General features: G+C 45.1%; 5 protein-coding genes across 5 annotated transcripts; 3 read left to right on the forward strand and 2 right to left on the reverse strand.

The window, feature by feature from the left end:
• The first annotated feature begins 268 nt into the window (after positions 1–268).
• LOC115384466 (kinesin heavy chain-like) lies at positions 269–13,280 on the forward strand. The gene is made up of 25 exons (XM_030086738.1): positions 269–449; positions 1,270–1,357; positions 2,438–2,511; positions 2,589–2,693; positions 2,842–2,890; positions 2,973–3,028; positions 3,447–3,534; positions 3,647–3,771; positions 6,270–6,374; positions 6,654–6,802; positions 6,874–7,022; positions 7,133–7,302; positions 7,373–7,441; positions 7,514–7,720; positions 7,803–7,949; positions 8,051–8,239; positions 9,320–9,437; positions 9,653–9,729; positions 10,781–10,890; positions 10,979–11,080; positions 11,158–11,218; positions 11,307–11,378; positions 11,499–11,600; positions 12,812–13,028; positions 13,102–13,280. The coding sequence occupies exons 1-25, from the start codon at positions 309–311 to the stop codon at positions 13,278–13,280; spliced, it is 2,949 nt and encodes a 982-aa protein (XP_029942598.1). The 5' UTR covers positions 269–308.
• A 7,264-nt stretch (positions 13,281–20,544) lies between these two features.
• On the reverse strand, positions 20,545–29,904 carry LOC115384469 (rho GTPase-activating protein 15-like). Its single transcript, XM_030086741.1, has 13 exons — positions 29,778–29,904; positions 26,863–26,992; positions 26,711–26,782; positions 25,455–25,595; positions 25,249–25,338; positions 25,043–25,141; positions 24,793–24,928; positions 24,286–24,420; positions 22,523–22,621; positions 22,333–22,410; positions 22,123–22,257; positions 21,205–21,310; positions 20,545–20,851 (listed from the first exon to the last, which is right to left on the reverse strand). The coding sequence occupies exons 1-13, from the start codon at positions 29,789–29,791 to the stop codon at positions 20,668–20,670; spliced, it is 1,419 nt and encodes a 472-aa protein (XP_029942601.1). The 5' UTR covers positions 29,792–29,904; the 3' UTR covers positions 20,545–20,667.
• A 9,972-nt stretch (positions 29,905–39,876) lies between these two features.
• Positions 39,877–49,345, reverse strand: LOC115384468 (potassium/sodium hyperpolarization-activated cyclic nucleotide-gated channel 2-like). The gene is made up of 10 exons (XM_030086740.1): positions 49,021–49,345; positions 47,420–47,606; positions 46,012–46,116; positions 44,942–45,079; positions 43,155–43,316; positions 42,952–43,045; positions 41,434–41,561; positions 40,973–41,119; positions 40,662–40,899; positions 39,877–40,055 (listed from the first exon to the last, which is right to left on the reverse strand). Exons 1-10 carry the CDS (start codon positions 49,203–49,205, stop codon positions 39,883–39,885), a joined length of 1,557 nt encoding a protein of 518 aa, XP_029942600.1. The 5' UTR covers positions 49,206–49,345; the 3' UTR covers positions 39,877–39,882.
• A 3,945-nt stretch (positions 49,346–53,290) lies between these two features.
• On the forward strand, positions 53,291–56,876 carry LOC115384470 (cytochrome c oxidase copper chaperone-like). Its single transcript, XM_030086742.1, has 4 exons — positions 53,291–53,367; positions 54,873–54,998; positions 55,109–55,224; positions 56,718–56,876. The coding sequence occupies exons 2-3, from the start codon at positions 54,880–54,882 to the stop codon at positions 55,191–55,193; spliced, it is 204 nt and encodes a 67-aa protein (XP_029942602.1). The 5' UTR covers positions 53,291–53,367; positions 54,873–54,879; the 3' UTR covers positions 55,194–55,224; positions 56,718–56,876.
• Positions 56,877–58,987: 2,111 nt separating this feature from the next.
• LOC115384471 (popeye domain-containing 2-like) lies at positions 58,988–64,344 on the forward strand. Its single transcript, XM_030086743.1, has 3 exons — positions 58,988–59,692; positions 62,752–62,860; positions 63,786–64,344. The coding sequence occupies exons 1-3, from the start codon at positions 59,199–59,201 to the stop codon at positions 64,266–64,268; spliced, it is 1,086 nt and encodes a 361-aa protein (XP_029942603.1). The 5' UTR covers positions 58,988–59,198; the 3' UTR covers positions 64,269–64,344.
• Positions 64,345–66,462: the final 2,118 nt, after the last annotated feature.

The raw sequence follows: 66,462 nt of genomic DNA on the forward strand, positions 1-66,462 counted from the left end.
GAATGTATTATTTAGTTACTTATTTTTAATTATTATCATTATTATTTTTCGTAACTCATGAGGAGCAGGAGGACTCTATTTCCCAGAGTTCTTTGCGGCTGGCTCCTTCAGGGTGGTCCTGCGTGAGGTGGGAGCGCTCCATCCTCCATCCTCCATCCCTCCATCCCTCCGCACCTCCATCCCAGACGGAGCTCAGTCCTGACCACACGGAGGCTGGATTAGACCCGAACCAGAACCAGAACCAGAACCCGAACCGTGACCGGAGTCTTCCCGTGCGCGCGCTCCGTCCGCGGTCTTTGTGTGTGGAGATGGAGGCGCCGGAGGGCGGGGTGTGCGGGGTGTGCGGGGTGAAGGTGATGTGCCGCTTCAGGCCGCTGAACGAGGCGGAGCAGAGCCGAGGAGACAAAAGCGTCCCCAAATTCAACGGAGAGGACACGGTGGTGGTGGCGGTGAGTGTGTGTGTGTGTGTGTGTGTGTGTGTGTGAGAGAGAGACAGGCAGAATGTGTTTACAGGAAGAAGGTGTTGTTTGGGTGTGATGCTCTCTCTCTCTCTCTCTCTCTCTCTCTCTCTCTCTCTCTCTCTCTCTCTCTCTCTCTCTCTCTCTCTCTCTCTCTCTCTCTCTCTCTCTCTCTCTCTCTCCCTGGGGTTGTGTTGCTGTTTAGACATGAGAGAAATCAGTGACAGATAAAAGCTGAGTCCTGGACTCTGACTCAGGATTAACAGATCCTGGCTCTCTCTCTGAAGATGAACTCAGTGTGATTCATCTCAGGCTCGATCCTGAATTTAGCTCCAGGAGAGAAAATAATGTGTAAACAAACCGAATATATGAATAAAATCTGGAAATCACGTGAACAGACTCCATGTTAGCAGTCAGGAGAGACTGTCACGTCTCCTCCTCCATCCGGCCTCTCCTGAGTCCAGCTGAGCCTCATTGAGAATCATCCCCCCTCTGCTTCAGGCCTGACCTTTCACCCCGTCCTGTAGCGAGGCAGAGGGTTTGTCTCTGTGGCCTTCACTGCTCCAGGTTATATTCAACACAGAACGCAGGCTGGTTCACCGATAAAGTAATGCAGTCTGTGAGGAAATCAGCTCCAGTGAAGAGATTCTTGCCATAAAAGGCTTCGTTCAAATGAGCATAAAGGAACATGGTGGAACAGTGTGAGGCGAACAGCAGGGGGTCTGAGCTGTTTGTCTCTGCTGCAGAGCTGCACTTAATTTCAATAATCAAGAGTCGGGCCATAACTTTCTTGTACTTTTCTTTTCTTCAGGGGAAGCCGTACGTGTTCGACAGAGTCCTTCCTCCCAACAGTGAACAAATCCAGGTGTACGACACCTGCGCCAAGCAGATCGTCAGAGGTCAGAAGCACTTGATTAAAAAAAAAATGCTTTTCTATAAAACCTGGATTGTAGGGAGGAAAGATTGAGACACAGTGCAGGAGATTCACAAGTAGGGCTGAACGATATGGGCAAAATTTCATATCTCGATATCCATGCCAGATATCTCGATATCGATACGATATATTACAATGGATTCAGTGAAAGTTAAGCCTTTTTCAGAAAAATAAAAACATCATAATACAAAAGGATGTAAAAAAAAATGCTGTTTTATTTATGAGAACTCACTGCCACGACCACCAAACTCGTTTGTACAGATTCTGCAGCCGCCCTCTGCCATCAGCTGTCAACCAGTAAACGAGGTTTGTGGTTGGCTGGCCTTACCTGTGCATGGGCAAGCTTACATGCAGGGCAAGCAGGGGAAATCTTGATATCATTGATTTTGAGAAACTAATGTCCTGAATGTTCATATCGCGATATCAATATAACGATATATTGTTCAGCCCTATTCACAAGTTCACATTTATTTATACAATGAAAAATACAACACAGTCATTTCAAGGTGCTGAAGAGACTCTGACTAGAACAGAAGAACCCTGCAGAACCAGACTCAGCAACAGATGAAGAAAAGAGAACTACCTTTGTAATCTCTGAGAGGAGTTCTTGAAACATGTCTCCACAGAAAGAACACAGAATACACACCATAGAGGTTAAAATATAGTTACAGCAGAATACATTGATGTCAGTGATATTAAATAAATACAGAGCCAGAGCCAGTGGCTGGTTTCAGCACTGAAGAGTGAATTTAACAAAAAAAAGACAAACAAGGAGACGTCTTGGTCTCAACACCTCGACTGTCGGAGTAAAAGAGAACAGATGATCATTCCATCTCTTCAGCTTATCATTGCTGAAACATTTGAAAACCACAAATCGTTTTGTTTCCACTTTATGTTGAGTTTGTGTGTCACACGTAATCCCAATAAATAGGATTATGTTTGTGGTTGTAACGTGATAAAATGTGGAAAAGTTCCGGAAGCATGTTAGACAGATGAAGCATTGCTCCCACAGAAAGATTAAACGAAGATCTGTGCTGTGTTGCAGATGTGCTGGGAGGCTATAATGGAACCATCTTTGCTTATGGGCAAACGTCATCAGGGAAGACCCACACCATGGAGGTAGGAGTGTGTGTGTGTGTGTGTGTGTGTGTGTTTTTGTGTCTCAGACTGATTTCATGCCTATGGTGTGTTTTCAGGGGACCCTCCACGACCCCCGCCTCATGGGGATCATCCCTCGGATCGCCACAGACATCTTCGACCACATCTACTCCATGGACGAGAACCTGGAGTTCCACATTAAGGTGCAGACGCCACTGATCACATGACATGGCAAAGCCACTGATGCGTTCACTGACCTGCTGGTTCTCCATCTGTCCATGTTTCAGTCTGTGCTAACAAGCAGTACAAAATGAAAATGAAAACCCAGACTTCTGTTTTTTGTGTCTGCAGGTGTCTTATTTTGAAATCTATCTGGATAAAATCAGAGACCTGCTGGACGGTGAGAGGAGCCGTCCACATGATCCTCTAACAATCTGTCTCTGCAGCCGATTCACCCTGTTCTCCTCAATTTTCTGTTCCAGTGTCGAAGACCAACCTCGCAGTCCACGAGGACAAAAACAGAGTTCCTTTTGTGAAGGTAGGAAAGCACCGAGATGCTGCTGTGGTTGTGATCCGTCTGAGCAGTGCAAACCTACAGCAGCAGCACTCAGAAAGCCCACTCTAGTCTAAAGAGTCCAGGGAGTCCAGCTTCTCTAAGAAACTGGTCCAGATGTTCCTGAAGCAGCTTTATTCAGTGGAAATCTTTGGAAGTAGAGACGGCTTCATCCTCCCGAACTGAAACTGGGAGCTGGTTCCTCCCAGAAAACCAAGGACCCTCCAGTCACCGGGCGCTCTGAGAACCGAGTTCTGCTGGATCATGTGGGACGAACAGCTCTTTAAGACATGATGGAGTCAGGCTGGTTAGAGCTTTGTGGGCGGTTTATGATGCTGAACATGTCCTCTATGTCGTTGAATTCCACGCTGCGCTGAACGTCCCGCTGTGTGTTTGCTGTCAGGGCTGCACCGAGCGTTTTGTTTCAAGTCCCGAAGAAGTGATGGACGTCATCGACGAGGGAAAAGCAAACCGGCACGTCGCCGTCACCAGTGAGTATGAACCCCTCAGCAGCAGGAAGTCCACGTTTCCGCTGAGCTGGTGTGATCCAGACTGCAGCGGCGGGCGGCCGGTCAGACCTGACTGCTGGTTCTCCTCCTGCAGACATGAACGAGCACAGCTCTCGGAGTCACAGCATCTTCCTGATCAACATCAAGCAGGAGAACGTGGAGACGGAGCTGAAGCTGTCGGGGAAGCTGTACCTGGTGGACCTGGCAGGCAGCGAGAAGGTCACACAACGCCCGCATTCACAGCCCCAAACCTGAGCAAGAAACGGCAATTTACAAAACAGAGGTTTAAGGCTTCATTATCGATGCCTTTACAGCGGCCATGTTTATCCATTTCCACACAAAAGGCATAATTTTGACCTGAGAAGGCTTCGGTATAGTGCGGTTAGGACTGTAGAGATTTTCTCATTGCATTTTGATCTGCAAATGAGAAACGTACCTTTAAAATGAACACATCACATATTTTACACATAAAGAAATATTTCTTCAAGCTTTAAATAACAGCTCTGTAATCAATGAAGAGATCAACTTCATGAAGTCCAGGCTGGTCTGGCCCCCTCTGGGAACATGTGGTCTGAAGCAGGAATTCTTTTTTTATGAAGAAATGATCCTAATTAAATGATTCAATTCTAAATAAAGACTTCTACATATAGAAGGAATTATCAACTGAAGGTTCCCTGTTCTGGGGTCAGAGTAGAGATCCGTCTGGATTCATGAACTTATTTGGTTTTCAACACGTTCTTAGTTATTTTTTAAGTGATGTGATATTATGGGATGGACTGTGTTCCTCCTCCTCACCTTGGTTGATGGGCAGCTTATTAAAGGTAAAGGTGCTGCTGCAGATCGTTCTGTGGAGAACCATGGTGGGGTTTTTTTTCGGGATCTTTAAGGGAAGAGAAAGCAACAAATACAGTAGCTGAGTCTTGGGATTGAAGTCATTTTCAGGAGTCAGGACATTAACCTTTGACCCCTCAGAGGTTAGGATAACGACGGCCAGCGTTTTACATCCATCAGTGGATTGAAATTCACTATAATGGGATCACCTAAATGAGGAGGAAACAGAATGCAGAGACACAGAAGACCCCGACTAGGTTGGAAAAATCCGCTGATTGGATCAAACCAGTGGAGCAAAACTCTTTTAATGGAAAGACTTTGTAAGTTTTTACCCTGAGAATCTGGAAAATGAGTTAATTATGTTTAGCAGTGAAGGGACGGATACCTGAGGATCATCTGCGTACTGCATCAGTTTAATGGATACAACCGTCAAGATCAATTCATCAAAACGTCTCATCTTGACCAAACGGTTCTAAACAAACAGGCCGGAACTCCTGCCTCGTCTAAAATAAGGAGAAATGAGTCCATTTGTTTGAACTGTGTTCTCTGGCTGATAGTTGGACCCATCTAATTAAAGTCCTGTCAAATACAAAAATGTCCAATAATTCAAACGTTTGTCCTCATTCGACCCGATCGAAAGCCTTTTCAGCATCGAGGGAAACAGCTGCAGTTTTAGACTCCCGATCAGATATTAGTGGAATCAGAGCTTGAGATAAAGTCGGTGGTAATTCCAGTTTGTCAATAGAGAAGTGAACTCAGTCACAAAGCATTTAAAGATTTCTGCTGTGTTCCCATCAGCGCCCTGGGCTTTAATAATAACTCTGACAATGTGCTCCAGAGTTAATCTAGATCATTACCTCTTGTCTCTCTGACTTAAGAAGGTTTTCAAACAATCCTTCCAGGGTCTCCTCATCCTCTGCTGTCTGATGGCTACACCTCCCTGTAGAGATCTGTGAAGGTATTTAGTTAGGAGGCTTGAGGCTGGGATCGCAGGAATCAGTCAAGCCCTGTCACCCAGAGCCTCCCTCACCACACCAGCAGAGGGCGCTGCAGCAAGATTTAAAGATTTCTAAGAAGCCAGTTTCATTGATTAGAGAGGAGTTGAACCTCCATCTTGTCATCCAGATCCTCTCCATAATGTTTAAAGGCTCCTGTGCTGCTGGAGAATGATCTGAGTCTGAAACACTCCCTGCTGAGCCTGTAAGGACAGAAATCTGTGTGAGAAAAAGTTTTATGGAGAGCAGAGAGGAAGGTATAGTCTCTGTTCATTGGATTCATGGCTCTATCCACACAGCAGTTAACCCTCAATCCTCACACACACTCTTCACTGCCAGTGCAGCTTTCTTACTCCTACAATTCAGCCCAAACTTGAATCAATCACTAAGTTAAAACCCCCCTCCAGTCAGGACATCATCGTTTCTCAGTTATTGAATTTTAGCCTCCAGTTCTCCAAAGAAATCTGGATCATCCACACGATCCTTCTGACTTTTTGGGTTTTCAGCAGGAGGTGTCAGAAAAGTTCCCACAGGGATAACTGGCTTGTGGCGGCCAAGCGTTCATAGCGACGTCGCTTTTTGATCCTTCGACGTTCACCCACTAATAGGGAGCGTGAACTGGGATTAGACCGTCGTGAGACAGGTTAGTTTTACCCTACTGATGATGAGTTGTTGCAATAGTAATCCCGCTCAGAACGTGTTGATGAATTTTACATCGCTCACCCACCACAGGCCGATCAGCCAGTGTCTGCTCCTTCACCTCACTGCCTTTCCTCAGTATCGCTGCTCTGATGACTGAATGTTGGACCAGTAGAGTCTCCTGACATCCTCCAGTGTGTTGAGAGGTGTCCTCTCTCACCGCTCCCGTCGTGTTCTGTCTCTGACGTCCAGGTGAGTAAAACCGGAGCAGAGGGCGCCGTGCTGGACGAGGCCAAGAACATCAACAAGTCTCTTTCTGCTCTGGGGAACGTCATCGCAGCTCTGAGTGAAGGAACGGTGAGAACGCCGGGATTCATGTGTTCACAGTCAGATTCAGACTCACTTTGATGATATTTAGCCATCAGCTGGGACACAACAGTTTTGGTGTGTTTCAAGATAATAATTTCAAAATAAAATAAAGGTGAGATTAGATTAAAAAAGATTAAAGTATAACAGAATATGAATTGAAAACAAACTTGAAACAGAGTCAGATTCTCACCCAGCAGACAGTGAAACAGTCCAGAGCGTGCTGATGAATAAACAAGACTAAATGGAGTTTAACTTGTGTGTTTGCAGAAAACTCACGTCCCGTATCGAGATAGTAAGATGACCCGGATCCTGCAGGACTCTCTGGGGGGAAACTGCCGGACCACCATCATCATCTGCTGCTCGCCGTCTGTGTACAACGAGGCTGAAACCAAGTCCACGCTCATGTTTGGACAGAGGTACAGCACCGACGACGCTCGTCACATCGCCAGTGTTTCGTTACGTCTGATGGACGTTTGTTCTGTTTCAGAGCTAAAACCATTAAAAACACGGTGTCTGTGAACCTGGAGCTGACCGCCGAGGAGTGGAAGAAGAAGTACGAGAAGGAGAAAGAGAAGAATCGCAGCCTGAGCGTGATGATCCAGAAGCTGGAAAACGAGCTGAAGCGCTGGAGGAAAGGTGAGGGGGATCGACGTGTCTTCCAGGTTCCGTCCCGTCCGTTGAAGATCTGCTGAAAGCTGAAAGCGGGCGTCTGGCGTCTGGAGATGACCTCTACGATGTTTCTGCAGGCGAGTCTGTTCCTGTGGAGGAGCAGCTGAGCAGCAGGAGCAAGAAGAGCAGCAGCGACACGCCGGCGGTGGCGGACAGCTTGGCCCCGCCCCCCGCCCCTCTCTCTGACGAGGAGAAGACGCAGTACGAGACGCTGATCTCCGACCTGTATCAGCAGCTGGACGACAAGGTGAGTCCGTCCCGCCGGGAGGCGAGAGGCTCGCCGGCCGGACGCGTGACCACCTGTGGAAATGTTTCAGGACGACGAGATCAACCAGCACAGTCAGTCCTGCGAGAAGCTCAAGCAGCAGCTGTCGGACCAGGACGAGGTCGGTCTCACCCGCTCTCACGTCAGGGGTCAGGGGTCAGGGCTGCTCAGTAACGCCCATTTCTGTCCCCAGCTGCTCCTGTCGAGTCGCCAGGACTACGAGCGGCTGCAGGACGAGCTGTCCCGCCTGCAGAAGGACAGCGACTTGGCTAAAGACGAGGTGAAGGAGGTCCTGCAGGCGCTGGAGGAGCTGGCCGTCAACTACGACCACAAGAGCCAGGAGGTGGAGAACCAGAACCGCCGCAACCTGCAGCTGAACGAGGAGCTGGCAAACAAAACGGTGAGACGGGGGACCGGGAACGCCGAGGAGGGGGAGAGGCGTGAGAGACGAGCCTCCTCCATGCCGCCTGGTGTGTCTGCAGGGGAGTCTGGAGGCGGTGGAGCGGGAGCTCAGCACTCTGCAGGAGATCAGCACCCATCACAAGAAAAGGTCTTCAGAGATCCTCAGCCAGCTCCTCAGGGACCTGGGTGACATTGGAAACCTGCTGGGGACCACCGACCTCCGGACGGTGAGGCCTCTGACGTCCGTCTCTCTGTCTGTCTTGATATCCTGAAAAACATTTCATTCCCAATTTCTTCCCAGTGTGTGTGACTCTCCTCTGCTCCCCAGACGACCGAGGTCGGCGGGCTGATGGAGGAGGAGTTTACCACGGCTCGTCTCTACATCAGCAAGATGAAGTCAGAAGTCAAGTCTCTGGTGAGCCGCAGCAAGCAGCTGGACATCAGCCTGATGGAGAACAGCTCCCGGGCCGAGGCCACGGAGAAGGAGCTGGGCTCCTGCCAGCTGCTGGTCACTCAGGTACGACTCAAACGCCACAGAAGCCGGGATGCTGCGTGAAATGTGAGCCAGGTTCAGTCAGATTGTTGGAATCGAAGGGAAACAATCAGCTGGATTTGATTGGGCCACCACTGTCAGGACCTTCCCTGCTCCTTCCTCTCCTCCCTGTCCTCTCCGGGTGTCTCCTATCCTCACCTGCTGTCTGTGTCTCCCCAATTTGTGGTTGGATAGTTAAAGAGGACGACCTGTGTGAAGGAAGGCCTATTAATACTCCAGAATGAACAAAGTCTGCTTCCTGACTTCAGCCAGCAGCAGAAACACACTTCATTTCAGTCAGCCCCTCACTCAGAGGCCACGCCCCTCACTCAGAGGCCACGCCTCTCATTCAGAGGCCACGCCCCCTCGTGCTTGGAGGAGAAAGTTGGTGGGAGAAGAGGTGGAAGGAGAGTTGTGGCTGCTGTAGTGTGAAATTTCACAAGAAAAATATCCAGGATGATTTTAGTTTGACTCAGCTTTACCAAGGAACTGCCGCGTCTCATCCATATGATACATTTTTCTTTTCTGCTGGCTAAAAAGCTGTTTTCAGTCTTCTCTTTTGCCTGTTCAAAAATGTTCAAACCCCATCTTGTGCCAAAAGTGATGCAACAGTGCCATCTAGTGGTGAAAATATCTGGTACAGATATAATCAAAATACTGTGCTATAAAGTAGCCTTCAAACATTAACATGACATTTGTATCTGTGTAATAATTTTCTGCGTCCAGTTATTTAACACTTAAGCATAAACCATATACTTAAACCAATTTAGAGCTAAATTTAGAACTAAATATTCAACAAGAGTTGAAGAGACGATGGACGGATCCATGTTGGTTTTCTGAGTCGCCCTCTTGTGAAATTGAACATGAAGAGTCTGACCAGTCAGATGAGCCACACAGCAGAAGGTGAGCTCCTCCTGGGTGAAGGTTTCGTGTTGCTGCTGGGTAAGCGGTTTGATTCCCTCCCTGGAGCTGTGAGACCCTGATTGAGAAGCTGAAGGCCTTCAGCGACGCGTCTCACTGCGCTCAGCGGCGTCCAGATCCTCATTCTGACGCTGTCGGTTGCAGCTCCAAGCCAAGCTGGGCTCTCTGACTGAAGACCTGCAGCGGGTGGAGCAGAAGAAGAGGCAGCTGGAGGAGAGTCAGGATGCTCTCATGGAGGAGATCGCCAAGCTGCACGCTCAAGGTTGGAAAACACCGTCTGGCGGTCTGCTGCTGACGCCTGTTTAGAGAATGACTGGAATTCTGTCAGTACCTGGAATTAGCAGAGGCTTCAAACAGAAGGAGTCGGCTGCAGAACTGCTTCCTTCCATGTTTATCTGTGTGTGTGTGTGTGTGTGTGTGTGTGTGTGTGTGTGTGTGTGTGTGTGTGTGTGTGTGTGTGTGTGTGTGTGTTTCCAGGACAAATGCACGAGGTTACAGTGATGGACAAAGAGAAAGAGCATATGAGCAGGCTGAAGGACGCTGTGGAGATGAAGGTAAACGTCCGAAACAGAAAATGTTCCCATGAAAGATGAGTAATCTCAATCCTGTAAAACCATCAGCAGGTGGGATATGAACATGTGGCAGAGAAACCCTCTGAGTTAGCAGCAACACACTGCAAAACACATTCCAAAAAGTAAAGCTAAGAACAACGGCAACGCTCCGGACAAGACCAGGCAAAAATACCACAAAGCAACAATCAACACAATGTTCCAATATAATTCAATACAACACTTAAACACTGACAAACACTTTAAAGCTGTGCTTCACCTAAAAATCCTATAAATAATGATAACAAATCTCGAAAACAACACATGTGAACTATCCAAAAGAGAGGTTCAAAACAAAGTTACTGAAGAAAAACAATTCTACAGAACAATTCTGATGAAAACACTCAAAGATGTTAAGATGCTGAAATCACTGAAACTACTGAACATCTAATGCTGAAAAATGATTTGAACAACACACAACTATCCGTCCATTGATCCGTTGATCCTTCATCCTCCCATCAGCCATCCATCCAGCCATCCATCATTGATCCACCCATCCATCTGTCATCCATCCATCCATTTATATGCCACTGATCATCATTGATTCACTAATTCCATACTACATCTTCTATCCATCCATCCCTCCCTCCTGCCAGACCAGACCAGAGGTGTAGTCTCCTCAGAGTCCTGGACTGACCTCCGGTCCTCCTCCCAGTCGGACCTGCCTGGTGAAATCAGAGGAGACCAGGATCCATCCTGATCAGCAGACTCTCCTCACCTGGCTCGTCTCTGGGTGGAGAAGGAGCAGCTCCACCTTGAGTCTCTCTGATGGACGAACTCCTCACTCTGTCACTAAGACTGAGGACCTCCACCCTGCAGAGAAAACTCATTTCACCTGCATGTTTCCTCCATCTGGCTGTTTCAGTCATGATCAGGAAGCAGGAACAGAGACAGAAAGACTCAAACAAAAAGTTGCGGAAAATAAGAGATTACTGATGGTGAAAAGTTGGCTCTAAGTGTCTGAAAGTGTGTGTGTGTGTGTGTGTGTGTCCGACAGAGAACACTGGAGGAGCAGATGGAGAACCACCGAGAAGTTCATCAGAAGCAGCTGAGTCGGCTGAGAGACGAGATCGATCAGACTCACAGAGAGGTGGAGCAGCTGAAGGAGTGAGTCGCCGCTTCACGTCTGCCTGCCGACTGACGGCTGAGTTCAGACCCTCAGGACTGACCGAGTCTCACCTCTTCACCCTCCCAGCTTGAGTCAGGCTCTGCAGCTGGAGAACAGGAAGCTGCAGGCGGACATGGACAGACTGAGAGGCGAGAACCACGTCAAAGACCAGAAGCTGCAGCGGCTGCAGTGAGTTTGTTTTCTCCGCTCGCTGGAGGTCCGCTGCTCGTCTCCAGCTCCTCACGGCTTTGATTCGTCCCGTCCAGGTCTCTGAATGAGAAGAGGGAGCAGGCCAAGGAGGACCTGAAGGGTCTGGAGGACACGGTGGTAAGGCCTCTGCAGCCTCAACCAATCAGCTCTCTGTTTAGTGTCTCTAAGCAGCACAACAGCTGAGCTTCTCTGTTTCACCAAACAGGCCAAAGAGCTGCAGACGCTCACCCACCTCCGCAAACTCTTCATCCAGGACATGGGCACCCGGGTGAACAATGTACGGAAACGAAATTTTCTGGGGTTGCTGTTTTTAGGATTTGCGATCGGATCTCAGAATCTTGTTTCGTGACTCTCCTGTGAGAACAGCTGGAACTGAAGCATGTTTCTGCTCCTCCAGGTCTCAGAGAACTCGGACGAGGCCGGCGGCAGCCTGGCTCAGAGGCAGAGGATCATCTTCCTGGAGAACAATCTGGAGCAGCTCAGCAGGGTGCACAAGCAGGTCAGTGAACGCACCACACTGGCAGTGTAAACTGTTCTGGTCAGAGATGAGCCGATGATGGCATGAGAAGAAGACGAGAATGAGAAAACATGATCGGAGTCGTTCAGGCTGCTCACAGTCCCTCAGTGTTTGAGTCGCGGTGGTTTTACTGGCGAGATGTTTGGATCAGATGACAGAGAGAGAGAGATCAGGATGGAAAATCAACCCAGCAGACTGGTGAGGGGAGGCGCGGCTTACAGTGTGTTTCCGGCTCAACAGACGTGTATAGGGGTGGAAACACACACACACACACACACACACACACACACACACACACACACACACAACTGTGAAAACATTTGTGTATATCTGTACATAAATCATTATTTTGCCACTTAAATCCCTTTCTCACTGTTGTTTTTGTTGTTTTATAAAAGAAAACTTCTGCTGAGATGTTTGAAGTTCCAGAAACCAAAAAATTATTCCCATCAGAGTCACGGTTTGACTTGAAATGTGTTTTTTCAGATAAACCTTTTCTCTCCATATTTTGGTCAAAGAGGTGTTTTTGGTGAAGCCTTCCTGTTCTGCTGATAATTACTAAAGAACAGTAAAAGGCAGAAGCAAACCGTTTATGCTGGTGAAAGAAGAGAGTCTAGTTTCGGTGTTTAGATCGTCCGCGCACTCGGTATTCTGTGGGAATTGAAATCTCGGTCAAAATGGCAGTTAATTACTGAGAATAATTGGCAAATGTAAAAATTTTTAGTTATAGAAAATTGTTATAGTAAAATGTCATTTACTGATTAATAATTGCAGATCGCGAGCAGTGGATTACTGGAGTAATAGATTACTTATATAAGACAGCAAAATAATTTATGCGAAGTTCAAATTATTAGGAATAAATAGTCATTTATCTACAAACAGTTATATTGTAAGCTGTACGTTGGAAGAGTAGAAGACAACCAAAGACATCAGATCACTACAGTTATTTATGAAGAGCTTAACTTATTGCCATGGCAACAGCAGATGCAGCGCGAGAGCTTGGTGGATCTTCATTTCTGCTCCTCACTGTCTGCTGCTTCCTGTTTCCTTGCTTTGATCTCTCAGCCCTTCCGGGCAAAACCTCTTATCCTTTTTCTCTTCGCTATTCAATGTGTCGTTTAAAAATAAGAAATTCATCAATCAGGATCTTTCAAACCTTTTCTAAATGTTCCTGAACATTTTCTTCCCGGCAGCTGGTCCGAGACAACGCGGACCTTCGCTGCGAGCTGCCGAAGCTGGAGAAGCGTCTGCGGGCGACGGCGGAGCGGGTGAAAGCTCTGGAGACGGCCCTGAGGAACGCCAAGGAGTCGGCGGTGAGGGACCGCAAGCGCTACCAGCAGGAGGTGGACCGCATCAAGGAGGCCGTCCGCTGCAAGAACGTGTCCCGCAGAGGACAGTCGGCCCAGATCGGTGAGCGCCGCCGCCGCTGATCCGGCCTCTGCAGCGTCTGGAACTCTTCTGACCTCTGCCTGTGTCCTCACAGCCAAGCCAATCAGAGCGGGGCATCAGCACCACCACCAGGCCGCCGCCTCCTCCGCCCTCAGACAGGCCGTCAGAGGCGGCGCCGCGTCCAGGCCTCGCCATCACTCCCCTCAGCATCCGGGGGCGCAGCAGCCCCCCCAGCAACAACCGCAGCAACAGCCGCAGCAACAGCACAAGTAGACGCCAGGTGGGCGACACTCGCTGCTGCAGACACACAACGCAACACACACCACAGTGGAACAGAAACACGAAAACAACCAGAATACAACACAAGAACAGGACAACAACACAGCGATAACACAACAACACAAGACTACACCAGTCACACTCATGTTCGTCTTTCTACTGTCAGTCATACTGACACAGATCAACACCAGCCACACTAACATCAGTCCCAGAAATCAACCAAATCCATCAGTCAGTCGTCGCTGTAACATCCGTCACTCTAACCCACGGTTCTAAACCGGGTCCTCGAGGGAACCATCCTGCCTGTTTCAGCTCCCTCCAGTTGAGCCACACCTGATTATAATGAGGAATTCTTTATTTGGCTTTTTTTTGACAAGCTTGACGATGATATGATCATCAGACTGAGCTGCTCTAAAGCAGGAGACATTAAAAACAAGCAGGACACCAGACCTGGAGGACCGGAGCTGGACTCCCATGAAGCATCAGCTCAAACTAACATGAGCCAGATGAAGTTTAATCACATTGCACTTTACCAGGAGACCTCACTAAGACTGATGTAGAGAAAACTGAGTCCTCCTTTCTCCTTGAGACGTACGCCTCCACCTACTCCTTGACTCCTTAAGCAAGGCGGGCCTGACTCCTCCGGGGTCTGCAGCCGGCTCCTCTTCCAGGTCTGGTTAGGACCTTGGTGCCTGCTGTTGGTCTGGTGGCTCCTGTCAGGGTTTGGGGCCCCATGTCTCTTCTCCGCCGTCTGTGTTCTCCTCCTGGTTGGAGGAGATCTTCTCTGGGTTTTTCCCCTGGTGTCTCCTGGACCACAGGCGTGGTTCTCTGGGCTGGTGAACTGGTCCAGACCAGCAGGGTGCTGGGAGCATGGGCGGCACGGTCTGGGCCTCTTGCCCAGTTTCCTGTTGGTGTCACATCAAGATCTAATCACACCCACAAGACAAACCTTGCACACACACACACACACACACACACACACACACACACACACACACACACACACACACACACACGCTCAGTCTTGTATTTCTATCCTTGTGGGGACCGTCCATTGACTCCCATTCATGTCTAGCCCCTAACCCTGACCCTTACCCTAACCCTAACCCACACCACAACAAAGCCTAACCCTAAAGAAATGTTTTTGCACTTTTACTTTTTTCAGTAACAACAACATGGTCAAGAAAACACTGTTTCTCCTAATTAGGACCGGAAAAAGGTCCCCACAAGGCACGTTGTTCCACGTTTTGCTATCCTTGTGGGGACATTTGGCCCCGACAAGGATAGAAATACGAGAACACACACACACACACACACACACACACACACACACACACACACACACACACACACACACACACACACACAACCACAAGGTGAGCTCTTTGGCGTCTCCTCCATCGGCCATGTTTGAAGACAGAGAATTTCTGACTTCGACCACAAGAACAGCGTCTGCACTGTGCAGCATGGGGGAGGTAGCATCATGCTCTGGAGCTGTTTCTTTGATTAGAGGACCAGAAGACTTCACCACTTTGAGGAGCCATGAATGGGGCTGTGCACCGGATGAGACCCTCCTCCCTTCGGGGCTCTGATGGTTCCTCGTGGACGGGTTTCCAGGCCTTGACATGTTTTGTCGATTCCTGAATTTAAAGATGTCTTTATCTCTCCTTCAGGGAACACGAAATGTTTTCTTAGCATCTTTGTCAAAATCTGGCGCTGATGTTTCTTGGTCCTGTGCTAGAAACTTAATATTCCTGTGGAAAACATTTGGAACTGAAATCCAACAAGCCACTATCCACATGGCTGATTAGGAGGAGATTGATCACTTCTCTCTCCTTCTCCAGTACGAATGAAAGGATTTAAATCTTGAATTTAGAACTCATGTATTCTGCTGAATGCTCAGAATAAATGAAGCATTACAATACAGTCTATGCTAGCTTTATTGTCGATAAACTGACTCATCCTGTGTTGCATTCACAGGTTGTGACTCCCCCTGGATCATGTGGATGTCTGAACTGGACCGATCTCACCACTCTGCCTTTCCTACAAGTACAACATTCCACCTGAGCAGCCGACAGTGCTTTCATGTCCAACAGTGTCTTTAGCTTGGCTCTTTTTTTAAATTATTTATTTAATTTAAAGTGTAATTAATTAATTTATTGACATTTTTGTGATCACAGATTGTTTCTGCCTTCTGGACCAATGAACCGGACTCAGTTCTGCCTGATTCGGCCCTTAAATCCAGACTCGCCTCACGGCACAGTCACAGGTTCAGATCTCTGAATACCGACACACTGATCCGTCTGGCTGCATTTCACTGACACTGATCAACAGTAGTTGTGTTTACATCTCTGTGTGTTTTCCTGTGGCTTTGCTCTGAGACGTTGGTTTTCTATGGATGGACGGATCAGTGGCTGGCAGGGTGGAGCAGATCATGCTGATGGTGTAAACGGGTGGAGAAGTGAGCCTTGCAGATGAATGTGAGGGTGGAGCAGGTCTTCTGTTTTCGTTGCCTTGCTGAAGCATTTTAAACTCGGACGTCGACTCGAAGACGTCAGAACGCTGAAATGTGATCATGAATGAATGAAAGCTCGTTCTGTTCGAAGTGACGTTTAAAGTGACCGTGTTTACTATTCCCAGAAAAACGCCAGGCCTCATCGACACGTAGGGATTCTGTGTATTTATTCGGACTAAATGTATTTGAATTAAACTCAACATGTGTGATGGTTCAAGTCCCGTGCAGATCAGTTTGGAGCAGCCGCACAATCCAGAAGGTCCTGAACATACAGACCGGCCGTTACTGATGTGACACTTCAAATCAGTTCATTTATCTATTAATTACTTAGTTTTTTCATATGTTTCAGGCAAGCAGGCTTTTAAACAGACCTCGGCATGTTTCCACAGAGTTCCTCAGTCACAGTCTGGGTTTGACATGTAATCCACTAAAGTAAAGTAAAAACACTTGGATTATTGACACGAGAAATAGTTTACAAGGACAAAGAAACAACAGAAGGACAAACTGAAGAGAGTCTGTATGGAAGAACAAAGAAAGAACGAGTTAGTACACAAAATATCAAAATGTAAATGGAATGTATGCAAGATCATGGACAGAAAGCAACAATACACAACAAAATAGCAGGTTTTAGATCCAGCAGCATCACAACATAAGAAACAAAGTCCAAAAGCTCTCCAATAAAACATCGTCGTACTCCCAGAGGTTAAAGACAGAACCACAGACATTACAGATGTGAACATGTATGAAAAACAAATGGGAGAAATGCTGAAGGACGTGTGACGAAAGAGAAAACTTATTATAAGAAAAACAAACTAAATCCATAACAAATGAATGTAGAACTAGCTGATACCAACAGCCAACATGACATTCTTGACAGAATACATCAACCTGGAACGTCATTACAGTCAGTCACAGGCGATTTATCAAAAGCACTGGAGATCAGATCACAGCAGATCAATACTGGAGCAAGAGCTGACAAAACATTAAAATCACAAAAGTTCATGTCATTTTTCACCAAAGCACCTGTTGAAACAACTGAAAACAGAGGGTTGGTTCAAAGAAGACAAATCACTCAAAAACAAACAAGCTTAATGGAGCAAGACTTCATTCACCTAAACCTCCACTTACACCCAGTTCAATAACAGAGCATGCAGAGAGGAGTACATGGAAAACGTCTGAGGGACGCTCCATTGACCTGAACAGCTAAGCTCTGTAGACACACTGCTAACATGAAATTCACCCAAGAGGAGGGAACAAACAGTACAATTACATTTCTGGACATCAACTTGTAACACAGCAATTGATAAACCAAAAAAAGTACACAGGAGACCAACACATACTGTATTAGCAGTATTTCTGCTATTGCATACCAGTGTTTACTATAGACATCTGAAGGGCACACAGGAAAAAAGGAAGGGAAAACACCTTTACAATGCACCACCGAACTGCCAATATCCACTATAGGCATTTAAAAAAAGGAGCACAAGGTGCAAAAAAAAACGCCGTCAGAACATTTCAAGATATGTTTATAAGCCTGCTGACCTAATAAAAGGAATCAAACCACATCAGTAATGTGTTAATATTAAGAATAAGGAAACCTGAGGAGCTGTGCTGGTCCTGTGATTGTTCAGACTGACTGTCGTCATGTGTACAGAGTAAAAGATGTTTACACCCATCAGCTGTTTCCTGGAGTGTTGAGATGTTCACCGAAGCTTTAAGCAGACTGGGAATGTGTTGAGATGATTTCATTTTGCTGTTAGCTGTGATGTGAGGGACGTGAAAGCGTCCTCTCAGAGTACTTTTAGATGTTTTCCACCAAAAAAAAAATGAAAATCTCTTATTTACCAAACATTGTATTTGTGATTTTTAACCAAAGTTTGTGAATAAAGAGAAAACCTCTGACGTCAGCTTCGTCTTCTGTGTTCATTAAAACATATTTAAGACAAAATGAAAAAGCTTTTTCTCTCTATTTGGAAATATCGTCTGTGAGATCTGAAACGTACAGTAATGTTTAAACTGCTGATAATCAAACGGTGAATCAATTTCTCTGCTCAGATTTCTGTAAATCTGATTCTGCTGGAATCAGAACCCTGAGTCTCACCGGTTGTGTTAGAATTCTGTTCAGAGGTACACTATGCAGTTTCGTTGTGTATTTGTTGTTGTAGGAAGTTCTTTGCCAGTTAAATTAATCAAATTCTAAACAACTGAACTGAGTGCTGCACTTTGAAATACATTGCCTTGACCAAATACCACACACTGATATGTTGGTACAATTCTATTCTGTACCATATTATGGACTTTGTCATTGTTTTCATTGTTGTCGGTGGAGATAAACTGCCTGTTAATCAGATGACTGCAATTTTAAAAACTGAGAATAATGACCTGTAAAGTTGTGTTGGTACATTAAGTACACTTTAGTGATGTTACCTGTCAGTTTGATTGCATTTCTCTAATTATCTCTTAATATATTGCTCACCTGGTCTGATTGTTAAACATTGTTGCTAATTTAAACGTTAACAACACCTTTGGCCTGCGTGTGTCAGTCGATCACAAAAGAGAGCGTGGAGACTCAGGAATGACCGGGAGCAAACAAAGCAAGACGAACCAACAACCACACAAGAGGAGCGAAGGGGATGAATAGGAAAAACACAGGTGCAAACACCAGGAAGTCTGGCAAGACTGGGATTTTAGGTTATTCCTTGATAGCCTGAAGAGGGATCATGTAGTCCCTGCTTAGGAATGCAGCCGCCGATTGTAAATGCGCCACTCAACAGCCACCTTTAGCACTTCTTTTCACTCGTAAATGCAGCCGATACTGTTCAGCTTGTTGGTTCATGCATACCTCTCATGGGGAGGGGGACGCTTGAGTAGAGCTAGGACGTACTTAGGGCTTCCCTCCTGAGTATGGCAAAGAAGATTATTTTATAAACGCAATGATTTCGTTAGTCATTACAAATTGGGATGTAACTCCAAGGGATTGATGGGGGCCCAGTTGAGACTGAGGTTTGCCGCAAACTCCAATGTTTGGAGTTCCTTTGTTGCAAACTGCATTTCAGCGTACAATCCAAGCAGACACAGCAACATAGAAGAACAGCATGTGACCTGAAGACTAAATGTTCGCTAAGTCTTGGACGAGGTTTGGGTTTCATTCTTGTTGAACCCTATACTGCTGAAGGAGAGCCAACACATGAAGCAAGACAAAGGATCAAAACTCGCCTTCAAAGCTTCCTCTGTTTCATCAGTATCCAGATGCTTCTTGCCATTCAAGCGTGCACAATTGAGCACGCAAAGGAACCAGAGGAGGATTGGTTCATGGGTATCCCTGAACTAAAGGCTTTCATGGCAATCGTCAACTGGCGAGGGGTGAGAAAAGTTCCATCATTGTCTGACAAGTGGTCAGAGCTGTATGGAAACAAATGGATCATGGCAACAATGTCTAGAGACCGCTTCAAAAACATCATGCGTCACCTATGCATTGATAGCAAGAGCACCCGGGCTGAGCGACTGCAGACAGACAAGTTTCAAAAATTTCTGAATTGTGGGAATCATTTCGAAAGAACTTCGTCACATTCTTCAGACCTGGTCGTCACATCACAATCGATGAACAGTTCTACCCATCAAAGACACGTTGCCCTTTTCTGCAGTACATCGCAACAAAACCGGATAAGTTTGGCATCAAGTTTTGGGTGGCTTGCGACCTGAAATCAAATTACATCTGCAACGTCTTTCCGTATGTGGGCAAAGAACCCGTTCGTCCCAAAGAAGAGAGACTGTCTGAGAGTGTGGTGATGAAGTTGATGGAACCATTTCTGGACCAGGACAAAACAGACAGAACTGTCACAACGGACAATTTCTTTACATCACTCTCACTTGCAAAAAGGTTGCGCAGCCAGAAAATTACCATTCTTGGGACACTCAATAAGATTTACAGAGAAATTCCCCCTTCTGCTCGAGTGATAAACAGCAATGACTTCTGCACCCAGGTGTTTTCCACAACTGACGCCACCCTGATAGTGTGTGCAGCCAGCCTGAAGAAGATGGTCCACGTGTTGAGCAGTATGCACAGTGTGATTCATCCTGAGAACAGCCGCAAAAGAAAGCCAAGCACCGTCACCCAGTACAATGCCACCAAATGTGGTGTCGATGCCATGGAACAAATGGTGCGGGCATACAGCGCACCGGCAGTAATATGGAGATGGCCAGTCACTGTGTTCTATAACATGGTTGACATGGCAGCCCTGAATGAGCGACTGATCAGTGTAAATGGTTTAGCTGCACGCAGGGGCTACTAGGGTTGTTTGTAAAACAATGAAGGCAGCTAGCGGGCTGAGATGAGTGGGAGGCTAACACAATATGATCACAACGAGCGACTGGTCAGACCGCATTCCATGGCGTGGAGATCGGATGAGCCTCTTCAGCTCGGATCAAATCATACCACGTCAGCCTTTCTGGGCACTAAGGAAACGAGCACACGGGGAAAGACCATTAGCTGATAGGAACAAGACCAAGCAGAGGGGCGGAACCCACGGGGTCCTGACACTGTTTCTGAAGACAAACTGAAGTTCATAGGAGAGTTCATCTTAAAAACTTCGCTCAAATTCAAACTGCCTCTGTAGCAGAGCAAAAAAGCCCAATCATCAAATGTGGATTTTTTTAAACATCCTATTTCTTTCATCCAAAGGTCGGACTGGACTCAGGCCATATTTACAACCCTTTGATGGTCTGACAGGGAAAAATCAGCAACCAGGGGAAAAAAGACTGAAAGAGGTTGATTGTACCAAAAACAACAACAAAAACTCTTTATTTTCACGTCAAACCAGATTTACAGACGTCATGTTCCATCACATGAGGGCGTCAGGTCCATGTTTACTTTCCTTTCAGGTCAAAGATCTGGTGGCTCTCGATGAGGATGAACTCCACTATCTGGTTCTGGAACGCCATGTTGACGGCCATGTTTGCTGCATCCTGCTCGTGCCACATCAGTGTTGGGCCAAAAACAATACTGACACCCTGAGTGGACATCAGATTCCTTCTGGAAAAGGCCAGAACCCTGAAACACAGCATTAAAAAAAAGAAAACAAGAGTGAACACATGGCAAAGTTCTCTGTTTAGTTCTGTGTCACAAACCTGGAGTCGCTGACCGAGCTGGAATGGATGTAAACTAAACAGAGCAAACTGAAATGGCCACTACTCATATTAATGATCCTGGAGAAACTGGTGGAGGAGGAGGAGCCTCCATCTAGAAGTCTAAACATTCCTCTCCGTCCAGATCTAAAATCCTCCAGAAGTCTTTGGAGGGCGAGGTGGAGCTGTGCTGTGGCCCAGGTGAAGCTACGCTGTAGCTCACCTGGAGCTGAGTTGTAGTTCGGTTGGTGTTGTGGTGCAGCTGAGGTGGAGTTGTACCTGTGCAGGTGGCTGAATAAGACCTTCATGGTGTCCTGGTTGGGTTTTGGCATCTGCTCAATCAGCTTCTTCACAGCTTGAACCTTCTGTTGTGGTTCCTGGATTTCTGTTCAAAGGGCAGCAGATGGTTGGTGTTAAGACGATTCAAGGTCCGTCCAGGAAGCATCCACCCCCTTTCACCTACAGCCTGATTCCAAAATGGAGGAAATTCTTCATTTTCCTCATCAATCTACACACATCTGCAAGTATTCACTCCATTTGCTGCCCCTATAGGGCCCCACAGCTGAAAGAAGCAAAGCCATGAAGTCAGAGGAATTGTCTGTAGACCTCTGAGACAGAAGGCTCAGGTCTGAGAAAGGGTCCAGAAAAATTTCTGAAGAGCACAGTGGTCTCCACCATTCAGAACCACCAAGACTCTTCTAGAGCCAGACGCCATCGGGGGAGACGAGCCTTGGAGAACCTTCCAGAAGGACTCAGGTCTTTATGGTAGAGCGGCCAGACGGAGCCTCTCCTCAGTAAAGCTGCTCAGAGTTTGACAAAAGGCTCCTAAAGGAATCTCAGACCATGAGGAACAAGATTCTCTGAACCATTTGTCCTGAATGTCAGGCGTCATGTCTGGAGGAAGCATGGTGAATACTTATCTACAAGTCATATTTCAGTTTTTCATTTTTAAGAAATTTTAAGAAAATTCTAAAAAACTTTTAGACTTTGTCATTCGGGGGTATTTTGTGTACATTGATGACAGAAAAAAAAGAATTTAAAATGAAGGGTAGAAGTGTAAACCTTGGAAAAATCAAAGGAAGCATGAGCCTTGAAGCCGAAGCTCCCAGGAACAAACTGAACAGAGTTTATTCAGATGTGGTTCATCAGCTTCAGAAACATCCAAACGAAACCGGATGTGGTGAAGCTAATACTCACTGATGGCCTCAACAAACCGCTGGAAGAACCTGGAGGGGAACAGCGGCTCCGGCAGCTCCCTGAAGAACATCTTGAGGGCTCCCGTGATGACGTGGATGTCCTCCCACTGGCTGTGGTCCAGGTCCAGTTCCTCCTCTGACCACAAGACAGTCCACACCTTTAAACCCTCCTCACGAATCAAAGGAAACCAGCATGATCACCGAGACAAACCTTGATCTACTATGAAGCGGAGTTTCTGGATCGTCGCCAAGTTTCCACTGACTCGGTAGATACCGTCGGCCTGCAGGCCTGCAGACACAGCCAGTGTCATCAAGCAAAGAAATAAGAATCAAACCAGGGGTCAGCTGTGTGCCAGGAGATGACCAGTGCGTGTATTTAGTTGTGTGTGTGGAGTGTGTACCTCGTTTTTCCACGGCGCGTATACAGGTCTGAACAAACTTGGGTACCGTGGTTCCTTCCCGTTCACACAGCGTCGAGAGGTTGCAGCCAAACACTCTGTCTGAAGCAGACACCATGACACCAGTCAGGCCGGTTCCTGATCGCTTTCAACTGATCTGAACTGATGTCACTTTTTAATTTCTCGAAGGTTTTGTTGAAGGAAACATTGACATTTTGAAATTCATAATATCTTCCGATGAAATTGCAAGTTTTCTATTAAACAACAAAAAAAGAAGGGGTCTGTGTTGAACCTCTGCTGAACGTGGACCCGAGAAAGGCTGGAAGACACTGAGCCGAGCAGAATCACTGGTGCAGCTTCTGAAGTGAAGAACTGTTTGATTTCTTATCTGACCCAGCCTTCTACATGAATGAACATGAATATCTTGGTCACTGTGGTCTTAAACACCTACAGATGACAACGTGAATTAAATTCAAATAATTTCAAATCAATTCACTTTAGATTTATTGATAAAACACCGAATCCAACATAGTCAACTCAAGGTACTTTTGCAGAGAAAAATTATTCCACTTGAACAGGCATGGAAGCCCATGTAAAGGAAAAACTGCCTTTAAAAAGGAAGAAACCTCTGCAGAACCAGGTTCAGGTCCAGGACTGGAGGCTTTCTGCAGGACCAGGCGCTAATGAGCAACAAGCTGTCCTGGTCCCCCAGAGCCTGCTGTTCCTCCCTGAGCCTCAGTGTGTCTCTCTTCTCCCTCCTCACCTGCTTCTACCTATCATTCAATTATCCTATCGTGGTTCGTCTCCCCTCCTCCTGGGTGTATTTAAACTCCGCTGGTTGTCTCCCTGTCTTCCAGACAGTTGTACTTCATGCCTTGTTCTCTTGACTCTACTTACTCCTCTGACTTCATCCCCTTTGGATTTGTTAGCCTGAGGTTACTGCTCGGTGGGAAGGATGGGGGCGGGGGGCTGAAATAAAGACCTGGGTTCGGGCATAACAAAAGCAAAAAAAAAAAAAAAGTGCTTAGAGCACTTAGGGGCGCTCTGGGTCTGGTTTACTCACTGGAGCAATTCCAAGACTCACCACCAGACTCATAAAACAAACTGAATCCTTTGAAAACCTTACTGCTATGATGAGAAAGCAACTTCAAACTGGATGCTCAGAGGAAGAGCTGCTGACCCCGGAGCTGAAAGTGGTTGGCTTTTTACACAGCAGGAGCAAAAACATGTAAAAGGATGCAGTATCTACATGTCTCACACTGCCAAGAAACACAGAAACTCAGAGACGAGAGCAGCAGCAGTCACCATGCGGTTCATCAGCAGGAAGTGCAGGAACAGTTCATTAATGCAAGCTATGAAACTGAAAGGTTCACGTGTGTACATCAAAGAACATCTAACCCAAAAAAGAAAAAACGTGACAGAAAACAAAAAAAAAAGTCACAACAGGAGGAGCAAAAACTGTTCTGACCATAAAACCTTCTCACTCATATAATACTGTCAGCTGCAGCGGCCAAACGCAACAAAAAGAAAGAGTCTGGTACAACTGAAACTTAACAAGACATGGAGATCATCTAAACTCAAGGCCTGCAATCAGAGCAGCCCAGAGCATCATGGGAACTGTGGACGAGCTGCAGAGATCCACAACCTGTCCACAGGACAACAACAGTCTGCGCAAGAAGGACGTTTGACACAGCAGACATGGAGGAAGCAGGTCTGCTCAGAGGGAACCAGGACGGAGCGTGAAAGAGTGGAACCCAGACACACACCTTTGATGAAGCCTTTCTCCTGTAGCGTCTTCATGGACGGGCGTCTCGTGATGAACTTCTTCAGCCGGTTCTTCACTCGGTTCTTGTCGCTGCTGTCAGACGTGCTGTGTTTCAGCTTCGCACTGCCGAACATGTCTTCAGGAAGGTCGAACACAAAGCAACACGTCACCAAACAACAGTCGACATCAAATCTGGAACATCTGCTCTGAATCCTCCAAATGATGGGAAAATTGAAACACAATTTAAGTGTTTGCGTTTTTACAAGTTGATCAAATTTGAGACAGATTCTATTAATGAAGAAGAAAAGACTCAAACAAATAACACATCAGACATTCAGTGTTGTTGATTCTCACAGTTGGTTTTGTCCATTTTCTCTGTTTAAGACGGTCGATTCTCAGAGGAGCTGAAACTCCGGCTTCCTTTAGTGATTCAGTTATTGTAATTCTGGGGAGCTGAGCTGGACTGCTCCTCTATCTGTAGGCTAAGTCTTTCTGTTCGGGTACTCACTGATGGAGCGCCGGTGGGCTGGGATACGCGGTTTGGCACTGGGCGAGGCAGAAGTATATCCGGGTAGTGAACTGTGTCTGGGTGAAAGGTCTGTGCTGTTTGACCTCCGCAGAGGAAATTCACTGCGATCTTCAGTCTGGAGGGAAAAGTCACAGCCAGTCACTGAAATGCTTTCGTCCCACCTTTGTCCCATCAGTTTGACAATCGTCAGGAGGACTGTGGGTCCTGAGAAGCAGGAATCTGATCTTACTGAAGAGCTGGCGGCCTTTTTGATGGCGTGGAACCATCGGCTGGCAGTGGACTGACAGTCGTCCTGAATGAGGTACTGGCTGCCTTTGCTTGTCGTGATCTGGAAGAGTCACACGTTACAGACAGAGAAACCCTGAATCTGTATTTTCAACCAAGTTCAGTCAGTTAAAATCCCCTGAGAGCATCGGGAGTCATTATCGTGTTTACCTGGAAAACATTTTTCCTGCTGGATTTCTCGGTCGTCCACTCCATCAAGGCTCCGCTCAGCTCCACCACATCCGTCCTACCGCCTGCTTTCTGAGGAAAACACAGTGATGGACACCAGGTCAGAGGTCAGAGGTCCCATAATGCTCCACTGGTGTCTTCAGACATGATGGGACTGCACGCAGCCAGAGAAACGAAGGTTCTCCTACCAGACCGTGCTCCGGTTTGTCTTTGCTGAACAGCAGCTGGTCTGCCGTCAGCACGGCCCACATGGCCGTCCAGTTCTTCCTCTGCTTCTTACCACTCTCTGAAATTTTCGCCATGTTCATTTGTTCACCTTTCAGATTAAGCTGGAAACACAAATTGAAACAGGAGTTAGACACTTCTCACGCGCTGAGATCGCTCCTTCAAATAAACTTTGAGTTTTTTGATGAGTCACAGCTGAAACTGTTCTCACATTACAGCCACAAATGTAAATGTCCGTCTTGTATGTGACAGAACAACACAACATGACACATTATAAGATGAGCCTAATCCTGAATTAGAGACCGTGTCAGCCTCCCTAACTGAAACTGGAAGCTGGTTCCACATGACAGGATGCAGTGAGCAGCACTCTGAACCAAGTGTTCTGCTGGATCACATGAGACCAACAGCTCTTTCAGAAATGATGGAATCTGTCTGCTGAGATAAAACTTTTCTATTTAAAAAAAAAAAAAAAAAAAGCTTAAATTAGAGCTTCTTCAGGACACTCTGGACCATTTTCCAGAGAACCTGCTGCAGGTTTAGAGCCAGTCCTCTTCCTGGAGTCCCTGTTCCTGCATGCTTCAGCTCTCTCTCTGACAGGCCCATGGAAACTCTCTATTTCAGATTCTGGTGGGTTTATCTGTGAGGAATACATTTTTTCTCTTGAGGGTCATGGGTGATTGTGCCTTTTTAACTGAGATTGTATTTTCTTTTTTCTTTTTTTTGTTTCCTTGTCGCTGATTGGCTTGGAATTTGATGGATTTATCACCATGTTCAAAGTTATCCATTCACTGCAGTTGAAACTGTTTTTCTTAAAAAAATTTATTTAGGCTCAATGTTAATTTTCTGAACTCGGTCAACATATGTTCCTTCTTGGAAGCAGATGGCGCCGTCTCCAAGGCCTTTATTTTACCTTTGTCTGGCCTGAGCAAACCTGGGTCCTTTTCTTTGGATTTTTTTTTTCTTTGTATAGTTGTTTTTGTTTCTTACGTGTTTAAATAAAAGATTTACGAAACAGAATTAAAACATCATTCTCATGGTTAGTCTTCACAGAGTCACTCTATATACAGCTTTATGAATGGCTTTCAGTGTGTGGCTCTGCACTGATAGATCTCATCACACGCTAACAGAATTAGAAGTTTGAGAGGAGAAGGTGGTCTGTAAAGATAAGACAAATGTTTTCTTTAATCAGAAACGAGACATCTCAGCTGTTTGTTCTCACCAGAGGATCAAGCAGTGCAGCTCCTGCGTCAACAGTGTTGTGTTGAGACTGATTCCTGCGATGTCTCCAGGGCTGAAATCATAAAATAAAATCAGAGTGAATGAAAACGGAGCTGTGGGCCCGGAGGACGGCGGCTCTCAGTGTGGACCTACAGGTTTCTGAGGGAGGTCTGAGTCCTGCAGCACCATGGACTTGGACTGACTCAGGCGGTCTGTGGAGCTCTGAGGGGTCTTGATCCGCAGCTTCACGGGATCCAGAGAGCCAGTCTGGGGGTCTGAGGGGCTGACGGCAGAGAATTCACTCATTCAATCACATTTTCAATCATGGTTTGACTTTATTAAGTAAGTAAGTAAGTAAAATTTATTTCTATAGCGCTTTTCACAGATCCGAATCACAAAGTGCTTCACAACAAAACAAAATACTGTATAAAGAAAAAGAACATTCAAAAATCATGTAATAAATAGATCAGAAATTGCGCTGACACACAAGCAGAGAGTCAGAAGGCAGTATATAGTGCTGCCAAGACACATTCTGTCAGTGAGTCTGAAATGCCTTCTGGAACAGATGCGTTTTTAGATGTTTCTTGAAGGCATCCACTGAGTCCAGGGAGCAGGTCTAGGGGGAGCTCGTTCCAGAGGCGAGGCGCGGTGGACGTGAACGAGCGGTCACCCCTGGTTTTAAAGTGAGTCCGGGGGATTCTCAGCAGGTTCTGTTCAGTGGACCTCAGGCTTCGGGCCGAGCTGTATGGCTGAATTAGGTCTCTGATGTAGATGGGTGCCTGACCATGTAGGGCTCGGAAGGTCAGCACCAGGATTTTAAACTGGACACGGAACAGAACAGGGAGCCAGTGGAGGGATTTTAAACAGGTGTGATATGGGACTTCCTGTTGGTGCTGGTCAGTAGTCTCGCAGCTGAATTTTGGACGTACTGGAGACGAGCCAGCTCTTTCTTGTTGAGGCAGGTGAACAGGCTGTTGCAGTAGTCCAGTCGCGAGGATATGAATGCATGTATGATCATTTCGAGCTCGTTTTTTTGACACCATGTGTCTGAGCTTAGCAATATTGCGGAGCTGGAAGAAACAGTTTCTTACCAGCTGCCTCGAGTGGTGGTCCAGTGACATGGAGCTGTCAAAAATCACCCCGAGATTACTCAGATCAGTTTTGATTGAGGGGCTCAGGTCACCAAGGTGCTGTTTGATGGCGGGGATGGCACTGTCCGGGGCGATGATAAGGGTCTCCGTTTTTCCTGAGTGTAGTTGGAGGCTGTTGTCACTGAGCCACTGCTTGATTTGTGACAGGCAGTTCATTAGCGAGCTCAGTTTGTGGGTTTCTGAGGGCCTGAAGGAGCAGAACAGCTGGAGGTCGCCAGCAGAAAGGTGGTAGGCGACATCACTGAACTGCTGGATTATCTGGCCCAGGGGAAGGACATACAGCAGGAACAAGAGGGGTCCCAGAACTGAGCCCTGAGGCACACCGCACTGCAGGTTGGCTGGTTCAGACATGATGTGGTTGGATAACACACTAAAACTCCTACCAGCCAGGTAGGAGGAGAACCACTGGAGCACTGGACCTGACAAGCCAATCAGGTCCTGCAGCCTATTTATCAGGATCTGGTGGTCAAAAGTGTCGAAGGCTGAAGACAGATCCACCAGGACCAGCACTGTGCACCTCCCCGAGTCGGCTGACATCACTGGACACTTTCAGTAGAGCAGTTTCTGTAGAGTGGTGTGCACGAAACCCTGACTGAAACGTGTCGTAGAGGTCATGCATTTGTTAAAAAGACGTAAGTTGAGTCGCCACCACCTTTTCTAACATTTTGGACAAAAAAGGCAGTTTAGATATTGGCCTGTAGTTCATGTTGGTCCAAGTTAGGTTTCTTAAGGTTTGGTTCTACGACTGCATGCTTGAAGGTGGAGGGAAACACACCAGAAGAGAGCGACAGGTTGAGCATTTTGGTCACCCATGGTCCGACTGTGTCAAAAACACTCACAAAGAGCTTAGGTGGAAACACATCTACAGGACTGGAGGAGGGTTTTGTTTTGGCCATCATTGCTGAGACGTCTTCAAGACATACAGGGGTAAAAGAGGATCAGACATGTAAAGGTGGTTTGGCCAGGCCTGGACTGCACAGGGAAGGTGCTGGGATTTTTTCTTTTATTAAGCCCTGTACCAAAAAATATTCTGTTTTGTGCATCAGAAGGAGCAACAAGTCATGTGGACTGAAGGTCCAGGAGCTGGGGGGGGGGTGGGTGGGGGGGGGGGGGGGGGGGGGGGGGTCTGCATCGCGTTCGAGGACACACACAGCCCAGACTGAGCCCTGCAGCTGAGCCTCCTCTTTCTGCTGCTGTTTCCTGTCAAACTTCCTGTTTGCAGCTTTGATTGCTTCACTTAACTTTCACAATATTTGACTGAGGTTGAGGAAGTCTTCAAAAAAAAATAAATCTTCAACCTTATTGTTAAAACACACACGCACACACCAAACAAAAAACCCTCCAAAATTAAGATCCTTAAGTTGAATATTAGTCACATTAGGGAGAAACTAGGATTCCGTTCTGAAGTTGAACATTTCTTGGGTGTGAAATAATCCTCAGAAGTGATGTTTGCTTTTCTTGAGTCGTGCACATTTGGTGCACAGCCGTGCAGCCGGCTGTCAGATGACACCCTGCAGCTGACAGAAGGTGGCTTGTGGTGGATGGACTGAGGTTACGGGCTGCTTCCTCTGGTTCACATGACGAAGCTCGTCTCACAGCGGGGCTTGAAGCGCGTTGCAGCCGGAGGGACGGTTTCCAGAGGCGAAGAGTCTCTCTGATCGCTGCAGTTTTCTCCCAGCAGCCACAGTGAGGAGTGCTGCTGGGAGGTCAGGCCGAGCCGCTGCGCTGCCTCATCGCATCTCAAACATCTCTGCAGACGCTGGAGCAAAACTTTCTACAGGAAATGTTTCTCCTCCACGCTAAAACCCCGTTAATCCACCAAACTGCTCGAAACCCGCGGTGGAGCATGGAGCTCCCATGAGCCACTTGGTGAAGAACCGAGCACTCGCGTCAGGTCGGAGTGTAAAATGAGCCTACCTGGAAGCTGCCATCTCTGAGCCAGAAGAGTCTGTGAGAGGAAGCAGCGGGCGTCACGTGCGTCGTCTTGTTTCCTGACTTAACCGGCCTCCTCTCAGCTCATGGCGTTCTGACAACAGGAACTCTCACATTTATGCCGACACTTTGCGTCATGTCGTCTGCGTATTTATAGACTTCTGATTCTTCAACTTTTCCTTTTTTGGGTCTGGTGCAACATCGTGTCGAGGAGAGGATTTTTGCAGATTTGAATGAATTCAGGTTGATTCCTGATTGTTCTGTACAGAGTTTTCAGCATCTCCAGATGCTTCAGATGATAAGCTAGTCTCAGCCTGCAGAGGGGCTCCATGAGGCGTCCTGAGGCCTCGAGGCTCCACCAGTCATCTGGTCTGGAACCTTCCTGGAACCTGCGTGGCCCCTGGAGACGTTGTGACATCTTTTGAATAGCTCATTTATAGGAACCCTGAGTTACCAGCCGTTCTTATATGCAAATTGCCCATGCTGCCTTCACTTGAACGATCAGTGACACCTCCTGCTTCCTGACTGCAAGAAGCCTCGGCCGAGTTTCAGAGAAAGCAGCATTAACCCAGGAAGCAAAACACACGGCCAACCGCCTGCTTCCACAGAATGCAGTCAAACGTTGCTTTTTATTTACTTTTTTTAAAAGAAGACTTTAACCAAGTGCGGTGCTGCACCAGTCTGCTGTTTGGAGCTGAGTCCATTAATAAAGGTGAGAAATATAAATCACATTTTTTCTGTAAATTCAGAAGGACATGTAATATAATAATTAATGTTAGGAGGGGGGTCATAGAAGCATTGGCGGCAGAGAACCAAGGGGGATTGATGGGTTGATTTGTGCTATACCTCCCTCTACTGGGGGACCAGGTTACTGTTTTAAAAGGTAAAAGTATACGATCACTCCACCGGAATAAATTTGCTGGAGTAATGAAATAATTCCCTCACTGTGAGGAACAATGACTTCTCTAGAAGATCACCTGCTGTACTTCCTGGCTCCATACAGCTTCCAGAACCCAGCTGGAGGCCTGTACTGGATGCTTGTTTTGTATGAGAGGCAAGTTTTCAAGCCACCTGTGAACATCAGACCGGCACCATGCCCAGGTCTTCCTCTTCCACCATGATGTGGTCTATCTCCACCAGAGACTTGTCTTCACCAAAGCCTTCCTGCACAGCACTGCTCCCATTACTCACCGTCCACAAGCTGAGGAAACCAAAGAGACCGGCCATGTGCACAGAGCTTCCAGGAGGGACGGCAGCCGAGCAACAGCTGCTCTCTGCAAACATCCTGAGGGAAGGGACCAACATCCAGGAACTCTACCGTCTTTATCAACAGCAGACACTTGATTCAATTCATCTGGATGAAATATCAATGTTCAAAGCTCGTTTCTCAAATAAACAATGTACAGAAAAATTGCACGTAGTTTATTCTATAACCAAATGTAGATATGAAGCAGGAATTAATTTAGTTCAAAGAATGACAAAACTGTTTTTGAATCTAGTTTCACCATTTCCCAAAACACTGAACAGGCAGGTTTGGTGTTGTGTTTGTGGTCCACAGTAACTGCAGGTCAGGCTAGAAAGTCCACTTTCTTTTTAAACGTTATAATTCTTTAATGCTCGTGTGGTTTTTTTTGTGTTTTTTCACTGCTGGCTTCACCACAGATTTCCTCTCAGGGGTGATAAAGTCCATCGTGACCTTGTGAAAGAGCTGGTTTACACACAGAGGCCTTAAATAGACATTAAACACTGAGCAGCCCTGAAACATTGACTGTGAAGGAAATGAAGCTGATGCAGTAACCTTTAAAAAACACGAGAGGGGGCCATAAACTCACGCTGCCTCAAACTCATTTACAGTTATTTAACCATTTTATAATTAAATCTACTTTTTCTCCCTTTATTTTATGACCGCAGAGCTTTCAAAACAAGGGCAATTTTATAACATTTTATTTATTCCTTTTTTTTCCACAGGTTTATGGGGGAAAAGGGTGAAAGTTTCAGTCGTGTTGGTTTATAGAAGTGGTGAAAATCAATGTTTGTCTTTCATTTGAACATTTTTCTTTGCAGCTGAAGAAGCTTTCACATGAACCCACATTTCTCAGAAGTGAAAATGAAAATGAGAACTTTTGTATTTTTTGTTATATACCAAGACCTTTACCCATCTGGAATGAATGAATCATTCTTAGATATTTTACAGTCATTCCAAACGCTTCAATACTGGGCACAAATATTTGTCCGATTCCCTTCTAATGTTTCCCTGTTAATATAAAACATGAAGAGATGCACAAGATATCGTCTCTTTTATTCCCATTAAACCACACACGTGACGCAGCTCTGCCTGTTTGTCTCTGTATTTCAAAGCACCGTCACTGTAAGCGGCTCTTTATCGAGCTGCATGTGAAAACACGGAGTAAAACACAAATCCACATTTCAAAACCACTGAACTCATCATGATGAGTGTGTTACGTAAACGCCGCCTTCTGACCAGATGTGTGAGTGAAGCATCTGCTTCCTCCCAACAGTATTAACAAGTGCATGTCTTTTATTCGTTTATTAACGTTTTAAGTTGATATATAAATGCCAAAACATGGATTATGAAAGCTTTTGTTGGTCCTTTTCAGTAAATAATACATAAAAGACTTTCCATGCACATTTTTATGCACATTTAGTGTAAAAAAAAGTGCATCAATATGCATCATGGTGCTTTTCATGTATTTTTATGTATTTTTTTTGGCACTTTCGAAACATTAAGGTCATCATTTTAACGTGCAGAAAGAGTTATGTATACAATTACTGTGTTAAACATAAGGCCTGAGGTCAAAAATGGACCAAAACCACCTGCCAATCCTCCAAGAAAATTCTACAAATGTCAGAGAAAACACTGGAACATCTACAGGAGTTCTTTTTGGGACATTTCACTGTATCTTACACTAGAATATGTCATTAAAATTGGTTTTATGTTGAGATTATACTCATTCTGGGTGGTAAATGTTTGATTTTGTGAATATTTATCATTTTCATCACATGTACTCTGCACAACAGCAAAGAAAACCTTAAAGATTAAATTTAAAGGTCACTATATGACACTATTTTTTGACTATGGCCCACTCGAGGTGAAGCTCCACTGTTTATGGCCTCTGAAGTAGAAAGTGTTTTACACTCCTGGTGTAAACTGTATGCTGCTGCAGCGATCTAATACTGTACACACACTCTTCAGGAACTGCAGGACAGAGTTTCCCAGCTGGAGGACAAAGGACAATCTAGACGCTGGAGATAACTCTCTGAAGGAGGAACTCCAGAGGACGTCTGAGCGGTTGAAGCTGGGAAGATGGAAGATGGCCAGGTTCGAAGCAGAGAGCCTGAAACAACAGCAGCAAATCAAGGAAGTCATACGAGGAACGAGCACGTGGAAGATCGCTGCATTGCAGAAAAGCTCTCCAGAGCTGGCTGACAAAGAAAGCCAGGGACTCCAACAAGGCTGTAAGGTGGAGTACAGAGCTCTAGAGGTGAAGCTGGAGAGGGAGGTGAAGGAGAGACGGAGGGTGGAGGACGAGAAGGAGGTCCTTCGACCTGCGAAGAAGACTCTGCAGACTGAAAAAGAGACTCTTCAAGCTGAAAAAGAAAACCTTCAGGCTGAAAAAGAGACCCTCCAGTCTCAGAAGATCCAGTGAGAGGAGGCCAAAAGGGTCTTAAAGGAGAAAAACCAGGCAATGAAACAGAAAATAAGACAATTCCAGAGACTATTTGACAAAATCAGAGACCAAATAAAGAAGAAGGAGAGAACAGCAAATCAGTGAGATAGAGAATCAGAAGAGAAGGATGTGGTGAATGAATTAGACAAGGAGGAGGTCCAGAAAGAGGTCCAGAAGGTCCAGAAGGATGATCGGTCCAAGGGCTTCTGGAGGAGGAAGGAGGAAGTGAGACCACGGTCAATCAAAAGAAGGAGGAGACTGCTGGTGGACCGGCAAAACATGGAGATTACATGATTCGATAAAATGAACCTGAATAATTCAGATCTGTTTCTGCTGTCTGTGTCCATTCAGACTTGTTGCAGACTGTCATGGTTGTGACAGTGAATGTGAAGATAAAGAATATTTCTGTTGTACTCGTATTCTATTCTATTACCAATTTCAGGCAGAAAGCGTCTTTGCAGGTCAGGCTGCTCTCCAGTCGCACCTTCATCTCAGAGTTTCTGTCAGACAAGCAGCCTGGAATCAAACTCAGCATCGGATGAGGAGCAGAAAGAAAAAGAAGTGAAGTTGAGATGAGGTAAGGCCAATTTCAGAACAATAAAACATTTTAATATTTTCAATAATGAGTTGTTGTTCCAGGCTATAGATTGTTTCAGTTATCATATAGAAGTATAGGAGACCGGACTGCAGTCAGATCCAGTACAAATGATTAATTCAGAGCTGCATTAAAAGCAGGCCTCATGTTTCTTTTTTTTTTTTTTTTTCCTTTTTGATTTCTTTACTGTGTTATTATTCTTAAAAATCACTGTTCATAGCCGGCTGCTCTCATCAGTTCCTCCATCCATGATCTAAAATGCTTTAAGGACTACAGTCCAGATCTGTCCAGTTCCCCGCAAACTGGACCTGGATGGACGAGAGGAGAGTTCTGCTTCGACCGTTTGGGCCATTTGAAGGGTCGTTGTTAAGGAATGCATTATGTGAATGAAGGGGATGGTGATGTTTCGTGCTTGTGCATGTGTGTCTACATCAATGAGAGGGTGTGTGTGTGTGTGTGTGTGTGTGTGTGTGTGTGTGTGTGTGTGCTATTTTGGATGGAGTTACGTAAGTCACCGCACTGCAGAGGACTCGGATACGGTGGAAGGTCAGACCTGTCCGAGCCTCAGCTGTCCTTGAATGTCGTCTCATTGTGCTGCGGAGCGAACGCTGCAGCTTGAAGGAGTCAAGATCAGAAAAACTTCAACTGAGACGTTTCTGTTAGAGGACGGGAACTTTTCATCAAGTATTTATCCTCTGAGAGTAATTTTACTCTGGCACAGTGTCTCAAATGTGCCAAAAATGTGTCGTTTTTGAGTTTTCGTTACAGAAAAGTTTTGCTTCTTCATGGTTTTGAAAACTATGGAGTATTTTATAAAAGGTGTGGTTTAACTACATCCATGGAGACAGAAGCACGTTGTTCCACCTTTGGAGCTGTTTCTGAACATTTTCACCTTTACGGCGTAAACATACTCCTAAAATGAAATGAAATTCTCCCGTTTTTCACTTGAAAACATCTCATAAACGCCTCAGATCTCCAGACTGAGGTGTTTCTGGATTCTGTGCAGGAGAGGAAGCTGATGTTCGCTCCTGGAGGAGGTCAGACTGAGCCTCAAACCCAAACGCTGGGAGTGGAGGCCGTCCTCCGTCGAGGTCGGTGCGGTGAAGGCGTCAGAGCGCAGCGCAGAGCGGGCCGCTCTGTGTGGTGAACTCATCTCCCTACAGCGATCATTAAATATTCATTTCCTCTTATTTTACGAGTCATTATACAGCCGCATGCAGGCCCGGGGTGACACAACACTCTAACAAGCTCACATGCACCAAACAAAGGGTGTCCTGTCTTCTCCAGGACTCGCTGAAATAATGAGCTCTCAGCACCTTTACCCTGAAGTCAAGTTTTAATCTCTCAATGAAGCCTTTGCAGGTCTCGCTGACAGTCAGGTTTTCACTCTCCTTTGGTCCAGAATTCACAGATATACAGGAGCACAGACTCAAAAAGCAAATAATTGCAGGAAAAGGAAATTTCTTTATCGCATTCAAGAATCCAGAAACTGTTAACATAATGTAAATATAAATCCAGTTCACTTGAGAAACAGTTCGCTTGTAAAATTCATGAAGAAGCGCACTGCTGTACAGGTTTAAATATTCAGGATTTAAAAAAAGAAAAGATAAATGTGACAGGAAAACATGGAGGACCCGTGGGAATCGAAGCGTGCTGCATCTATCTTCTTAGTATGAAAATAAAGTGAATATTTAATTCAGCTGCGCTGTGACCTTCTGTTGTCTTTCTCGTGAGCTGAGTTGGCAAATTCCCTTTTATCTACACTGCCAGCACAGAAACAAATATGCTTTTTTAACCTGCTAAGAGAAACAACGGCAGCGATTCCACAGCTGAGAGGCTCCTGCTCCGGCGCCAAAATGAACATATTTAATACATGAATGCAACAACGTGATGGTTAAGTAACTAAAATGTAACACATTTAACCCCTTATTGGACAAATCACTATATTTCCAATGGCATTGCTTTATGTTTTCTTTTATATGGTTAATAAAAGGAAATATTAGAATAATGGGAACACATGAGAGGTTAAAACTCAGTGTGCCATTTTGGCCATCTTTAAGCCACGTTGCCAGATATTTGTTTGAATCTTGAGGTATATGAATAACCTTTAAGAACAATTAACAATTAACACATAACCTATCTTGTCTTGGTTTCCAGATGGAGAAGTGCAATTAGCCGCTGCAGTGACAATGCTGACGCTATGTCGCTCCACAAAACACATCTTTCTTTTTATGCCGAATCTGTTTGAGTTCCAGCTTTTATTTCCAATTTAAAGGAAGCGAAGTACGAATGACCTGATGGTCACTGAGCATCCATCTGTCCTCCTGCGGCTGCCCTCGGCAAAACAGCGGCCGACATAATGACCGTCCAGTTTGAGGGGAAATGGACCTTGAATGCTGCAGCAGTTACAGACAGCCTGGTGTCTTTAAATAAAACCTCTGTGACGACTGACTGAGTTAGGTTAACCCCAAGATGTATTAACTTCCCGTTAACTGACCGCTGCCATCCTGGATCCATGTGGGAGACGGTTGACTCAACAAAAAATAAAATAACAGAGGAATAAAAACAGAATACGTTCTTGATCAAGTTTTTTATTTTTATGAATGGTGATGAAGGAGATAAGATGAAGATGATGGACAGATGACGCTATCAGCAGAAATGGGGATACTTGAGTGAATATTTAAAAAAAGCTTTAATTAATAATTAAAGTCCTTGATGGCCACAGGAAAGAAGGATCTCTGCTGGATCTTGTTACAATGAGTCCATGTTCAGAAGAAAGGAAAGGAATCACGCATTTTAATCTGTGTACATATTCTATCTATTTACTGTCAAGCCTAACATGTATATTGTATTTACTTATTAATCACATGATTACCAGTTTCTCCTTGGGGAATTTCTAAGCATCCATAGTGTTTTGTATTTGGGGCATCTTTCTCCAGATAATTCGGTCACTGACCCACTACCTCCTCCCAGCTCCACAGAACAACCCCAAAAGACTTCACCCGTCAGAAATGCTGTAACAGACGTTGTTTCCGAGGGACAGCATTTTCTGACGGACTATTTACGAGCGAGTTCAGTGACAGTTTCAACACGGTGACCATCGTTGCTGATTTGTGCAAACAAATAACGGCATTAGTCAGGAGCATTCAGCGCCAGCGTTTTACTTACGGCTCATTAATCTGTCGAGTAATGAAAACAGTCCGTCAGAAGATTTTGTCCCCCGGAAACAAACCGACCGATTTATGGCTTTTGCTGCTGTTGACTCTTCACTGCCGCCGTAAGTGTGTTCACATTATTAAAGAAGTCTCATTAAAAGAGGGCTTTAACAGTACCTTTGATGTTTCTTGTAAATATTGATCTATTTTATTGTTAGAAACTAATATTTTCTACCACTTCCTGGTTTGAGGTAGTTTACAGCTGCTATGAAGTTCTGTCTACTCTACTTTTTTTTTTTTTTTAAGTTTTTCTTTAAGAGGTGTTATAAACTCAACATTTATCACCTGCTGCTGAAGACACACAGGTAGCACAGCGATGTGATACTGACCATGTAAAGACCTACTTCCGAATGATATCGTTATTCCGAAATAAAGTGGCCTGTTTATTCTCATTCTGTGATAATTACCTAATTAAGATTAAACTAATTCAGAATTTAAAACACCATGTAACTGTGGCCAGTGTAACCACATAGCAGCTGTCATAATAACCGATTCTTTTGTTCAACATAAATCCTCGTAAAAGCATAAATAAGCTATATTAAAGCTACACGCTGTACATTTGAGGCCATTCGTTTTTCGGTTTCAATGCCAGAAATTAAAATAAGTCCTGAGTCCACTCATTAAGAAGCTTAAAGTGTGTGACAGAGCCAACCTCGCTGGATTAGCCTCACTGCTGAAGCTATTTCTGCTTGAACTTGGAGCCGAAGGAGAGATTTGTTCATACAGTCTTCTTTTCAAGGGCTGATTTGCATAAACACACTTATGTAAGTGCTTTCAGTGATGTGCAAAGAGTTACTGAACATGCCCTCATGGACCTGTGTGAATTAGAATAAAATAAACAATTTAACAGGAAAAACTTGTAGATTTTTTTTTCTGTGTTGCGGTGAGGCAAAGTTGGATGTTTTCTTAATGTGCTTTTATCAAAAGTCAGTGCAGTAAATCATGTGCCCAGACCGGAGAGCGTGACCTTTTGAAGTAAAGTTCACTTTGTTTCATTAACAACGAAAAAGTTCAGAACCAAAATGTCTTAGGTGATTGATTAATATATCACAAATCCTTTTTTCCCCATCCCAACTGAAACAAAAACATAGGAAATCGACAGGAATCTCTAAATCTGAACTCTACTTAGCATAACATTTTATTTTAAGACATTTTGGGAGATCTGGACGCATGTTCTTCTGACCATAAACTCAAACACCCTCTGTTTTGCTGCAACAATGGCTGTTGAACTGCAAAGTAGGACAGAAAATAATAACCAAGCCATTAGAGAGTCCCTCCAGGCTTTCACAGCCCTTTTACATGAGTCTTGTGGTTAAAAACGCTGCTTTTCAGACCACTTTCCACAGTAATTGTGATGCAATTATTTTGCAGAAAATTGCAGGAAATAGCAGAATTGCAAGTCAGAGGAGAGTCAAGTTAAAATGCGTCATCCAGTTCGTTGTTTGTTGAAAAATACAGAGTGAGTCATGAAGCTCTCAAGCTTGATAATGTGACTGCAAAAGAACATGGAGGCTCCATCTTCACACTTTACCCTCTGCATGTTTTCTTTACTGTCCTGCGTTCTGAGACAGATCTTGATGATGAAGAGCGCTTCTCCTTCCTTTAGCAGAGGATGAGGAGCACAGGAGGCTGCTGTTTGAGGTGGATTTCCAGCTGCAGAACCGTGAATCACCAGCGGGGGCAGCAGAGGATAGTGACCACTCTGCGAGGTAAGCCGTGAAATAATAAACTTATAAACTAAGTCAATCGATCAACTGTCACATAATTTTTTGTTCAATCACTGGTGTTTTTCACATTATTAAAGATCATTTTAAAGACTGTTGGGAATCGTGCAGTTAATAATGAGGTAAAAAGACTTCCTAATGCAGTCTAAAACCATCATAGCTGTTTACTTTTATGGTTTTGCACTATGCCTTATTTCTTGATTTTATTTCATTTCTACTACATTTGCAATTAATCAAATTAAAAAATAATTGAGAAAATAAAATTTCCATCTTTCATAATGATTTCTTCAAAAATGTGAAACGCATAACATTATTCCGAAGAAAAGACTTCAGCCTGACTCCACTGATTCTTGTGAGAGGCCTCTTTTTTCCACACTCTGAAAACTCCTGATTTAAATACCTGTTTGAAAGAAAAACACAAAAAACTGGTAGTACCGCTTCACTGCACTGGATTGAGAAAAAAAGCAAAAAAAAAACAACTGTGCGTTACAGTATCTAAAGCAGGTATTCCTCCATGTGGTGACAGTTGATTCCGTTTGATGATAACGGCATGTAAATATCACTTCCTCCAAACTTCATCATTAAAACAATAACATGCATGGACGCTGCAAAGGCTTCAATTAAAAATGAGGCTGAGATCAGTCTTTTTAATAACCTTTATTGCTGAGATCTTGATAGTTTATTGCTGTAGACAGAGAGGTTCCTATAGTGGAAAATGCTCTAAGATTGTCCATCTCATCAGAGAACTCGTTCAGCTCATATCCATGTGAGGAAGTCTTACATAACTGCAGGAAAAGCTGTGTGAATGCATAGCTTCTGTCTCCTTCATACAGTCAAAAGTCCAAGATGTACAGTCGCTGCTGCGTCTTACACAAGTCCGCCGTCCGAGTTGACCTGGACCATTTTCTCTAAGTCCTTCTTGACGTCCGGGAAGCCCTGCAGCGCGTCCTGAAAGTCGTTCCAGGACAGAGAAAAGCACTGGCAGTCTGTCAGCGCTTTCACTGTGGCCAGATGTTTGCCTTTGGTCAGCACGCACGTCTCTGTTGTGCACACAGAAGGAAGCACAGGGCCGTGTGTTAATGAGAGAGTAAACCCCCGGTGACGGGGATGAGATCCGACAATTAATCCCAAATTAAATAACTCGACCTTGCTGAGTTGTTTTGGGAGGCCTGCTTAGCTCCACCGAGGTAAGCTGCCAAAAAGGTTGGGAACTGTTCCCAATTAAAGCTAGAGAATTAAATAAATCACACAAATTGGAGACGGGGATTTATTCACATTGGGTCAGTGGTCTTCTTTCTGCTTCCACTCGGAATGAATGCAAACTGTATTATTAGACACTGGTCAAGAAAATGATGCAATACTTTGGTCAAATCTATTGCATAAAAAAAAAATAATAAAAAACCCTATTTTAAACAGAAGAAGTTCGATCTCAGTTAGTATCCGCTGTTTGGAGCAAATGTGTCTCAGTGTATGCAGATGATGTGGTAGTAAATATACACTTTGTTAAAGAAACGCTGTTAGATTTTCAGATTAAATTTGGCAGTAGCCAATCACTGGGCTCCTGACATGCTGCCAGCTGAAAACGCAGACGTTTCTCTGTCTGGTATTTTGATCGTCAGTAATCGGTGTGGATCCGACTGACTCACCTCCGAAAAAGTCTCCGTCACACAGCTCCCTCTCGTAGGAGTCCACCTCCACCAGGACCTGCCCGTGGTCGATGAAGAACATGCGGTCTCCGGGGACGTTCTGCCGGACGATGACGTCCCCCTCCTGGAAGACCTCGTACTCCAGCTTGAGGAGGATCACGTTGATGAAGTTTTCGTCCCGGTTCTGAAACATTGGCACGTTTCTGAGCAGCCGGCTGCACATCACCGTGACGATTTGCTGAAAGATGAACGCAAAACGGTCAAAACAGAATCCAGAGGACAGAGACGTTAAACCACAAACTGCAGTTTACCTCTTTGAGTGCAGACGACACGGTGTCCATGACCTCCTTCTCATCGAACCACTTCCCTCCGTAACGGGCCTGGTAGTAGTTGTTGATGCGAAGCTGCAGCTCCGGCGGGAGCTTCATGAAGGCCATGTAGTGTTCCAACCGGCTCATCTGTGGAGAGCCGCCGTGACCTCGGTTCACTTTCATTCATGATGGACCGCTTCGTTTTATGAATTATCCAAATGTATGAAAACAGATCTATTCATGGGAGACATTGAGGACATGTTCCTCATGTCCCTCCATGAGGGGGATCCAGGGCGTCTCCCCCAGATGACTGGGAAGATTTTTGGGAAAATTCTCAAGCTAAATTTGTAACATTACACATCGTAGGTCTTGGTCTTTAGTTGGGATTTCTGTGGAATGGTAGGTAGGTGAAGTTGAGGGGGTGAACATGCTGAAGGACAGTAAGTGTCACCCATGAGGACCTTGCTCTTGTACTCTTTGGCTGCCGGGTCAACGTTGACGATCATGGCTGTAGCGTTGGCCACCAGGACGGTGTACATCAGGCACCCGGACACCATGCTGACCATGACGATCCACATTTCCACGTAATCTGGAGAGCAACACCAAAACATACGTTTAAGGGCCCCATGGCACGACAATATTTTTAAATGAAAACAGAAAACTTTTGTTTGAGACACATCTGAAAGACACTCCGAGTCCATCTCTGTGGAAACAGTGTTTCTGAAACGCTGCCACTGTGCACTACGGCAGGAGTGAACAGTTCCTCTGCTCAGGCGTGAATTGATCAACAGTAACAGCATTAGTGTCACTCCCAGTCCAGATTCTCCTGATCCTGGTCCTGGTCCCAGTCCATATTCTCCCAGTTCTGGTACTGGTCCCAGTCAATATTGTCCTTGTTCTGGTCCTGGTCCTGGTCCCAGTTCCTATTCTCCTGGACTTTGTAGTTTTACCCCGAAATTCCACATCTTCCGTCTGCGGTCCGGTCTGCTCCGACCCCCGCAGCAAATACGTTGCTATTTTAATGACTGCAGCTGATTCCACAGCCTCCATTGCGCCACGTTCAGCTCCGTCTGGGTCCGCGCCGCTCTGCTCCGTCAGTCCAAAATGGAACCAAGGTCTGTTTTTCTGTCCAGTCTGGTCCGACCGGATCCGCACGCATAAATGTCCACAGTTCAGATCGTACCAAACAGTAAACAGAACTCCAACAACCTCTGGCTTTATACAAAGTGAAATCATTTTATTAAAAGTTTTATTAAAAACTTTAAACTGTTTAAAGCTGTTTTATTTGTCTTCACATTAATTTTCAGGTACATCCCAAATAAACATACCATACCGATTAAAATATACACTTTAAAAAGCTGGCAAACAAAAATTAAAAAACACTTTCAAGTTTTATATGACAAACTTCTATTTTGCCTGTAATCAAGCTATAGTCGAACGTTTCTGAATGTTTACACAGCTGCATATATGGCCTAATTTTAGGCTATTGCCCATAAATTTCGTGTTTTCTACAAAATACATATTCAGGACCATGTATGCATTTTATTCTGGATGGCCTGAATGTGCTCCTCGCGCATGCGCTTCTCTGCTTCTCCGGCCGGGCAGAACAGAGGCGCAGCGGAGCAATGCGGGCGCTGTGGGTTTTGAGAATACGGGGCGGAGCGCAGTGGAGCAGACCAGACCGGACCGCAGACGGATTATGTGGAATTCCTCTGTTAGAGTTGACAGTCGCCACAACAACAATCCACCTTGGTGGTCCATACCAACGTCCGTGTTCTCCCACTGTTAATGTTTACAGTGTATTGTTCTCCGCAGCGCGCATGTGTGTGTGAGTGTCAGTGTGTGAGTGTGAGTGTGTGTGTGTGTGTGTCTGTGCACGCAGCAGCATCAACTCATGGAACAAAACATCAAAACTCCATCGTCAGTGGGGCAATTAATTCAATTCAACGCCTGGTGCTTCAAAAAGCTGTAATTCTCACTTGTTGGAGCATCCATGGAGCCGTACGAGAGGGCGATCATCTGGGAAAGCGCTCGGAAAACTCCCCAAGAGTATTTCACAATTACCGTGGCATTCTGGAAGAGAAGGGTTCAATCTGAGTGGAAACGCCTCATTATAGACATTGATGTTTACACACGGCCCTCATTCAGGCTCTTTATCTGGGTTTGTGACGCGAGTCGTTACCATCAGGTTCTCTTTGCGGACCCAGCAGTCGGAGGGAAACTCCTCCAGCATGGGGACGAAATACTGTATGCAGCCGTTCCAGTGGCACAGCAGGAAAATCATCATGAAGAGGGACAAGATGCGGAAGAACAGGCGCACCACCTCCAGGTTGGCGTTTGACACCTGACAGGGAGAGACGGCGTGAGACGCAGCGTCACGTCAGCAAATGGGGAACCCTGCAGGTCAGCGGGGGTTTCTGTTGAGCTGAGATGTGCAAAAGTATTGAGTTCAAACTCCGTCTGTCCTTAAAGCCTTCACGTTCACTGATTCTGGTGTCAGATTGTCTTTATAATTCCATCCATTAAATCCAGGTTTGAGACCTCATTCAATCAATCATGTGTGAAAACAATATGAGAGGAAATCATGAGGCTGTTTTAATTGCCAGCAGACGGCAATCAAGGCAAAGCGTGTGTGACAGCATGGAAACACTGCTTCGCAGCGTTATTCCATCACCTGAAGAGAAACGGGTTCATTTTACTGCTGTCTGCCGTTCAAAACGTGGACCTTACATCAGATCGCTACAACAAGATCAGACATGAGCGGTCAGACTGGCTGTAAACAGGCCCGGAGTCAGATTACCCAAACCAGAGGTTTTCGCCAGCCTCACTACGGCGGTCCGCTAATATGATAGGATCTTCTTTTTAAAGCAGCATCATAATAAATACCTCGTAACAGACCGTTTTCTATTTTTCTGTAGAAACATGAAGTAAAATCTATAAAAATCTATCTTGGTAAAAAAAATTACCATTTATTATGTGTTATTTTATGTAAAATAAGCACTGACCGTTGTCAAAGACTCACCATTTCAACTTTTTTTCATATTTGGTATGAATTATATTGATGTCCCAGATGTCAATTTTGTGCAATTTCAAGCGTTCATCTCTGAATTTTATTTGTGGTCCTAAAAGGATATTTGATAATAATCTTTACTGAACTAATTAATTAATGAGAAATTCATAATTTAGTAAATGTCCACCTGTCCATCCATCCACTCTTCCATCCATCCATCCATCCATCCATCCAACAGCGCATTGAGGAAACATGGCAACAATCATGAAAAATCTAATCATCTGTCTAAATGCATTACAGAGAAAACTTATTCACATTTCTTCAACCACAATATTGAAACCTTCTTAGCTTCATTGCAAAACATTCAAAACTATGATTATTCCAGATTTATTAGCCTGGACAGATCAGCAGGAGACTAGTCCGTATCCTAATATCAGTAAAATACATAAACTTTTAAATCATTATAATTGTGTTTAAACATGATCAAATGGCCTCAACAAACTCTTAATGTTTACCTTTCACCTTCACTAAAACTCTGATCTAGACACCCAATTTTTTCAAGACATGCAAAATGTAGACCTCTGATCACCTCTTAATTCAAGGAAACCGCCAGTAAACATGCGCCATGCAGTATCAAGGTCAAAACCAATTTAAATACAAAATGTGTTTCTAGATCGCTGACACAAAAATTCATAACATCTGTTTGATTTTCTTTAAGTCTCTCTTGCATGTTCCAATTCTTGGTTCCTGAAAATACTTATTGCTATTTTTCATTACCATAGCCTAAGTATCTGTTGTTTATCAGTGAAGCATGACGCAGCTCCAGTTTTAAATCGACCTTGTTGGGTGATTCAGAGTCGGATTAGTCACTGGAGCCAGACGGGGTGACGAGGTGTCGGCAGGACGGAGAAAGGCCGATTGAATTTCGGAGGGCAGCTCCATCTGATATTCAGACTTACTTTCTCCACTTCGTTGAAGAACCGGACCAGTCTGGACACTCGAGCCAGCCTGATGAGGCTGAGGATCCGCACGAACATCAGGATCCTCATCATCTTGTTGGTCTTGGAGGGGTTATCCTCATTTTGGTAGTGCAAATCCTGGGATGGCAAAAAGAAAGATTTGGTTTTCACGCATGACAATATTATGAAAATTTTTGTACCTTACTGGGATTGTACTTTTAGCTAATTTTATTTGTTTACTTTTTTTTTTGGATCTCAATTTTGTTTAATTTGCTTTAATTTCTGATGTTCATTCATGAACTTTGTGCTACTTTCCTCAACCAGTCCAAAAATGTGTTTATCTGAATTTTGCATGTGTTGGTTGGTTTTTCATTTGATTGGTAGGTCGCCTGGCTGTCTAGATGGTTGTTGGTTGGTTGGTTTGTTGATTGGAGTTGGGTCCAGCGTTATGCAATCCAAACTTGTCCAAAGCTTGCGAAAAGATGGGTGCAAAGATGAATTAAACTGATGGAGCTTTTAATGTTCTTCACTTTTTGTGTGTGGCACATATTGCAAACATTGCTCGATATATTGTTCTCAAATCTGTAACATCAGAAATGAGTGTATTACACTTCAAAAGCTGGATTTATTGCAGGTTTGTGGTATTAAATCACTCTGAATGATGACTATGTAACTAATGAAGTGACGAAATGCCTGATCAACAGTTCACTTCCATGCTTGGGCCTTTCTCAGTGAAGATGGAATGTTTTTCCCCGTTTGGGTTTTCTCCATGAATATGTGTTTATTGTATGACTCTCTTTGAAAGCCCTGCAATTAAAATTAGATATCTGTTCCTGACGCACACTGGACTTCAGCAAACAGCAGCTGAGGCTGACTGCAGTGTTCATAACGATGACTTGGTCAAGCTGAGTGAAGACACAATGTTTTTGGAAGCATACTTTCATAAAACACATTCATTATGGATTTCTATTGCTCACCTTATTTTTATTTTTGGTCCATTCTAAGCCACATGACGTGACACACTTCAGCACATTGTTGGCTTTTGCCACTTTGACAGTGTTCATAATTACCGCAAACAAAAGTATGTAGCCGATTGGGAAAGCTGCTATGACGTCTGGAATGAACCAGGTCCTCAGGTAGCTGACGCGGATCCGCTTGATGTCCAGGATCGCTTCCTTTAAAAGAAAGGAGAGTCTCAGACCGAGCTGATAGATGGCAGATGAAAAACAAAACACTTTCCGGGGAGTTCATCTAAAATCAAGCAAGGAAGTGATGCCAGATGTCATTGATGAACGTCTCCAGAAGAAGAATAACATTCATTTTTCAGCTTTAGTCAGGTGTTGCTGAAGCACCTGCATGAATATTTACATTGGACAAATGCCTACACAGTCTAACTCTTACCACTAAAGCCGTGAATGTGAAGTTGTCATTATAGGAGTAGTGGTTAGCACTGTAACGTCGCAGCAAGAATCTGCTTAGAGCACAACCTTGTAGGGATTTCTATATGGAGTTTGCATGTTCTCCCTCTGAATGTGGGTATTCAGGTTTCCCCCCACAGTCTGAAGAAATGTGTATTAAGTTCACCACAGACCACCAAGTAAAGTTAGTAATAAAGTTAGTTTTAATTTCTTTAATTGGTTCTTTACTTTACTCTTTTGTTCCAGTGTTTATGAGCTAGTCCGTCAGTCAGTCACTTTGTTAATTTGCTAGCTAGCTACCATCATTTGTTCATTCCTTTGCTTTGTTGTTTATGAGCTAGTCCGTCAGCCGGAATGAACAGATGAACAAAAAAAGCATGTAAATACACAAATAGTTTTTATTTGTTTAATTTGCTCATTATGTCGCTTCTTGTTCCGCTTTTTATTAGCTAACTAGCTAGCTTTAGTCGTTCATTCATTTGCTCATTTCTCTTTTGTTTGGTTTCATAGCTTGTCTGTCAAGTCAGTCAGTCGGTTAGTTAGTTAGTCGGTTAGCTTGTCCTTGTGTGTGAGTGACCTGGTGATCTCTCCGCTGTTTCGCTATCGTCAGCCTTGTAAACCATAAACTGCTGTCATCAAGCTAAATAAAGCATAGATTATGGGTGGACAGTGAGATGTGAATCTAGCTAAATCAGTTCGCTGACAGTAAACAGCACAGCACAGAGTGAAAAACACCAGAGAATAATCATTTGTGATTGGCAAGATAGAGGTCACACACCATGAGCCAATGAAAACAAATAGGGTATCATCTGCATAATGCTTAATTGGAAAAACCATACTCATCATCTATCGCGACCATCATAATCCCTGTTATAAAATCACGCAGCAGGTGCCAATTTTGCCCGTGTCCGTGGGCAGAGAGCGAGAGGCTGTTAATCCCGCCCTCCGTGTATTGAGTAGATTACAGATGGGGCAGAGATGGATTGTGTGCGCCCGCCTCTGTGTAGGGATTAAAGTCTTTCAGATTGTGTCTGAAAATCAAGAGGGGCCTCCCTCTCACCTCTGCGTCTTCTGTAATGATGCCCATCCGGAAGTTCAGAGCCACGTCTATGAGGAAGAGCGTGTCTGAAAACACGTTGAAACTCTCCCAAACCAGGCCGTTGTTTCCCTCCAGGAAGGCGATCTCCATGGGAATCCCAATCAGGTTGAGGAACGTGATGGCCATCATGCACATGATGTAGTAACTCCTGCAGGGGAAAATAAAGAGAAAAAAAAAGAAAAAACATCACAAAGAAACATATGTGAGCATGTGTGTGACTGCTGGATAACCCTCAGATCTCGTTACTCAAGTGGGTTCATAGTGGAAAGTCTCAGTTCATTTGCCAGAAGAGCTCATTAGACGCGGGCGCAGCAGCCGGTAAGGCAAGCTGACTTATGCACACTAAATACTCCGATACTGTAACTGCGCATCTACTCAGCCCGGGTTCGATTGCCGGGCTCGGATGACTCGGCTCTCTGATCCCAATTGTTTTCACTCCGCGGCGTTCTCACTCCATCTGATCACCTTACACACAAATACAATACAAATGACAATAGTGCACGGATGAAGGAGGGCCAGCCGGCCATCGATGCGCCTTCCTTAAAGGAGTCAACTGATCCATGTGGGGGTTTATTTTCTTCTTCTTCTTCTTCTTCTTCCTCTGACCATCCACAGCTTAAAAATAACATCATGAAATAAAAGACATCCCAGCTCTTCTTTACTGCTTTTTTTCTAATCCAGGGTTGTCAAACATACGGCCTGCAGGCACAAACTGGTCCCCCAGAGCTTCCACATTGCCAGTGGGATTTACTTTTGCATAGTGTAGAAATAATAAAGACGTCAAGAAATTGTGTTGTAGTTTCCAAAAAGTTTCCCATCAAGATGGTAATGGAGTGTTTTCAAGAAGGTCCAAAATCCTCAGAAAGTTGTTTTCAGTGACGCCGAGCACCGTTGTTGTGTAAATGGTGCCATCTATCATTGCTCATGGACTCAGAGGTAAAGCTGGACACCTTAGCACCAAAAACTGAGAGTTAATTTGGAAAAAAAAAGAAAAAACATCCGTGCATGAAGCTTTTAAGAAATCGCACTGAGAAGACAAGATGAGAAACACATGGGAAAGTCAGGGTGGAGAACATGAACATGATTTATGGAGATTTCACTGCAGTTTGCACTGAGAGGCAGCAGAATTACAGCATGGATGGTAAAAAAAAAAAAAAAAAATTCTTCAAATTGTGAAATAATAGCTAAAAATGTAAAAAGGGATGTTTAGATATCAGTGTTGGTGAGAGCTCAAAAAGATCTTGAGAAATATTTGGGTTTGTCTTCCATTTGTATGGAGGAAGTGAGGGTTCTGACCTCCCTCGCTGTGATTTTCATGTTGTCATGTTGTTTTGAACAACTAGAATTAATGTAACTGGGAAAAAACATGCAAGAGCATCAGTTTAATTATTCAGATTAACACCCATTACTCAGATTATTACTGGCATTTTGCTCCAGCCTTGAAGTGGATGACACCTCATTAATTTTGACATGAAAGTTTAGAAATTCCATGCAGAAGAAGCGTGAGGAGAAGTGGAAGTGATGCATGGGGCTGGCCTGAATCTATCAGCTGGATGGAGTACCTCATGAGGCTGAAGGGGTGAATGACAAAGACTCCGCTCTGCAGCTGCCGGATGCACTCCTTCTCCACGGCGATCTCGCTGCCGTACACGTACAGCGACTGTCTGTTGAGCTGCGGCAGCAGCAGGGCTCTCCATCCACAGGTGGCCGTGGTGCATCCCGCCGCGGGACCCTTCAGTTTCTCCATCGCTAACTTCAGTTCCCCGTCCGATCAGGCCATCCTGCTTCCCCCTCGTCGTCTGGGGTCGGACTCCGGCAGCTCTGACCTCCCCTCTTGGTCACAAGGTAATTTTCCATCAAGGCGTCCCAACCTCGGGGCTCATTGAGGGAGTGTTGAGAGAGGCGAGCGGGTGCCCGCCTTTCTGCTGGATCCCTCCCACCCTGCGCCACCCTCCCTCCTGCCTCTCTCTCTCTCTCTCTATTTCTGCCCCCACCCCTCCCCTCCCCTGCACTTCTTTTCTTTTTCTCCCAGCTCATCAACTATTCAGTATCTGTGTCTCATCCCCACATGAATCAAGCCATGTCAAAGGGCCAAGGTCCAGCTCGCATTAATACTGAAGACAATGAGCCCTTCGTCTGTGTGTGTGTGTGTGTGTGCATGTGTGTGTGTGAGGAGAGGATCGCCATCACTGTCAGGTGAAGCTGACATCTGGCAGCGTGTGCTGGAACTAGTTGGGTCCGGGCTGTCTACCTGGACCGGGGTTGTAATTAAACACTGTACTGTGTTACCTGATGCTGAGCGAGCGCATGCAGCTGCGAGCGCGCCCCTCTGCCCCTCCGGTCGGCACGTTTCACATCACAAACAATATCACACAAGACCCAATCGCTGCTTTTCTGTTTTTACAGGATTACGACGTGAAGCACTGAGTGATTTTTTTGTTTTGTTTCGTGGTTTCTTGGAAGAGACGAGTGCCTCGGTGCAAACTGTCGAGATAGACAAAATACCACAAAATGACATGGTGGGATTAGATTGCATGGTGGGATTAACTGCGAGGTCGTGTCTGTTGGTGGCTCAGTGCATGAGATGTGTTTCATGATCGGTGGAGATTATCTCAGATGACTCTTTTTAGCTTTTCAGCACTTTTTCCATTGTTTGAAGACAGAGAGGGGTAGCCTGAAGAAACCACCACTCAGGAGGCTCTATTACAGGAGAGAATAGGTACAGAAATGCTCGGGAAATCTGTAATTTGGATGTTTTCTGCTTAATTTCGAAACCTTTGAAAGGTTGCCTCAACAAAAATGTGTTGCACTAATTGTTTATGCTCTTAAAGTAATGAATCTTGGCTCTGTTTTTCATATATCATCATGATTTTGTGTCTGGAAAGTGATTTTAGGACTCATGAATTTGCATGTTCTACCAGTGAGTGTGTTGGTTTTCTCTGCTCTGGTTTGTGCGTGTGTGTGTGTGCGTGTGTGTGTGTGTCATAATGGTTTGTGTGAGGAGTAGCCAGAGCTGAGAGTTAAAGGTTGTATAGAAGATCTTTATTACTAACAAAAATGAATTAAAGCAAAAAAAAAAAAAAAAAAAAATGGTGTTATTAAGCTGTAGCAGCCTTGTTTTTATCGTGATCGAAAAAAAAATATATCAATCAACTCTGGAGGTTGTAAAACCAACATTACTTTAGCCAATCAATAACGAGGTAGCCTCGTTATCTATTGTTTTCTAACGTGTCAATCAACCTCTCTATATTTGTTGTTGCCATGCTCCTACGCCCTTTTCGCCCCCCCCACGCGCTCCACCCTGCTCTCCCCATGCTAGGCTCTGCTGCTGCCATCAACACCTTTTCACCTGTAGACTTGAGACAGTTTTTCTTAATCATAGCTGCAACGTGCTGCCATTTGGCAAAAATGTATGTTTTAATCTTAAAAACAAGACTTGTATGAAAAAGTCCGGAGAGTGAGAGGAGGAGGGGGGGTTTGTTTACGCCTGCATGCTGCAACCACACACAGATCAGCTGTGAGCTCTGAGCGTCTGCTCCAGTCATGCAGCTCCACACAAACCTCCCCGTCCTCCTCTGATCCACCCGAGAGCAGGGACGGCTCAGGGACAGGATTTGGCGCAAGTGCAGGATTTTACTCATGTTCGCTGTGTTTTGTGTTGTTCAAGAGGACACTTTGGTAGCTATGTGTTAGCGCTATGATGCTAAGTTGCTACATGCTACTTTCTGCGTAAGAGGAGAAGTTCCTCCGTAGAGATCAGGGGAGGAGGGAGTGTGGGTCACGCATGCGCAGCATTTCAAAAAGGACTAACTGTCACTGGATTTCTCTCTCCATGGAAAGTCCTCTATACAACCTTTAACTGGATAATAATCTGATAATCTTTTAATGGGCAGTTTGAGTCCACTGCCCATGTGTGTCTTTGCTTTACTCAAATTCCACACCTCGTTCCTAAATCTGATGTAAGAAAGAATTAAAATATGCATGAAGACATCAATCACACTTTTCTGAAACAAAAACACAGCCAGTGCGTTTTCATCCATGAACGACCCCTCGGCCTACTGAAATCTTATTTTCACATCCTCAGAGCTTTAAAAGCCTCGGACCCCCTCATGACCTGCCAAGGGTTCCTCAGACCTCAGGTTGGGAACCACTTCTCCAGACAAGTCTGGCATCAAGGTGATCATTTAATCTGAAGTAATTAAATTATAAATGGACTAATAGTTTGGGTGCAATACAAATATACCTCATTCTAACTTTGAATGAACAAAACCAATGATCTTATTGTGTTTATCATGATGTGACAGATTGATCAGCCTGAAATGGACTTTGCTCTTCAAATGTCAGCTGGATGCTATCGCCCTTCACTGCTGCCCCTTCAGGGGGGCAGATTCCCACAATAAACAAAGACAGATGCAGCAGAGCCGGAGATAAAAGCATCTCAGAGCGGCTCGTGCTTATTTATGCCACACTACATGTATTGTGATCCCTCAGAAAGGAAAGGCGACACCGTGTTTGAAATGGAAGTGCACATCCAGCACGCGAGCGCCTGCAGAGAAAATGAACCGTGCTCCGGCTTGTTCATTTATCTAGCACACAGCTGGCCCTGGAACTGGAGTCAGTGACTCAGTGCGGCTGCTTACGCACTGCTTTCTTCTGTGCTGACGCACCTCAGGCCCAAACGCACCTCCAGTACTGGAGGACAGAAAATGAACATTTTTCATATTGCAGAGCTCCCAGGCCGCCGTTGTTTATATATAAATATATATTCTGCACACCAGCAGCAAATTAGGTGAGTCTTAGGTAACACGGCGCCACTTCCACCAAAGGTAACTTTTCAGGAAAAACAATAAGTTTTTATATTAAATCTGGTCTAAATTTATGTAACATCTTATTCTTTTTGCTTTTAACTTCTCTAGACTGTTTTAATTAAGTGAGTTTGTGGGTTTGTTGCTCTGTACATACTCATGAAAGACTGCTGTGTCTTCATGAACTCCATGTTCTCACCACGACTCTCTAAAGGCTTCATTTCCTACTTTTTCAGCAATGCTGAGTGAAAACACAAAACTTGTGTTGCATTTTGGGTGCATATTTAAATGGCAACAACGCTCAAGCCACTGAAAACACAACTTTTCGACGTACACATAGTAAGTACATTTGCTATTCTGTGGAAAGTTATGATTAGGAATAAATGAGCTGAATGGGATTGTGCAATCTGAGATCAAAGCTGCCTCACTCTGCATGTCTACTCACTATTTCACAAAGAAATATTTACACTTAAATGAAGAAATACCATGACAACATCAGCCTACAAATTTTACAAATATCCCTGAATTATCAATAGAAAAACACAGTCAAACACCATTTCACTACCTATTTCATAGAAAAACAAAACAGAGTCACACTTAAGCAACTGAAAACAAATGAAACAACTGTGTGAAATGCTGTCTTGTTCTGTGACTACAAGACATATCAATGCTATTTTTGTTCACTGTACAGTTTCACCATGACGAGCAGAGCCAAGTATTACCGTAATTCTCATAATTTCATTCAGTGAACGTTCAATAAGCAACACATCAATTTAATCATGTAAAATGAGACATTATAACTTTTTTGTTCTTCACAATTTTGGCTTAAAGTGAACAAAAAACGGTATAAATGTGTTAAAAATACGTCAAAACAGTGGTGACACACTTATTTAAACTTAAAACAAAAATCAAATGTCAAATACGTACAAAAAGATAGACTGAACGGGTAGTTTGGAAGTATTTTCAGGAGTACTACATTTCCCAGAATTCTCAGCTGTCACTTCTGGTCATGTGACCGTTTATGAAAGTGAACCACGTGACCCGCTCCCTCCGCACGCTGCTTTCTGTCTGAAGGTGAAGTTGCTGCTAAACGCGTCTCTACAGGTGAGTTTAACTCCACGTCTCCACCGTTTTCTCCAGCAGCCGCTCTAAACGTCGCTGCTCGTGCTCTGCCGGTTCGACACGTTCACGGAGACTTTATTGTGATTGTTTCCGGTGATGTTATCGCCGCTGTTAGCCGCTGCTAGCTAACCTGCAGCGTTATGCAACATCTCTAATAACTACAGATCTAAACACACAACGAGAAACACTTCGATCTGATAAGAGCTCCTCTGGATGGAGTCTGCTGCTCGGTGTGTTTATCATCAGGTTATCGGTTAATCGATGTGATTGTTACATCAGCCGAACCTGCTGCAGCTGCACGTGCATCTCCAAGTCATTTAAATAACACAAGCTCTGCTTTTTCTGTACGTCTGTCATAACATGAAAATAACTTCTTTTTTATTTATTTATTTATCTTATTTTTTTAAATAAATAATTCTGTTGAAATATCTCATGTCATTTTTAAGTATTGGGAATAATATTTTTTATTTTACACTTTAAGCGAGGTAAAGTTCTAAATTTTAATCGTTTCATTGTCCAGATTAAGTTTTTGGTTGGAAAACTACACTTTTCCTTTTGTGTTATTTATTTATTTATTTTTCCTTTTGTAGATTGGTTTCTGTTCATTTAGTTCTATTTTCGGTTCATTTTTAGGATACTTGGGGTTAAGTCCTGAACTGGAGTGTGGGGTCAGCCTGGTTCAGATTCTGGCTGCTCTTCTCGCTCTGGTCATCTTAAAGAGGGCGACACAAGAACACATGCAGTATATAACCAAGTCTTTAGTTTTGTTAGCCACAAGTCAGAGAGTGAAAACAATAATAATAGCAATTTTATGAGCATTGCATGAATATTTTGAAAGTTATTGCAGCTTCAACAAGTTCATACATGCATCTGAGATCTGGAAAAGTTGAAGTGACTGTTTAAAAAAATAGAACATGTTACACGTTGATAAGTGTCAGATCAATAAAGTGATCAGATCATAAGAGCTTTTCATACAGTGTGTGCAGGATTATTAGACAAGTGATTGTATTTTTTTTATATATATATTTTCCAACTCCATCCTGTAGCGATGTGATCATTGTTTTTTAATGTGTGGTGTGTGTTTGTGTTATGAGGCAGGGTGTGTCCTCAGGAGATCAGCACCTACATCAAGGTGTGTGTCACGATCAGGCAGATTCTGTTCCTCAGGCGAAATGGGCTGAAAGAGAGATGTGACTGCCAGAAAAGTAAAAACCTAATCTTTCAGAAGGAAGCAACACAAACGTTGGGTCGTGATCACAGATAGCAGGGTTTAAAGAAATGTGTTGAGGAAAAAAAAACAATGATTAATAGTGTAAAGACACGAGGAGCTCATTTCCTCCCGTGCTGACGTGTTAGGTCTGGAAGCTCCACAGCTCCCAGCATGTGAGAGGGAAATGAATGATGTGAAGTGAAAAAAAAAAGAAATGCATTCCTCCATTTCTCCACCCACTCATGAGTCTTTTATTCTTTTCTCTCTGCCGGTCCAGGTAGAAGATGTCGACCTTGTCTGCAGCCAGCGTGGAGACTCCAGCTGTGGCCGGTGAAGCCGAGCAGAAGAAGCCGCTGAAGCCCTGCTGCGCCTGTCCGGAAACCAAGAAGGTCCGGGACGCGTGGTGAGTCCCGGCCCGGCCCGGCCCTCCTCAGCCGGGAGCGGAGCAGCTGATACTTTTTCCCTGCGTTAAGTGGAAGATGTTTATTTTTCCCTCGTGTTTGTTTCCACCAGCATCATCGAGAAGGGCGAGGAGAACTGCACAGATCTCATCGAGGCACATAAAGACTGCATGAGAGCGCTTGGATTCAAGATCTGACCTGGTTTCTTCTCCTTTCGGTTCCTGCGTGGTGAGTGCTGAAATGAAGTGATTAAAAGTGAGTTTTAGTGCAACTCATCTGTGTAGGATCACAGAGTTGAGGAGACGTTACTGAAGGAGAAGTGTGAGAGACCAAAGACTTTATCAACACAGAGTAGAAAAGCTTCTAAATTCTCACTTAAATTAAAAATAAAAGACATTGCTGGAGCGGAACACGACACAAACCGCTGTCAGGTTCAAGATACTGTTCTTTAACTTGATTCCGTCTCATGGATCGTATTTATTCGTTTCTCATTAGGAGACAGTTTTATGCTGAGTCATTTCCCAAAACACACTCAACGTGCACATCCTGTCAGAATCCGTTAATACCGCCTTTACTGTCCGTCCCGGCGCTCTCCCACAGCTTCAGTCGGAAGCTTTTAACCCAGAGAAGCTCCCTGAAGTGAGGTTCGAGTCCGCCGTGTGTCAGACTGACTCAAAAACAAGCGTGTGTGAGAGTGTGTGTGTGTTGAAGCGTCACAGCTTTGTGATTGTCGTCTGCCTGTAGAGGTCGACGAGCCGCCTCCTAATGTTTCCTGACAGCTTGAATCCAGCCGGGATCGAGTCGGTCTGCTGTGAAATTGGACGTCTGGCCTCCTCCTGACCCGTGAAAACACACAGTAGTATTCAATCCGCGCCGTGTTTTCCTACGCATTCGTCTTTTCCCGGGTGAGAACGGCGTCCATGTGCATTTATAGGCTTCGTCATGTCTCTCGGCGTCACGTAACAGCAGGCGGCGAGGGGGCGGAGTCAGGTACACCGCCGCTCATGAGACTGGCCCGAGGCGTTTGGCCGTGTTCACGTTTCGGCAGGCGGCGCCGCCCGGACGTTCCCTCGCCGGAAGGCTGGAGGGGGGCGGAGTCACCGTGGCTCACAAGTTGAATCACTGAATCATAAACCAGGATTCACCTCTGCTGGGGTTCTCTAGAAAAACTGAATATTTAAAGAAAAAAAACTTTTCTGTTCACTTCAGGAACTGAAGTATCTGAGCTGTAAAGATCATATTTCAGGGTTTTGTTTCTGTTGACTGAAGGTCATTGGAAGACGGATATCGGTACTTTTTTCCACTTGCAGTGTGAACACGGGAACGTTTATCCGCCCTGAAGCTGCAGGACTGAAGAGTGATCAGGTTCCATTAATCATGGTAGGCTGTGGAGGCTTTATCCAGGTTATTACATCAAAAGAAAAATAGTTAGATTTCTAAAACATGTGCCTCGTTCCTCTTGAAATCATCGCCTTGTGCAGCTTCGGTGTGGATAAATGTTACAATCAGGATTGACTCTCACTCTGAATCATCCTTAAGGGTTAAACCAGTTTGAAGAACATGTGGAGGAAACTCGGATATTCGTCCTCTAATGAAGAGAAGTAAACCATGAAGTACAGATCAGGACTAATAAACCAAAATGTTTTGAACCAGAGTGTTTTTTCTTCAGTGTGTTTATTCTGTGAGTGTGTATTGAGTGTGTGTTTTCATGTCTTCTGCAGTGTGTTGCTGTTTGGACGCTGAGCCCGGCCCCCCCTCCTCCTCCACTCCTCTTCTTATTTATACCTCTGCTGGAAGGGAAATGTGATCAGAAGCACTTCGTTTGAGGGATTTCACTCTTTCTGTGTGGACACTGTTTTTTTTTTATTGTAATATTTGAGAAATGTGTGTGAGACTTCAGTGAATAAAGTCCTATGCAATGAGCTGCTGGTCGGCGTCGTGAGTCCCGGGCTCGCCTGGAGGCTCCGGTGAAGCCCCGCTCTCCCGGCCCGCCACAGCTGCTCCTCCCGGTATGCTCTTATGCTTAAAAATAACTCCTGCCCTGCACAGTCAATACTTGGCATATCTGCATTCTTCCTCTGCGGCGCGTCGCCGTCACCGAAGTGCGGCGTGTGGAGGAGCGGCGGGAAATGTCAGGCCGGAGGGTTTTATCAGCAAACATCAGCCAGTTATTAATGAGGGGAATAAAGACTGCACAAGGTCTAGAAGTCAAGTTACATAAAATTAATAAGGTAAAGGCATGAGAACCATAAGGAGCCAATAAAATAATGCAGTGATTTTAATGGAATCTATTGCCTCAGCTGGTTTTACTGTTTGTTCACTAGAGAATCAAACCACATTAGTTCATTACAGTAAAGTCGGAAATGCATTCATATTTAAATCGCTGTGAACAAGTTTACATTAAATTTCCAACAGACAGTTAAACAACAGTATTTTAAATATTGTTCTACAGCTTTCTTGCTTTTAGGAAAGTTTAAATTATTTAATGAAACAAGTGACGGTTGTAATAAAACCAGTTAAAACATGAATCCAGTAGAGATTTAGAAACAAAGAAGTTTGATATATTTCATTATTGTGCTGAAGGAATTTGGGACAGAAAGAACAATTGTAAACCATGTAATGAAATATCAGCAATCATGGTATCATTTTGTTTCATGTTTTGCCAAAACCTTGAAGCGTTTCTCTCTAATTGCTGCTCTGGAGTCAAATCAGCTGTTTATGAAATGCTGAACCGCAATATTGAAAATTGGCACCTTTAATCCTTTTTTTTTTCCCCAAATTTAATGCTCATATTTATACTGTTACCATCGAGGAAAGAAGTATCAAGTTTAGTCTTTGTTGTGTGTGTGTGTGTGTGTGTCTGTGTGCATGTTACATTTACTTTAGAGCCAAAACTGTAAACAAAATAACGGAAATATGAGAAACTCCCAAAATTGTGCTTCATATTGTAGTAAAATGAAAAAAAACTTGTGGATTTATGATCAATTTCAGTTGAATTCAGAGCAAAGTCCTGCTAAATCATTGTATGACATTTAAAATAAAAGTATATTACTTGTACTTCTGCAAATAAAAAAGAGAAATTCAAGACTTCATATAAATAGTGTAGAAACAGAATGTGGATCAGCAGTTCTTGGCATATATTTATATTTAAAGCGAGTAACCAATACTGTTAAAGTAACTTGAAAAGCAGTTAAGTAGTTCTTGGAGTGTTTCTTGCATTTATTTAGTGGATGTGAACTCCTGAGTGTCTCTGCTTTGGTCTGCAGTATTAGAAATATTTGACTATGAATTTTGAATATTTAACTGTCATATTGATATGTTCCAAGTTAAATTACATGCTTTACAGATTAAGATTCATTATTTCACTTTGTCCAGTTTGCTGCTTTATTTCTGACCTGAAAACTAAATCATTCCTGGGAACTGGACTTTAGATGTGATGAAGTCGAGGTTTGAACCCGGTTCAGAGGGATGTCTGTGGAAGCGTCTCTGTTGAAGGGGAGCTGGAAATGTGAGGCGGCGGCGTGCTGCAGGGTGTTTATACCTGAAACCCGACCTGAGCCGCCGTCCTGCCTATTTCAGGTCCTCTCACCCTCACCCTGCTGCCCGGCTTCGGACCAGGCCTCCTGGAGGCTCTCTGGGTCTGTGGAGGGACTTCAGTCAGTACTGAGTTTAGTCCCTCTCCTCAGCTTCCTGCCGCCCCCCCCCCCCCACCCCACCCCTCACACACACATACACACACACACACACACACACACACACTCTCTCTGTTATGTTAAGTAGCAGGCCTGCTTTCTATCTGTCACCCTCTCCTCCTTGGGTTTCAATTCCAAACATGGTGATCCTTGTAGGGCCGGATCGACGCCCCCCTCCCTCCCTTATCCCCGCTCTGCAGCGCTGGCTGGCGGGTGAAGGGGGGGGGGGTTACACAGAGGGGGGGAGAAAAAGCAAGAAAGACAACAGGAAGACCCAGAGAGAGGGCGAGAAGCCAGAGCAGAGAGAGAGAGAGAGGAAGGGCCGCACCATGAGAGGAGGAGGAGAGGGAGAAACCCATTCCAGCTGTGGAACCCGTCCGGTCAGGAGAACCTCTTCTTCTTCACGTTGAAGGATTTTTGATTTTTGATTTTCTCTTCCAACGAAGCGTCAAAAGGGAACAAACCGTGCCGAGAAGTTCCAGCGGCCCTCGGAGGATTCACCCGTCAAGCATGAGCGCGGACAACGCCACCCTGCTGGACAGCCTGCTGTTCCCGCCGCTCTGCGGCGGCTGGAGCAACCGGACGGAGGGCGCCATCTACCACCTGGGCAGCACCATCCTGTTCCTGGGCTACATGGGGGGCAGCGGCGCCTACGGCTGCCTCTTCATCTTCGGCTTCCTGTCGCCGGCCTTCCTGTGCCTGGCGCTGTGGGGCCGCCTGACGCTGTGCGGCGCCGACGTCTTCACCTGGAACCTGCTGCTGCTGCTGGCCTGCCTGCTGCAGATCTACCACCTGCTGTACCGGCTGCACCGCGAGGGCGTGCGCGGCGAGGAGCTGGCCGCCCTCTACCAGGCCGTGTACCTGCCGCTGGGCGTGCCCGTGCACGTGTTCAAGGAGATCAGCCACGCCTTCGGGGACCGGGTGGTGGAGCTGAGGGCGGGCGAGACGTACGCCGTGGAGGGCAAGACACCCATCGACCAGCTGTCCTTCCTGCTGTCCGGGAGGTGAGGCCTCTGCGCCCGGGGTTAATCCCAGAACTCCTCTGTCCGTGAGCAAGGCATTCAATCCAAAATGGTCCCATTGGGTGGATCGAGCTCCACTGGTGTGAATGAATGAATGAATGGAATTAACAATTTAAAGTGTGGAATGCTGAAGGACATGGTCATATTTTCACTCATCTGACCAACATTCAAGGAAGAGGAATAATCTCATTTTATCTGCTGATTCAATTCAAAACAGCAAGTGTACCTGTCACTTTTATGCAATGTACATAACATCATGAACATAAACACTCAGGCTTCATCACCTTCACTCCTTCTTTTAATCTGCTGCAACACCAGCAGTCAGTACTTGCGCTGGTTCTTTAACAGCAGGAGCAACTTACTGGAAAGTTGAAGTTGAGATACATTTTTAACAGGTAGGGAAGGGTTGTTAATCAATGCTTTGATCTACACTAATAGTAAATTTAGCATTTAGCATATTTTCCCTTCTTGAAAGTTGTGATGTTGTGATGAGACCTTTCCTCAGCTGGCCCCACACGACTTTTGTGTGCTAACTTTATTATTTATAACACATTTTCTGTGTTGTACATCAGATTTTAGTTTTGTGACAGATCCTGTCCTACATTACGTTTAGTAACTTCCTCCGTTAAGACATACAAATGCTTATTTAAGAGCTTGGTGGAGGCTTGGTGATCCATCCACGTTTCCAATCAGATCGTTAAACGACCTAAAGCACAAAAACCTTTGTTTGTACCTGATATCGCTCACAGAGTTTCATTTGATCACCTGCAGTTTTAGTCGATCACCCTTTTAGCAGAAGGTAAAGTACTTGGAGCAAACCAACAGATGCACAGGGAGAACAAGCAGATTCCACCTCTGTCAGAAGGGAAGCGGGGTTTTCTCTCCGTGAGGCTGGAGCGCTAAACGAAGCAAATGTTCGACACACAACGACAATTAAACCAAATTATTACCAAAACAGTCATCTGCTCGCCAAAAACTGCTTTCCTAAACACATTGGAAGAGGAGTGTCAAACAGGTCTCAGTTCAAGGGCCACATACGTTCTGGTTTTGGTCCACTGTCCTTATGTTTCACACACCTGCCATAGAAGGACATGTGTGTAATTCTGACAAAACAGAAAACCGCCGAATAGACTTGATCTTGGAAGCTGCACTGAAACAAAAGTGATGCAGTATTATCGCCTCAAAGTCCAGAAAGTCCAGTTTTAATCTGTAAGAAGTGAAAACGCTCCGAGGCGCTGTGGGAAGAAAACCCTGCCGGGAGCCGTTCTTCCCTCAGATGTGAATCATGGAGACAAAGTATAAACAAACAAAAGCCGAAGGAAGTCGAAACCAAGGAAACTGAAAGTGCTTCATGACATCGAACACAAACAAGAAAAGGACAAAAATAACCAAATTAGAATAAACATTCCAATAAATAAAAAAGAGAGGCACCAGAAAGAAAACAAATGGAAGGAGTAAAGTCATGCTTAACCCTTTATGGTGCAGTTTACCAGAAACGTTTCTGCTTTTTACTGTAGGAATTTAACTTATTTAATTATTTTTCTTTGAACTCTGTTTTCTTTGCATATATTTAACATTTAGGTGACCTTTTGTTTTCAGACTGACTAAAGGCAGATCATAAACACCACCGCAGTGTCTAAAAAGGCCTGTAAAGGGCTGAAGTGGATAATGATGGGATTAGTTTATTCGTCCTTTATTTGACCAGAAAATCCCCTCCAGATCAAGATTGGCCGATTAGCGGTCTGACCTTGCTCTGCGGATCTACTTTTACACAATTCAGACAGACATCAGCGTCATGGCTTCAGAGCGGAGCTCGCTCTGCTGCTGCTGCAGAGACGGTCGTGCAGGTTTATTAAAAAGAGAGCGGCTGACTGACTCGTCACAGGAAGCGCAGCCCTCCTCGTCTAAACATCCTCGGCGTGGCTGCAGCTCAGCGTCCTGAGAGCCAGCACAGAAGAAATGTTGTAAACAGAGTCAGTCTGACCGTGACTCAGCTCATCCAGGGCTGCAGACGCTCACATGTTGGAGAACATGCAAACTCCACAATCACACCGTTCACCACTAAGGTACATTTGGGAATCTTTGCACCCCCATCTTCAGCCCTGGAGGCTCCAGAAACCCTCCAGACACGTTCTGTTCTCGATGTTTCTCTGTTTTTTGGGAGAACGTTTCGTCTGATGGTCAGAAATCGTTGGACGTGTCGTGAAAAAACAATCGGCATTAATCTGCTGATATAACCGGGCTTCCAGGAAGACCTCTGACAAGATTTAAGGACCGTGTTTTAGGGATTTACCCTGTAAAAATGCATTATTGAGGTCAGAATGTAATAAAGCGACAGTCAAAAACATCAGATTAGGACAGGAAGACAGCGTGTTTCCATACATACGAATCACTGTGACAATGCACTCTGATTATTCCTCCTTCGGAATGGATTTTGGATGTTGTCTCTGAAGATACTGTACCAGCTTCTACTGTGATATTTTTAGCATGGAGTCTCCTAAATACCCCCGACGCTGCTCCGCGGGGTGATTAATCACCACAACACCCAGCAGTTCATCAACACTCGGGGTTTTAGAGAGCCTGAATGAAGATTTCAGGTGTTCAGAAGACGTTCGGACTTCAGTAAGTTCAGGCTTCGTTTGAATGAAATCCTTCCAGAAAGAGACGAGGGCGAGGGATCTTGCACGCTGCGTCCTCTCTGTGGACGTCAGCTGATTGATACAACGCAGGCCGTCGTAACGGCAACATTCGAGGCGCATTAAGGGAAAGATAAATCAAGAGCTCCTCGATGTGATCCAATCAAACGGCCCCGCTGGGAGCGCTGGATTGTTTCACAGCGAGGAAGCAGCTGGAGGAGGATCCACTGATTCCCTGAATTATGCTTCTATACACAGAAAGATCACTCGGCCTAATATTTATGTGATGCATTTAACTTACTTCACACTCCGTCTTTAGCTTTATTTATGCGTATACTCTCCGTCTGAGTCTCTCACAGTGACCGCCTCTGTTTGACCTCGGATCGTTGTGCTTCTCTCTCTCAGGATCAACGTGTCTCTGGAGGGTCAGTTCCTGCACTACATCCACCGACACCAGTTCCTCGACTCCCCCGAGTGGGAATCGCTCAGACCAAACGAAGAGGGGAAGTTCCAGGTACGAGGACAAAACACCCCGGAACCATGAACGACACTCGCTGCTGAAGCAATCTGACGAGTTAAACCTAGACTAAGGAACTTTTCAACCTTAATAAAACATTTTAATATCTTTTGTGATGATACTTCGACTCACAGCTAGTTGAATGACCCTTCTGTCACGGGCTGAGGGCGTCAGTATTGCTTTCACTTGGACTAAGCAGCTGTGAGGAAGGTGGTAGGAACCCTGCTCACTGAAAAGCTCCAAATGTGCGGACTGCTTTATGGCATGCATCACATCACAATATAACATTGTTTAGCCACCATTAGATTCATTTAGATTCATTACCTCGTCACTATCCGTCCTTCACACAGCCACTGGAAACAAATGAAGGTGAGTTCAGTCCGACAGCACGCCACCGGGAGCAGCAATTTACGACGCCACGCGCTAGGCCTCATGGGAACTGTAGTATTCCTGCAGGCAAAACACTACCGCTTTTGTCCACTGGCGCCGCCAAAATCAACGAAAACTGAAAGTTCCTTAGTGTTGCTTTAAATGAGTGACATGAGGATTTTATTCACAAAACAAGACTGGGTTTTCGGTTAAGTGAGCCCTCCTGCGCCCGACTTCACAACTGTGGACGATGGATTTCCAAAGCTAACGAACGAAATCCTTTCAGTATTATATTTACTAACAGTCTATCAGATAGATAAAGAATCTTTACTCACCTTTGGCAAAATCAGGGATGATTTTGACGACTGAAACTTTCATCGAAGTGAAGCTTCTGAACGCGTCTCAGTTTTTGGTAAAAGTTTTTGGTTCGTCTTCTTCAGGAGGGAGACGACTTCCTGTCAGAAGAGCAGAACTTCAAACATTCCACAGGAAGAAGCTCAGACCCTAAAGGGCGCTGCTCTTGAGGCCTGAGCGTTTGGTTTGTTGCCCCCAGGTGACCCTGACGGCGGAGGAGGACTCGCGCTTCGTCTCGTGGCGCCGCCGCCGCCTCTACATGCTGATCTCCAAGCAGCGCTACGTGGCCCGCCTCTTCTCCGTCATGCTGGGATACGACATCGCCGAGAAGCTCTACAACCTCAACAACAAGCTGTACATCAAGAGCGGCGTGCTGCTGGACATCCGCCTGCCCAGCCTCTACCACGTGCTGGCCCCGTCCTCGCAGGGCAGCGAGGGCGGCAGCGGCAGCGACGGCGGCGGCGGCGCCGCCAGGGACCGGCGGGGCCGGGAGCCGGCGCCGGCCTACCAGAGCCCCGACCCCGCCCAGCCCCCGCCCCTCCCGCCGTACCCGGAGCCGGAGGCGGAGCCGGAGCCGGAGCTGCCGTCGGGTGAGGACTCCACCAGCCTGGTCCTGGAGGACTTCGCCGACGTGGCGGGATCCTTGGTGGACTATGGCAGTGAGAGGGATTATTTGAGGTAGAGGGGCAGGGGGCTGCAGCTAACACACTGGGTCACCTCTTATCATGCAATGTAAGTACCTCACCTGGGCGGACAGCTGCATGCTGGGGGGGCGGTGTGTGTGTTTGAGTGTGTGTGTGTGTGCGTGTGTGCACAGCTCTCACTAACCTGGATGTGTTTTATAACACCGCGGCTGAAGTTCATCATTCCTGATGAACGATCAGAACAGCGTTTGCCTCAGGACTGTCATGACTCGCAGTGGTTTCACTACAGAAACGACCAAAAGCACCCCCTTGTGGCCTGGAAGTAAAACTACACTGCTTCCACCTGTACTTAAGGGATTTTGGTTTCAGAACGCTGCCGTGTAAACCCTGAACTCTGAACCAGAAACACAAAAAATATGATTTTTTAACGGCGCCTGACTCCGATCCGTCCAAATCTCATCAGTTTGATCGATCATTATAAAATATTGTTTGCACATTGACAAACCAATCCTAGCAAATGTAAAGATTAAATCTGATTAAATGTCAGAAGGCGTTCAGATCACGTTGCTGGGGGGGGGGGGGGGGGGGGGGGGGTCGATGCTCCTTTGTTTCCATGTGCAGAACTGACAGCTGTCTTCTCAGGGAGCAACACTTCTCAGCCCCGCCTCACTGCACCACTCATACCCCACGCCACCAAGCCCCGCCCCCTTCTAAAGGAACAAGCCCCGCCCCTTCTGATGGGACAAGCCCCGCCCCCCCTGACAGCAGAAACTCCCGTGGCAACACCACAGCATTAATAAACTCTGAAGAGTTTTTTTTTTTAGGGTTTTGCTGATGAAAATCAAGATTCCAATCAAACACATTTGAAGTTTAGTATGATTAACAATGCGGTTCTTTATAAATAATATAATTTTAATAAAAAGCTGACTGTGAAGAATTCTGGAATTTGATTAGTAAATATAAACGATAAAGTGTTTGGCATTAAATATTCTACTGGATCTGTTTCCTTTCCTGTTAATCTGGTGGATGCTGGGTGAAATCCGCTGCTAATAATAATCCCACGTGCGCGTTTGGCCTTCTGTGCGTTTATGTGTTCACCCCCGGCAGTCCCCCCCCCACCACCAACCAGCTTCGCAGGCGGAGGATCACATTTCACAGCTGGACGCTGGCCGGGGTCACATTTGGGCTGGACGGCTTCTTAAAGCGGCCGGTCAAATCCGGTTCAGAGCGGAAACACGAGCGACATGTCAAACACACACACACACACACACACACACAGAGTGAAATAATGACCTCATGTTGGTGTCCCGGGGCCTCCGTCCGCCTCCCCCCGGCTCTGCGCTGGTTCTAAACTCCACCTGGTCGTTTCCTCCTGAACGGACGGGAAGCAGGAATAAAAAGGCCACAAAATCAATCAATCCCTCCCTCTGTTCGGATCGATGGTCTGACCTGCTGCATGATTTATTAAGACCTGTAAATGAACCGCTTCAGCACAGCAGCCCAGACTCATGATGCTTCCTCCACCGTGCTCCACTGGGGGAATCTTCTTTCACACCACGTCAAACCTCCCAGGTTCTTTCCTCAGTAAGGCCAATTTAGTTTCACGTCAGCTGTTTGAGCAGGTTCTCTCTCAGTGGGAAGGCTGCAGGTTCAATTCCTCGTTTGTCCATGCGTTGAAGTGCCCTCGAGCAAGGCACTGAACCCCAAACTGCTCCCAGTGGACAGCCTTGCTGCGTGTGTGTGTGTGTGAGTGATAACTGTGTGGCTTTAGACTTTGTTTAATTAGTCTAAAGAACATTATTCCAGCAGTGATGGGTTGATTTTAGAGACCTTTAACCTGCAGTCCTGAAATTTGTTGCTACTTCCTGCTTGTGACTTCCTGACTGTTCAGAATAAAGACCTAAATTTGCAGAAAAATTGTGAAAATTGTACATTCAAAGTAGACAGGAGTGGATTTAAACTTTAACACAAGTTTCTATGATGATTTTATTTACTGGAAACTATATAAACACTGAAGATGAACAAGTAACCAATTTCTTTATTTCACAAAACTTCAATTCCAAAACAAATCTAATTAAATAACAGTGTTAGTTTGAAGATAACTTTAAAACTTTTAGCAAGAACCTCAATGAAAGTTTAATCAAATGAAAGTTTTTAATGATAAATCACAAATCAAAATACTTTGACAAGGTTTTAAAACTTAAATCACTTTCAACCCAAATCAGTAAAAAA

This window comes from Salarias fasciatus, unplaced genomic scaffold (genome assembly GCF_902148845.1).
Source record: "Salarias fasciatus unplaced genomic scaffold, fSalaFa1.1, whole genome shotgun sequence".
Lineage (NCBI taxonomy): Eukaryota > Metazoa > Chordata > Actinopteri > Blenniiformes > Blenniidae > Salarias > Salarias fasciatus.

Excerpts from the sequence above, each read along its gene's own strand:
- LOC115384471 (XM_030086743.1), top strand. The coding sequence starts at position 59,199 with ATGAGCGCGGACAACGCCACCCTGCTGGACAGCCTGCTGTTCCCGCCG. Across the intron at positions 59,693-62,751 it reads TCCTTCCTGCTGTCCGGGAG|GATCAACGTGTCTCTGGAGG; the intron begins GTGAGGCCTCTG and ends TCTCTCTCTCAG. Across the intron at positions 62,861-63,785 it reads ACGAAGAGGGGAAGTTCCAG|GTGACCCTGACGGCGGAGGA; the intron begins GTACGAGGACAA and ends TGTTGCCCCCAG.
- LOC115384470 (XM_030086742.1), top strand. The coding sequence starts at position 54,880 with ATGTCGACCTTGTCTGCAGCCAGCGTGGAGACTCCAGCTGTGGCCGGT. Across the intron at positions 54,999-55,108 it reads AAGAAGGTCCGGGACGCGTG|CATCATCGAGAAGGGCGAGG; the intron begins GTGAGTCCCGGC and ends TGTTTCCACCAG.
- LOC115384469 (XM_030086741.1), bottom strand. Across the intron at positions 25,142-25,248 it reads GCAGGAAAAATGTTTTCCAG|ATCACGACAAGCAAAGGCAG; the intron begins GTAAACACGATA and ends TGACTCTTCCAG. Across the intron at positions 21,311-22,122 it reads GCGGTTTGTTGAGGCCATCA|AAATCCAGGAACCACAACAG; the intron begins GTGAGTATTAGC and ends CCCTTTGAACAG.
- LOC115384466 (XM_030086738.1), top strand. The coding sequence starts at position 309 with ATGGAGGCGCCGGAGGGCGGGGTGTGCGGGGTGTGCGGGGTGAAGGTG. Across the intron at positions 9,730-10,780 it reads AGGACGCTGTGGAGATGAAG|AGAACACTGGAGGAGCAGAT; the intron begins GTAAACGTCCGA and ends TGTGTCCGACAG. Across the intron at positions 13,029-13,101 it reads AGGACAGTCGGCCCAGATCG|CCAAGCCAATCAGAGCGGGG; the intron begins GTGAGCGCCGCC and ends GTGTCCTCACAG.
- LOC115384468 (XM_030086740.1), bottom strand. The coding sequence starts at position 49,205 with ATGGAGAAACTGAAGGGTCCCGCGGCGGGATGCACCACGGCCACCTGT. Across the intron at positions 43,046-43,154 it reads TCCGCAAAGAGAACCTGATG|AATGCCACGGTAATTGTGAA; the intron begins GTAACGACTCGC and ends CTTCTCTTCCAG. Across the intron at positions 41,120-41,433 it reads CCAAAGAGTACAAGAGCAAG|ATGAGCCGGTTGGAACACTA; the intron begins GTCCTCATGGGT and ends GGCTCTCCACAG.